Raw genomic sequence first — 72089 nt, 5'->3', positions numbered from 1 at the left:
TAGTGTTGTGTACATGTTAGTGTTAGTGTTGTGTACATGTTAGGGTTAGTGTTGTGTACATGTTAGGGTTAGTGTTGTGTACATGTTAGTGTTAGCGTTGTGTACATGTTAGGGTTAGTGTTGTGCACATGTTAGTGTTAGTGTTGTGTACATGTTAGTATTAGCGTTGTGTACATGTTAGGGTCAGTGTTGTGTACATGTTAGGGTCAGTGTTGTGTACATGTTAGGGTCAGTGTTGTGTACATGTTAGGGTCAGTGTTGTGTACATGTTAGTATTAGTGTTGTGTACATGTTAGGGTTAGTGTTGTGTCCATGTTAGGGTTAGTGTTGTGTACATGTTAGGGTTAGTGTTGTGTACATGTTAGGGTCAGTGTTGTGTACATGTTAGGGTCAGTGTTGTGTACATGTTAGTATTAGTGTTGTGTACATGTTAGGGTTAGTGTTGTGTCCATGTTAGGGTTAGTGTTGTGTACATGTTAGTGTTAGTGTTGTGTACATGTTAGGGTTAGTGTTGTGTACACGTTAGGGTTAGTGTTGTGTACATGTTAGGGTCAGTGTTGTGTACATGTTAGTATTAGTGTTGTGTACATGTTAGGGTTAGTGTTGTGTACATGTTAGGGTCAGTGTTGTGTACATGTTAGGGTCAGTGTTGTGTACATGTTAGTATTAGTGTTGTGTACATGTTAGGGTTAGTGTTGTGTCCATGTTAGGGTTAGTGTTGTGTACATGTTAGGGTTAGTGTTGTGTCCATGTTAGGGTTAGTGTTGTGTACATGTTAGTGTTAGTGTTGTGTACATGTTAGGGTTAGTGTTGTGTACATGTTAGGGTTAGTGTTGTGTACATGTTAGGGTTAGCGTTGTGTACATGTTAGGGTTAGTGTTGTGTACATGTTAGGGTTAGTGTTGTGTCCATGTTAGGGTTAGTGTTGTGTACATGTTAGGGTTAGTGTTGTGTCCATGTTAGGGTTAGTGTTGTGTACATGTTAGTGTTAGTGTTGTGTACATGTTAGGGTTAGTGTTGTGTACATGTTAGGGTTAGTGTTGTGTACATGTTAGTGTTAGCGTTGTGTACATGTTAGGGTTAGTGTTGTGCACATGTTAGTGTTAGTGTTGTGTACATGTTAGTATTAGCGTTGTGTACATGTTAGGGTTAGTGTTGTATACATGTTAGGGTTAGTGTTGTGTACATGTTAGGGTTAGTGTTGTGTACATGTTAGGGTTAGCGTTGTGTACATGTTAGGGTTAGTGTTGTGTACATGTTAGGGTTAGTGTTGTGTCCATGTTAGGGTTAGTGTTGTGTACATGTTAGGGTTAGTGTTGTGTCCATGTTAGGGTTAGTGTTGTGTACATGTTAGTGTTAGTGTTGTGTACATGTTAGGGTTAGTGTTGTGTACATGTTAGGGTTAGTGTTGTGTACATGTTAGGGTTAGCGTTGTGTACATGTTAGGGTTAGTGTTGTGTACATGTTAGGGTTAGTGTTGTGTCCATGTTAGGGTTAGTGTTGTGTACACGTTAGGGTTAGTGTTGTGTACATGTTAGGGTTAGTGTTGTGTACACGTTAGGGTTAGGGTTAGTGTTGTGAACACGTCAGTGTTTTGTACATGTTAGGGTTAGTGTTGTGAACATGTTAGTGTATCGGTGCACTGGCTCTGGTTGAAGATACCTTCAAGATAACTAAGGACAGAAGCCTGTTGTAATCAGGCAATAAAAGTATTATGGTTAGTGTTAGTTATGAGTGTAAGTTGTTGGGCTAGTCGTTTTAGAGTTAGTACTATGGTTATTGTTAAGGTTATTACACGGCTTGCGGTTAGTGCTAGGGTTAGTTTTAAGGTTACCAAAAGGGCTAGTATTAGTTTTAGGTTAAAGGGTTAATGGTATGGATGTTAAAAGTGTATATCTTAGCTTTAGGGTTAGTGTTATGGTTATTAAAAGGGTAAGTCTTAGTTTTTGGGTTAAGGGTTTAAGAGTGGATGTACAGAGAAAGACCCAAGCTCTCGGCAGAAGGAGGAAGGTGTCCTCAAACTTTCTGGAGTCCAACTGGCTGAAGAATATACCGGTCTGAATGGTCTGTTTAGCACAACTATCCGCTACATCGTCCTGCTTCTCAGAGGCGAGGCGGGTACCAGCAGGCTAAAGTGGGAAAGACAGGTGAGAGAGAGGTTTTACAACCCAGATTTACCGGTTAAAATGTACATTACATAATGATTATCTGCTGCATCTCACAATGATGTTAATTCAGGTCAAACCATAACTGTATGGGTCAAACTATTATCTGCATGCCTACTCGGAAGAACGAAATGTAATCAAATTGTATCAGTAACTATGTTAATGAGTTTATAGAATGTGTCTGTAATTAGATCAAGGGGAACTTGACCTTGAGTATTTATCTCGACGTTAATTTTGTTTTGTTGAACTATGTCATTTCAGCACTCTCTGCTGGTGGCCTGGTGTCACAGCACGACATTACGCGCCCATCACATCAGAAGGTGTTACAGATCCATGGTCATCCGTCAGCTATTTAATTATACGTTCCGCGCGAATGTCGCGGAAGTTTTTAAGGTTGTTTTTTCAGAAATTTAGACATTTTCTACCCCGACCAATTAGCAAATGTGTCAAAGTCTAATTTTCGTTAATCTTTCTAGTTAATTTTCTAGTTCCAAAAGGCATCGACGTGTGTGACGTCAGCAGCAGACATCTTGATCGTTTTTGAAACGGCCTCAGCAGCTCCCGTAATGCGCTCCTCTTTAGGATCATTGTTTCCAACCGACCCGCTCTGCTGAACAGGAGTGAGGAAGTATTTTCTTCAAGTGTAATTATTTACAATTTTCAACAAATTATATTTTTTGCGTTTGACAATATGCATGCATGAATATAATAACAATTAATTCGTTTTACTTTATGTTAGGGCTATAGTCACATGAAACGGGCGGATAAAGTCATACATGAAGGATGTTTTTATTTACAACATGGCAATTAGAATACAATTTAAGAAGAATTTGCACATTTGTTAAAACAAATAGAAACATTTTGGGACGGCCGTCCGAACCCTTTTGAAACCAAGACAAGTAGTGTGATGTAAAACTAGCCCCTGCCTGACCAACTCTAAGCCCTGACTCAACCCTAACACTAAGGCCTAACTCTGATCTCTGAACCTCAAGCCCAAGGGAATACCCCCAGAGTGGAAGAGTGTGACATGGAGGAGGAGTTGTCCTTCACCCACAGACGGGTGGAGTAGAGAGAATAGACAGGCAGGAACCTAGGGTGTCATGTGTTTGACCAGATAGAGTTGTGCGTGGGCACAAGAGATGATTCTGCAACGATAAGTCCAGCGGGCTGTTCATTCTTTGGTCATTCTGAAATTTTGCCTAAGAAAAATGCAGAATTATGTTTGCATAATGATAACTTAAGGACAATGGGGATTTATTTATCATCAACTGATTCTTTCAACTGTAGTTAATAGAACTCGGCAGTGGAGTGCTGACCTATTGAACCTCCATATTCTCCTTGAGGATGATGCTGAGATTAATTTTTTGAGGAAGGACCAGAAGGACATCAGGATACAGGGGTGACCAACCTCAGGTGCTTCTACTCGACCCAAACACAGGACCTCCACGGCATCCTGGAACCAGGGATTATTCCAATACACAACATTCAGCATCCTGTTCTACCCAAAGTGACTGAAAGGAGTTCAGATCGGAAACATACCTACAGGGAGTCTGAGGACACCGGGGTCAAGTCAGTTGGGAGTGGAACTAGGGCTGGGCGATATGACCAAAATATCATATCCCGATATAGGTCATTCATATCCCGATAACGATATATATCACGATATAGCACATTTTCTGTAAATTCAATGAAAAATAAATAGTTTATATAAAATGACCACATGATTCAACATTTTGAATTATATACTCTACAAATAAAGATAACTTACTGATTATTTTTCTCCTTTTATTTCGAAACTTTGTGCAAATTATGCATGCAACAAAATATAAAATATGAATGTATAAATATAAAAAGGTAAATAGAAAACACTTTGGTTGTTTTTCAAAAATATTAAAACCAACCAAAAAGCTCTTGAGTCGTGGGGACTGCGTGAGGATCACCTAGTCTGTGTCACCACGGATAACGCCACTAACAACATCCTTGCACTTCGGCTTAATGACTGGACACGCTTACAATGTTTTGGTCATCGTCTTCATCTAGCCATGGTGAGTGTCTAAAACAATGTAAAAATATATTTCAGCAAGAATAAGAATTTTTATAGTAACAGCCATACATGGTAAAATATGTCAATTGAGTTTCTGAGCATTTAAAAGCCAGTTTAAAAGCTTAAAATCCAGAATACTCCCCCTGACTTTGTAAACAATCAAGTCATGATTTTTCCCACCCCCTAGTGCGCACCTCTATAAAATATATTAACAATAAAATATAATTTTTAAATTAAAATAGGGGTGTGGAAATTGCATTAAATGAAGGATACAATATCGCACGTTGAGCACACAGTTGTGTGACTCGTTTATTTAGTTTTTGAAAACAGGAATCAAAACGTGCTGCAAGAGAACATATGCCGCATCGGGCTCCGCGTCATGAGAAGCTCGTAATCCTTAAAGGGACAGCGATCCCTGAAACACAGAGACAGTAAAAGACATGCCTTACACAGTGTAAAGAACAACACATAACAAAATACTGTAGGTGAATTATGTAACACTCACTACACATGTCCCCCCAGAATTCACCATCAGGAGAAAACAAAAACAAAACAGTCATCGCGGGGGCGGGCGTATTAACCGGCCACAACGGCTGCGTCGTACAGGAGGTCGAGGAGCCACAACTGTGGCAGGCGTCCCGCCATGACACGGGTATGAGACCTGGAGTGTGGGAGTCCCGGGAGGGAGGGGAGCAGGGGGCAGGGGCAGAGCTGGAGGTCGTCCGCGTCGTTGGGGCTGAGCCAATTCAATGGGCCTGGCCACGTCCAAGTGAGCTGGCTTGAGGCGGTCAATGGAGAGTCGCTCCGGCCTGCCACCCATGTCCACCACAAAATGTTTGTCCCCCGTCTCCAAAACCCGGTACGGGCCCTCGTAGGGGGGGCGTAACGGTCCCCTGTGAGCGTCGTGGCGAATGAAAACATAGTCAGCCGTCCGAAGCCCAGCGGGGATGTGCGACTGAGGGAGGCCGTGACGGGAAGTGGGGACAGGTGCGAAAAGCCTTGCATTGTCCACAAGCTCTGCGGAGGAGGACTGTAGGTCTTCCTTTGGTGCAGTCCTGATGCCAAGCTGTACCCATGGGAGCTTGTCGACTCAGTTGCTGTCTTTGAGGCTGGCACGAAGAGCAGCCTTCATCGACCTATGAAATCGCTCACAGAGTCCGTTAGCCTGTGGGTGATATGCGGTCGTGTGGTGGAGTTTCACTCCGAGGCTCTGTGCGACAGCGTTCCACAGCTCAGAAGTAAACTGCGCGCCCCGGTCAGAGGATATGTCGGAAGGAGTGCCGAAACGGGCAACCCAGGTGCTGATAAATGCCCGTGTCATTTCGACCGACGCTAGCGACGTCAGTGGCACAGCCTCAGGCCAACGGGTGGTCCTGTCAACCATGGTCAACAGGTAGGTGAAACCGTGAGAGGAGGGCAGAGGGCCGACCAGATCCACGTTCACATGGTCAAACCGTCTCTCCGGCACCGGGAACAACTCCAACGGGGCTTTAGTGTGGCGGTGCACTTTGGCCCGCTGGCACTCAAGACAGGTGTTAGCCCAGTCCCTAACGTCCTTCTTGAGGCCGTGCCAAACAAACTTAGCCGCAACCAATCTCTGTGACGCTTTCGAATCTGGGTGGGAAAGACCATGGATGGCATCAAAAACTTTTCGTCTCCATCCCGTGGGAATGATTGGGCGAGGACTGCCTGTGGAGACGTCACACAGGAGCGTGGTGCCGGCATCGCTAAAAACCACATCCTCTATTTTCAGCCCTGTTGTCGAGGTCCTCAGGAGTTGCACGTCTGGGTCTGTGGTCTGGTCCGCTGCAATGCGGTTGTAATCCAAACCAAGATGGACTGCTCCTACCACAGCCCGTGACAGGCAGTCCGCCACCTGGTTGTCCTTACCGGCAACGTGTTGTAAATCCGTGGTGAACTCGGAAATGTAGGACAGATGATGTTGCTGGCGGGCGGACCATGGCTCAGCCACCTTGGCCATGGCGAAAGTCAGCGGCTTGTGGTCGACAAAAGCGGTGAAGTGTCGACCCTCCAACAGGGAACGAAAGTCTCTGATGGCGAGGTAGAGACCAAGCAGCTCCCGGTCGAAAGTGCTGTACTTCTGCTCGTTGGGACGCAACTGACGGCTGAAGAAGGCAAGTGGCTGCCAGGCCCCGCCCACCCACTGCTCGTACACGGCACCGACAGCGTAGTCCGAGGCATCCGAGGTGATGGCGATGGAGGCTGTGGGAGAAGGGTGTGCCAGCATGGTGGCATTCGCCAGGGCTGCCTTAGTGGCAACAAAAGCCTTGTCCCTGCCCTCAGTCCACTCTACAGCGTGCTTGGGCTTACCTTGCAAGGCCTCATGCAAGGGTCGCATGAGCTGGGCGGCTCGAGGGATGAAGCGGTGGTAAAAATTCACCATGCCGAGGAACTCCTGCAGGGACTTGACAGTGAGCGGGCGTGGGAACTGTGCGACCGCCTCCACCTTTGATGGGAGAGGGGCTGCACCGTCCTTAGTGACTCTGTGTCCCAGGAAATCGATGGTGGAGAGACCAAACTGGCACTTGGCGGGGTTGACAATTAGCCCATGTTGGCTGAGCCGCTCAAAAAATACATGAGTACATGAGGCGTTGAAAAGATTGAGCTGCGTTTTTAAGGCCAAACGGCATCCGCAGGAACTCAAACAGACCAAACGGCGTGATCACTGCTGTTTTGGGAACGTCCAGTGAGTGTACAGGCACCTGATGATATCCCCGGACAAGGTCCACCTTGGAAAAAATCACCATACCAGCCAGGTGGGCCGAAAAATCCTGAATATTCGGCACTGGGTACCGGTCAGGCATCGTTGCCTCATTTAGCCGCCGGTAGTCGCTACACGGGCGCCAGCCGCCGCCGGGTTTGGGGACTATGTGGAGGGGTGAGGCCCACGGGCTGTCGGACCGGCGGATTATACCCAGGCGCTCCATGTTCGCAAACTCAGCCTTCGCAACGGCAAGCTTGGTCGGGTCGAGGCGCCGAGCACGGGCGTAGACGGGTGGACTAGTAGTGGCGAGATGGTGCTCCACACCATGCTTCACGGCAGACGCAGAGAAAGTAGGCTGAGTGAGGGCTGGGAAACCGGCAAGTAGATGGTGGAAGTCATCTGAGGTGGAGAGCATGCTAGACGTGCACGCATAGGAGCAAAACGTGACGGCGTCAATCAAACGGCGGTTCTTTACATCCACCAACAGTCCATGCGCACACAAAAAATCGGCGCCGAGGAGGGGAACGGAGACCTTTGCTGTAATAAAGTCCCAGCCAAACCGGTGGCCTCCGAAACACAACTCAATATACCTCGTTCCATAGGTACGGATGGGGCTACCAGTAGCAGCTTCCATAGGGGGGCCGTGGCCATCGGTCACCATGTCCAAATGGGAAGCAGGAAGGACGCTCCTCTGTGCTCCCGTGTCGCACAGGAATCGCCGTCCGGAGATGCTGTCGCGGATGAAAAGCAGCCTGCCAGCACGGCCGACGCTCATGGCCACTACCGAGCGCCGGCCCTGGTGTTTCCCAACCCGCCGTAACTGCATGGTGGACGGCATTTAAGAGCCTTCGGTCCAAACTTTGCATGGTAGAAACACATGCCTGAAGACTGCTGAGGGCCTGAAGACTGCTGGGGGTCAGAAGACAGCTGCCGACGAGAAGTGGTGGCAGCGATGAGCGTGGAGTCGTCCAGTGTCACAGGACACACAGTGCCCTTGACCCGCCAGGAAAAATTTATCAGCCTCCTCAGCCAGCCTCCGACAGTCAGTGATCATGGTGTTGGCCAAAGCAGCCCTCACTTGGGAAGGCAGCTGACGCAGGAAAAGCTGAACAAAAAGAAAATCGGGTTCGTGCTCACCCATTAGATCCAGCATACGGTCCATGAGCTCAGACGGTTTGCTGTCGCCGAGCCCTTGAAGTGAGAAAAGCCTGCTGGCTCTCTCAGCGTCCGACAGTTCAAATGTCTTTAACAGGTGGGCTTTGAGTGCCACATACTTCTCCCTTGCCGGAGGCTTCTTAAGGAGGCTCACCACTCTGGATGCTGTCGAATTTCCAAGAGCTGACACAACGTAGTAGTACCTCGTCGTATCCGCGGTGATCTCCCGCAACGCGAACTGCGCTTCGGTCTGGGCGAACCATGCCGACGCCGACGATTCCCAGAATTCGGGGAGCTTGAGAGTAACAGCGTTCGCGGTCATGGTCGTGTCGGTCGTGTCGTGTCCCTGGATACGTCCAGCAGACTAACGTCGGGGTCACCAGTGTGGAAAATGCATTAAATGAAGGATACAATTTCGCACGTTGAGCACACAGTTGTGTGACTCGTTTATTTAGTTTTTGAAAACAGGAATCAAAACGTGCTGCAAGAGAACATATGCCGCATCGGGCTCCACGTCATGAGAAGCTCGTAATCCTTAAAGGGACAGCGATCCCTGAAACACAGAGACAGTAAAAGACATGCCTTACACAGTGTAAAGAACAACACATAACAAAATACTGTAGGTGAATTATGTAACACTCACTACAGGGGTTGGTTTGTGGCGTTATCCGTGGTGACACAGACTAGGTGATCCTCACGCAGTCCCCACGACTCAAGAGCTTCCCTGAGACCTCTGGCTATTATTTCTCCCGTGTGGTCATCTGGGAAATAGCTTGTCTGTAAACACCGACTGCAGAGTGTCCAGTCTCGAACAAAGTGTATCGTCAGGCTCATATAGGGATGTGTCGTTCGGCTCGACCACATACAGTGGGGCAAAAAAGTATTTAGTCAGCCACCAATTGTGCAAGTTCTCCCACTTAAAAAGATGAGCGAGGCCTGTAATTTTCATCATAGGTATACCTCAGCTATGAGAGACAAAATGAAGAAAAAAAAAAATCTAGAAAATCACATTGTCTGATTTTTAAAGAATTTATTTGCAAATTATGGTGGAAAATAAGTATTTGGTCAATAACAAAAGGTCATCTCAATACTTTGTTACATGCCCTTTGTTGGCAATGACAGAGGTCAAACGTTTTCTGTAAGTCTTTACAAGGTTTTCACACACTGCTGCTGGTACTTTGGCCCATTCCTCCATGCAGATCTCCTCTAGAGCAGTGATGTTTTTGGGCCTTCGCTGGGCAACACGGACTTTCAACTCCCTCCAAAGATTTTCTATGGGGTTGAGATCTGGAGACTGGCTAGGCCACTCCAGGACCTTGAAATGCTTCTTACGAAGCCACTCCTTCGTTGCCCGGGCGGTGTGTTTGTAGTCATTTTCATGCTGAAAGACCCAGCCACGTTTCATCTTCAGTGCCCTTGCTGATGGAAGGAGGTTTTCACTCAAAATCTCACGATACATGGCCCCATTCATTCTTTCCGTCACACGGATCAGACGTCCTGGTCCCTTGGCAGAAAAACAGCCCCAAAGCATGATGTTTCCACCCTCATGCTTCACTGTAGGTATTCATGCTACACTGTTCTTTGGATGCAACTCAGCATTCTTTCTCCTCCAAACACGACGAGTTGAGTTTTTACCAAAAAGTTCTATTTTGGTTTCGTCTGACCATATGGCATTCTCACAATCCTGTTCTGGATCATCCAAATGCTCTCTAGCAAACTTCAAACGGGCCTGGACATGCACTGGCTTTAGCAGGGGGACACGTCTGGCACTGCAGGATTTGAGTCCCTGGCGGCGTACTGTGTTAGTGATGGTAGCCTTTGTTACTTTGGTCCCAGCTCTCTGGAGGTCATTCACTAGGACCCCCCCTGTGGTTCTGGGATTTTTGTTCACCGTTCTTGTGATCATTTTGACCCCACAGGGTGAGATCTTGCGTGGAGCCCCAGATCGAGGGAGATTATCGGTGGTCTTGTATGTATTCCATTTCCTAATAATTGCTCCCACAGTTGATTTCTTCACACCAAGCTGCTTACCTATTGCAGATTCAGACTTCCCAGCCTGGTGCAGGTCTACAATTGTGTTTCTGGTGTCCTTTGACAGCTCTTTGGTCTTGGCCATAGTGGAGTTTGGAGCGTGACTGTTTGAGGGTGTGGACAGGTGTCTTTTATACTGATAAGGAGTTCAAACAAGTGCCATTAATAGAGGAAACGAGTGGAGGACAGAGGAGCCTCTTAAAGAAGAAGTTACAGGTCTGTGACAGCCAGAAATCTTGCTGGTTTGTAGGTGACCAAATACTTATTTTCCACCATAATTTGCAAATAAATTCTTAAAAAAAAAATCAGACAATGTGATTTTCTGGATTTTTTTTTTCATTTTGTCTCTCATAGCTGAGGTTTACCTACGATAAAAATTACAGGCCTCTCTCGTCTTTTTAAGTGGGAGAACTTGCACAATTGGTGGCTGACTAAATACTTTTTTGCCCCACTGTATCTGTTGTTGTAGAGTAGTACAATACCTTTTGGATTTCCTCCTCTGCTTTGGCCCAACACTCTATATATAAAATAGAGTATAAATGAGGCAACTGGACTCGAGTGAAGTATTTTCGGCTTGGCATTGTGTACCTTGGGTCGAGTGTTCGCACCAACTCACGAAACCCCTGTTTCTCGACCGTGTAAATTGTGGCCATGTCTTTGCAGATGTAAATTGCAATGGCAGCCGTTATCTCCTTCCATCGTCGGGAATCTTTGTCATATGGTGTGCCGCGGGCAAAAGCTTCTTGCACGGTCTGGCGTTTGTTTTGAGCACTCGACGACTGTATTTTTTTGGATTTCATCCGTAGACTCTCTCCATACTGTTTGTCGTGATTCTTTCGTAGGTGGTAATATAGTTTGGTGGTGTTTGAGTCTGGTGTGGGGACTGGTTTGCGGCATACTTTACAAAGTACGTTTTTCTGGTCCGTGTCCGACTTTTCAAACCCAAACCACGTCCATGCGATAGAAGTAGCCCCACTTTTAGGTACAAGCTCACTTTGTCTTGGCTGGTCGTCGGAGTCCTTCTCCTGTTCAGAATGGTCACGTTCACTCTCCTCCATGTTTGTTTGTGTTGCCTTCACGTGCTGTGTGGAAGAATGTAAAGCGTCGTCCAAATGACGAAAAATATTACCGTAAAGAGTGTGATTTGCGGCAAGATGATATAAACGATAGAGCATCATATGAAACGATAGACGTTTTTATATCGTCACACGATATATATCGTCATATCGCCCAGCCCTAAGTGGAACCCTCATCCATTCATGGTCTTCCTCCAGATTCTCCTTCCAGATGCACAGCTCCTCCATCAGCTCTCGTCCACCACGTATCCCTGGTCTGGTCTCTTAACAAATAGTGGTCGATTTTATGGTCTGGTAACGAACACAGTGGTAGGTTGTATAGTCTGATCACAAACCAAAGTCCTGGCGGCAGTGCAAAAGATAAGATATTAAACTTTAACAAACATGGACAATCCTGGCAATAGCAGAGACGGATCGAGCTTCTTCAGTTACGAAAAATGCTATACATTCATCAACCCTAAAAATCATCCCTATGGCTGTCATATTTTACTGGTTGGTCTGGTAACATCCCATTATTAGAAGTTTGTCTGGTCAGGTCTCAAGGACTGTAGTTGACCCAGACAACTACCACTAAGTTGGGGGGCCAACTTGGCCCTAATCATCTGGGGGGCCAACTTGCCCCCACCATCCACCATTAACCTCTGGTCCTGAGGGGGGACCCCAACATCCACCCTTAACCCCTGGTCCCGAGAGGGGACCCCAACATCCACCATTAACCCCTGGTCCTGAGGGGGGACCCCAACATCCACCATTAACCTCTGGTCTTGAGGGGGGACCCCAACATCCACCAATAAACCCCTGTCCTTTAGTGAAGCAGTACATAGATCGAGATGCAGTTCACCCAGTGGGGCATTACCTGGTTCTAGTCTCAGCCTTCCTCTGGGTCTGAAGGACAAAACACTACTTCTTATACAGGTCATTTTGAGAAACGATTTAACTGGACTACACAACGAACAGCAGTCAGGATGCAGTCTACAATTGGGAACTTTTCTCTACAAAACAAACAACAAAAAACAAAAGGTCTGGTTTGGCCAGGGGTGGTGGGTTTGATTCTTTGGACCCCTAGCCAACACAATTCTGAACCAAAGTCCTGGCATTAGTGTAGAAGATAAGATATTCAACTTGCTTTAACAAACATGGACATTCCTGGCAATTGCAGAGAAGGACCAACCTTCTTCAGTTATCCATGTTAATTAAATTGAACTAATTTAGGAGCAATCCTTTAACAAAACTAAAGACCTCTGGTGTAATATAAGTTCAGAGCAAATTATTTCTAAACTAAAAGGTTGACCATCAGTTGGTATTTACCTCCAAGATGCTAGCAGTCCCATTGTTGTCCTCCAATCAGATCCTACTGGGTCATCAGCTCCATCTTGCCACCACACAAACAAAAACATAAACCTTTTAATTACACATCATGAGATATATAATGTTCTCCCTCCTCAGCACATTTAGTTTCATTTGTTAAATTATCCAATATAACATTTAAAGTCTGCTGTACTGTGTGAGACACAGTACAGCAGACTGCAGCCTTCATATTGTGTATAGTATTGTAGTAGAGTGGCTATTTAAGGAGTTGTACTCCATTACCAGGCTCAGAAAGAAACATTACAGTCCAGGGACATCATTCTCCAGGCAGGTCCTTCAGCATGGCCCCTCTTTCAACACAGCTCCTCCGTCAGCTCAGCACCAGCGACCCCTGGTCGGGTGAAACCCCACAGCAGTTTGTTCCAACATCTGGTAGAAAGGGCCATTACAAAACTCCGGACGCAAAGCCTGTAAACTTTTGGCATTGGTGGTTCATTGTAAAAGGTGTAGTCAATATCCAAATTTGTTTTTAAGTAAATTCAGTTTAAAAATGACATTGAGCAATGCATTAACTATAGTAGTAGCAGCAAAAGTGACAGTGTCCACTTTAAGTAGGAATTTACTCTGATGACCTAATTAATAATAAAAACAATCCCAGTACAATAACTACTCCCCAGAGCTAAAGAACTCCAGCGCTTTGAGATTTTAAAGATACTCTTTGTGATGTTTACCCTCTGGTGGCCAGCAGTAGCCTCTGGTCCTCCCTGACATCTTGGGCATTGGACAGGATCAAGGCAGCTGGAGTATGCCCTACTGTTAACAAGAAACATCCAATACAAGGCCCCATGGTGCCAACACACTCATTCAATCTGGCCCCCTAATCAACCTCCTGTATTATTGGCTGACTCATTAATTCCCTCAGTCACTCACCACCTCAAGCTGGTGTGTGGTGAGCGTTCTGGCGCAGATTGGCTGCCGTGCATCACCCCAGTGGGTGCTACACACAGGTGGTGGTTAGTGAGGTCCCCCCTTCACTGTAAAGTGTCTTTGAGTGTCTAGAAAAGCGCTATATAAATTCAATCCATTATTATCACTGGGCAACACTACAATGGACCAGAGACTGGAGGCTTTTCCTATAAAACCCTTGTCGTCGTGCCTTCACTTTAACAAGGCGGTATAGAGCTGGGCGGTATAGAGCTAGGTGTGGTAGCAGACACCTTCAGACAAACAAGATTTTAACTGAAGCTCTATTTTTGGATGGGAACTATCACAAAGTTTCAAAATATATACATTAGCAATTAAAAAGGTTAAACTTCTGTGACAATAAATCACTGCCTTGATATTTAGAATGAACATAAGGTTTGTACCAAAGAAGACTAGCAGTATCAACAGTAAATAGAATATTAAAATGATACTAAAATGATAGCCATGGTCAGGTTCTGGGTCAATGTAGGAGCCATTGACACTCCAGGATGGAAATGCCAATTTGTAGCCGCTTGGAAATTCTTTGCAGCCTTCAATGATCACTGAATCTATTGCTGAAGTCCGAAATTTTTCCGCAGTTAGAACGCAGCTTGAGTCTGTCCGTTAAGTTTATGTAAAATTGCAGGACAATGCAAATTCTGTTGATTTGTTATTCAGTTAGGTTTTAAGAAAGCTCTACCTAAAGTACCGCAATATGTAGGTAAACTATGACAGTTAGCCATTCTTGTAAAGTAATAACTTTCATAAGTGAAGGTAATAAATTCCACTGCAATATTAATGCAAACTACTGCCACATGGTTCCCCAAATGCCAATACTGAACGTACTGCCAGGTGCATCACCCTCAGCTAACTCAAATCAATTCCCACCATAAACTAACAACATCAAGTGACCATTTTAGCCTCAATTATGTCCTGCAGTATATCTCCAGCATTGGAAGATAAGCATGCAAGGCACTCCATGTAAACACTGCAGCACTAGAGTTTCACAAAACGTCAATTTTATAACTACTAACTACCATCCTCTGCATGAATCCTGACATCCTAGTAGGATCCAAACCAGCAATAAGGAAAATAACCAGCTGTAGTCCTTCAATCTTCTAATTGTAAACACATCCAACAGACTTACCGTGAGGTTTTCTAGTAGTTTGTTGCTGTTGGCTTTTATTTCAGTGACTTTACATTACAGTAACTAAGTAGTGGACTACATCAACACCCAGTCATCATTTAACATGTATATCTACATAGAAGACCAAGGATTCCGAAAAGCCTATGTGTGTTTTAGGAAAGCCTAGCCCTCCAACAATGTTCCGGATTCACAGAGCTAGAGCCTTGATATTAATTAAATAATTCTGACCCCTCTTATCCACTACTTTCCTGAACTCTTCATCTTTATTACACGTCTTACTGATGGGTGTGTAGTCAGCATGGGCAGAGATGTATGCTGGGATACGATGCGGTCTGAGGTCTACAGTTCTGTAGACGTTCCCCCTCAGGAGAACCGAGTGTTCAGGAGCCCGTCGTAGCAGCAGTTACATGAACTGGAATGTCCTACAAGACAGAGACTGACTAATTGCATAAACAATCCAGAACCATCAGGTCAAAGAATAGACCTGCATCCAAACAACGGCATACCAATCAGTTTAAGCTTTTGAGAAAAAGGTTTTCAACAATCAAATCAGACCATATCAACCCTCCCCTCACAAGTTAGTTTCACATACCAGCTCATGTAACTTCACATCCATGTCAAGTCAAAAAGCATGCACACACATACACACGTCATGTCAAACACACCATGTCAAACCTTGTCAACGCAAGCATTTTTTACTCAATACCAGTTTAAATCCTAACCTTGTCACATGTAGGACCCTATACCAGCTCAAACCCTGGCCACACTGACCCATGTATAACCCTACACCAGGTCCAACCATGGCCACGAGTAGAACCCTATACCAGGTCCAACCATGACCACAAGTAGAACCCTATACCAGGTCCAACCATGGCCACAAGTAGAACCCTATACCAGGTCCAACCATGGCCACAAGTAGAACCCTATACCAGGTCCAACAATGGCCACATGTAGAACCCTATACCAGGTCAAACCTTGGCAATGTTCACATGGCGCCCAATGACAGGTCGACACCCTGATAACCCTCACATGGAGAAGCCTTTACCAGGTCCAACCCTGACCACACTGACCCATGGTGTACCCTATACCAGGTCCAACCCTGACCACACTGACCCATGGTGTACCCTATGCCAGGTCCAACCCTGACCACACTGACCCATGGTGTACCCTATACCAGGTCCAACCCTGACCACACTGACCCATGGTGTACCCTATGCCAGGTCCAACCCTGACCACACTGACCCATGGTGTACCCTATGCCAGGTCCAACCCTGACCACACTGACCCATGGTGTACCCTATGCCAGGTCCAACCCAGTGCGTTTGAGTTTCCTTTAAGGTATTTGCAATGCCCTCCCGCCATAATACCATAAGCGCCAGAGATTCAAATGATGCACACCATTCTTCAGTTGCGTCCAGGTGTAGGGTATCTTCTGAAGTCACACCCTAGCAGTGGAGAAGTTTTGTGGATGAGAAGCCCTCACAGATGCCAGCTGTAGCTTTGATAAGCCTGAGGTCAGGGACAGGACTTGGGGTAAGTGGTGAACTGAAGGTGTTCCTTTCAGAAGGACAACCCAGTTGTGAATTTGTTGGTCTTGAAGAGCAGGATTCTCCATCATATCCTCTGAGCAGCAGGACAGATGAACCCCTGCTGGCTCAGACGGAAGCATTCTGTGGACTGTGTTTTGTATCCTCCCAAGAAGCCCTCTCTTGCCCTCAGAGTTCCTCAGTGGGGGTCCCTGTCCCCATCTTCGAGGACATTCCAGTTCATGCACCTGATATTATGACAGACTCTTAAGCACTTAGCTTCTCTTGAGGAGAACACCTCCAGAACGGCAGCCTTGAGCACCGACTGCCTATTTACACAACTTTTATCTCAACAAATAATCAATAATTAAACACTCAAAACCATCCACCAACAAACTCTTAATATTCATCCAACCAAACTACGTCAACGCTTCCCAGCATTAACAGAAACAGTGACTTACAGTTCGCAGTTTCTTGTTCTTTGAGTTACACAACTGAACCACAGTTTGTCCTCCATAGTTGACCTGTGAAGGTGTGTAACAAGCAGATTAGTTTCAGAGCTCAAATTAACCACTCAAGATTGTCAATGTTGCTTGAAGTTCCAATACACAATTAATAGGCAATTTTTTTTAAGTGACAGTCAGTAAGCCCTTGTGGATGACTACAGAAAGATAGTCTACCTTGACAATCAGGACAGGGCAAATAAAACATATAGGCTACATCTTCAAACCATAACTGTATAGCAACACACACACACACACACACACACACACACACACACACACACACACACACACACACACACACACACAGGGGATAAAGGAAGGGATGTGGGGGTGAGACGAGGGGGACACGCTCATACAAACTGTCTAGGGTAAGACATTTTCCCCTGGGGGGGGGCGGCCTGGGCAGCATTCTCAACTCCCTAACCCTAACCCTAACCCTAACCCTAACCCCAACTCCCTAACCCTAACCCTACCAACCGACCGGTTTAAGAGGATCGCCAACCGACGCATATGCTAACATGTTTCTTCCCACCTTGATGATTTAATACACTGTCTGTGCTTGGCACCCCTGCCCCAGTCTGAGTGCTAATGCCGCAGCAGAGAGCAGGCAGTTTGTACTGCATCTGTCTGCTCTATGGTCCTCAGCCACTTAAAAGTCCCATGGCATGAAAATCTCACTTTATGAGGTTTTCTAACATAAATATAAGTCCCTCTAACCTGCCTATGGTCCCTCAGTGGCTAAAACTTGCATTCGGTGTAAAACGAGCACTAGGTGTTCTGCTCGCCTTTGAAAAATTGGAGGCTTAAGCGAGCTGATTTGGAATGTGGTCCCATATGTCGTCATAAAGGATCTAAGCTTCTCCCCTTTCTCTGTTTTGCCCACCCAGAGAATTTGGCCCGCCAATGAGACATGACCGTGCGAGCGCCACGTGTGTGTGTGTGATTACACACACTGTAACGCAAGTGTTTGCTGTTGGTGTTATGGCGCATAACACGTCTGTTCTTTGACGTCTCTTATATTTCCACAACAAGACTGTAGTTGGGATTATCTCAGCCATGGTTGAGAAGGAATTGGGGCAAAGGAACTTTGGCTTTGACTCCCTGAAGAACATGAACTGCGACATGCCGCCGGTTGCCGCGAGGCACCACCACCGCGAAGCACCACCGCCCGGCAGCATGCAGTGCGAGAACCCGACAAAGTCGTTTGTGATTCATAATATCGTCTGGAGGCGCACACAGCTTTTGGCCATGATAATATGTATTATATGATATAGATATCTATGTATTATATGATATTATTTAGATATAGAGCTCCAGGACTGTAACGCAAAAGTGTTGTACACTTTCTTGTTATTTGCATAACCGTTCTGCTGTTGGTGTTATGGCGCATAACACGTCGGACTCTCGTCTCTGGTATTTCCACAATGAGACTCGTAGTGGGGGTTATCTCAGCCATGGTCGAGAATGAATTGGGGGAAAGGAACTTTGGCTTTGACTCCCTGAAGTACGTGAACCATGACATGGAGGAGAAAGGGATTGTTGGCCGTGAATGTCTCCCACTTGAGCCCTGCTTCCCGCTGCCGAGGGACCACCGCCTCGGCGCTGCAGGAGGCTGTGGTGCCTAAGCGCTGACCGCTGCCGAGGTGGTGGTCCCTCGGCAGCGAGGCTCCGGCGGGAGAAAACTGCAGTCAACAATCGCGGGCAACAATCCCTTTCTCCTCCATATCGTGTTTCAGTCTACTTCAGATTGATGTGGACGTGGAAGAACCAGAGACGTCGGAGAACCAGACGCGGTCGTTTGAGATTCATAATATCGTCTTGAGGCTCACACAGCTTTTGAAAGTGATTGTAAATATTATATTATATAGATATCTATGTATAATATGATATTATTTAGATATAGAGCTCCAGGACTCCCGTGTGTTCTAGAATATTAACAGAACACGGCTAAAGGCTGTGTGCGCCTCGCCATTGCGATACATCCACTGTATACAGAGTACATGGTACCGTGGCTGCAAGCTGCTCAGAGCCACATCCCCACCCTCCTCCTTGACCCGCCTCTCTCCTCCTCATGTGCATTAAAGCTACAGACACCGAAACGGCGCATTTGGGGAAAGCTCAATGTGCAGCTGGCTCGTAGTGGCTGTAATTCGACACCACGGCTGAATTTCGGGAACGTCTTTAAATACTGTATTTGGGGCCTACTAATATCTATATTAAAGCATTCATAAAGTAGCATGCCATGGGACCTTTAACAACACGGCTCTGGATGTCTGTAGTCCAGCCCACCAGAACCTTTATAGAAATGATGAGTTGTTATGTGATCATCTCAATAAAGTAATCAAGACTAAAAACGGCTCCTGCAAATAAACCTGGAGATGAAAGACAAGATGAGATGAAAGGAGGAGAAGAAGAGAATGACAGGTCACAGAAGAGGTCAGAATTAGAGATCAAACACTGAGGTGTTGCCCTGTTTCCCAGCCCCCTTAAGGAGAAGGGTTCCCCTTGTTACTCTGTTGCCTCTTCCAAGACCTACGGCACTCGTTACTTATACGGGTAGTCAGCCCGTAACCTAATGTCTGTCTTTACGTGGTGCGTTAAACTTGAAGTATGTACCTAAACTTTCCTAGCCTGGGTATACCCATGCTGCCTTGCACGTGATTTCATTTCGTGCTGCTAGGCAGCCTGGATTCCATGGATCCGAATTTCGCCTGAGATAGGGAACCAATCACAGAACGGGGAGGGACGGCAAGACGATGACGATGTCTATTCGACACACCCATCGTCTTCTTCCTCATCGAATTTCTGTCGCTCTACATACGTCATCTGGTATAATTGATACGATTGACTATGAGCTACGTACAGACTCATATGATAGACATTGGTAGCGCCCAATAAATGGCTCCGGGCAATCGTAAACCAAGCCTCAAATACGAGAAAATGAATGTGTGGAGGACTCATCTCGATGTAGATTGAGGTGAGGTCTGGCGTAAGCCAGGCTAAAACTTTCTCTGGGTGAGTGCAAACGTACCTATCAAGGAGGTTGGTCAGGTTAGAGGTACTCTGTGCAGGTCCACAGCCACCATACGCAAACAGCTCCCAGTGTCACACTGCACCTGGTCTCGATGGGGTGAACCGTCAGTCCAGGTGACCAGCCCGTGCTTTAAACCAGTCGTCTAGGTTCCCCAGTGTACTCACAAACCAAAAGTTTGCTCATGGATGTGACGGGAACAGAAACATGTCCTCCGTGTGAGGTCCTACCACTCCAAGTCTCACCTGCAGACCGACCTCCAGACACTCAACTCAGTCTCACTTCCTGAGACTTACCTGCAGTCTCAGCTGTCGCTGTTTACAGCTAATGAGCGGCTCAGCACCGCCCCCTCTGGGGGATGTCAGTACTGACCCTCACCATCAGCACACTAAAGCTAACCCCATTCCTAATAACGTTACACAGGAAAGACTTCTGGTCCACACAGAGATCTCATAACACTATTGCTTTTCCAGACCCAAGCCTGGGCCTATTTTTGGATGTGGTTTGAGAGGCGAGCTGAGGCGGGCTGAGCTAGGAAGAGACGCAGAACAAAGTGCAATATATGGGAGTCATCATGGAGTTCCCCATCCAAGTGGAACACAACAGAAAACATGATTCTAGACACAAAATATAATCAATGTCATACTTCCCACACCAAACATGATTAAATATATGAATTTTATATTAAAAACAAAGTTATGTTAAGAGTGTTTGTGTGTGTGTGTGTGTGTGTGTGTGTGTGTGTGTGTGTGTGTGTGTGTGTGTGTGTGTGTGTGTGTGTTTTTGTACAAACGCGTGTCTGTGTGTATGTGTCTGTGTGTGTGCTATATAATGTCCTTCACGCAAATAAGTAACTGATGAATAACATGCGTGCAGTTACTTTTAGAACCTGGGACGACTCAAGAGTGAAGCAGAGTGAAGTTCCTCCACACAGAGTGAAGCAGAGTGAAGCTCCTCTAGACAGAGTCAAGCTCCACACAGAGTGAAGGAGTGTGGAGCCGGCTTAGCTCAGGAGGTAGAGCAGTTGCCTTGTAACCGAAAGGTCACTAGTTCGATCCCCAGCACCTCCTAGCTGAGTGTTGATGTGTCCCTGAGCAAGACACTTAACCCTAACTGCTCCTGACGAGCTGGCTGTCGCCTTGCATGGTTGACTCTGCCGTCAATGTGTATATTAACAGATGTAAGTCGCTTTGGATAAAAGCGTCTGCTAAATGCCCTAATTGTAATTGAAGCTCCTCTAAGCAGAGTGAAGCTCCTCCACACTCAGAGTGAAGCTCCACTCAGCACCTGAATCCTTCCACAGCTGGGCTAACCCACAGCAATTATCTCTACATTAGCTTCCATTTACATCAGGACCAGACACATTCTCCTCCATTCAGCTGGCAAAGTGTAGTACTGTAATTTTGGTTGTCTGGCAACCTACATATGGCAGAAGAACGCACGGTTATACCCCTTGTGAAAGTTGATATCTTTTAATGGAAATCGAGATGTTGACAGTGTTCTCTCTTTTGCTGTAGTTTGAGACGATTGAGAACAGCGGTGCTATTTTACCATGTGTGCACACTTCAATTGTGCGTGTGTATGTGTTGGAACATATTTTTGTGCATACTTTGTGTGTGTTTGTAAAAAACTGGTGTTGTAGCAAGTGAAATGAGTCTGTCTGAGCAAACATCCAAGTAAAGATACCATCTGCTGTCCAGGAAAGAGCACACACTTAAGCTCGCTTGTATAAACTCATGTCCACAAAAACACACACAACCACACACACACACACACACGTACACACACACACACACACACACACACACACACACACACACACACACAACTACACCCATCTGGCCCCACTGTAAGCTTTAAGCCATATTTGTTTGACAGACACATTGCTTACAGGAGTTCATTCTGAATTAGATACAGCCACCAAAACAAACCTATCAAATGTAAAGAAAGGCATTGGGTGATTTAAAAGGACCCTGGTTTGCCATTATGCTGTCCACTGTTGGAAACAACTACCAACAGAAATGAAATCTGCCCCTACTGTAACTTATTTTAAAAATAAATTAAAAACTCACTTATTTTTGTTTTGTTCTGTTGTTACTTGAATATATATATATATATATATGTTTCTTTCTTTCTATTTATTTTTTATAAATTTGACTTTGACTTTGACTGATCTGAGATTCTAAACAAACAGATAGTTTCTCTCTGGTTCTCTATGTTTCCTTTCGTCTTGCTTCTACCAGGCAGCACGCTACAGACCTCAGTGTTACCAGGATGTACCATTAGCTGGCTACCTTCCCATTCAGGTTTCACTGGTCGGTCCCTCTGCTGCTGCTTGAGCCATTCCACGCCATTTAGTGGTTCTGGAGCGCCACTCAAAATGTCTTTCATTCATCCACCTCACTTCTCTCCTCTCTCCCTCCTCTCTCTCTCCCCCCCCCCCCCCCCCCCCCCCCCCTCTCTGTGCAAAGGACGTGATTGGTTGTCTTTGAACTTGTCAGGGACCAAGCAGGCCATCAGTAATTATAACAGGATCCAAGGAGGCACGGAAAGCGACAATGAATAAGAAATGATGTTGCCACAATGCTTTTAATATTATTAAAATTGAACTTTTCCATGTCATAATCCTCAGAGACATATCGATTAATATATTCAAATATTTGCACAGGTATATATACATATATGTGTGTGTATATTGCGGAGGGTTAAAGCTAACCATAAACCAAACAGCTATATCAGTACAGTGCTGCCATCTGCTGTTTGGGTTTGCACCCGTAAACATCAGACCATCGAACATCAAATACTAATGTATGGTTGTACAAATGGGCTACAGTAGAGTCACTTCTACTGAAATAATTTTCTGCCCCTAAATGTGACTCATGCTGTTGTTCTCAAAACAAAACGACAACAAATGCTACACGTGGTTTAATTCATTCATGTTATCATTTGTTTTTCCGCTTTAATTAAGTCCAAACCTACAAGCAGCCATAAATAACCATATAGCCATATATCCCAACATGGGACAGGTGCACAGCGGCACACGTGTATAAAAGAAGATTAACAAAAAGGTGCTGTGGCTTTTAACACGATCATCAACGGTAAACCTCGGATTAAAATAATGTTTGGATTTAATTCAGGCTTCCTAACTATTTTTGGAAATAAAACAATGAAGAAAACGTTTCCTTCGTGGTTTGTTTTGTAACAAACCATCTGTTGTTTTGTAACGCGGGTCTCTTGAACGCGCACCGCCGTGACGCGCCCATGACGTAGGGACGTGTGGACAACAAACAGTCGTCGGGTCTCCAGCTAGCTAGCAGAAGCTAACTCTTTATACACGTAGCGTCGCCTTCAAACCCCGTACCGGGGGTTTCCACTTGCGCCGGGATTTATATTTAATTCCCCCAAAAAATATCGAATAGCATCGGTTCATTCGGCGGATGTAGCTGTCTCTGGGAAACAAACCGCTAGCGCTGACGTTAGCCACCGAGACGTGTTCCCTGCTCGCTGTTTTTCTCCTTGAGTCCAGGCTGCTGGTGAGCCGTTCTCCAGGGCACCGAGACCCGGTCACCAGCCAACCGAGTCGCGATCCCCAGCCAACCGAGTCGCGATCCCCAGCCTACCGAGACCCGGTCCCTAGCCCACCGAGACCCGCTCACCAGCCCACCGAGACCCGCACTTCAGGGCACCTAGACCAACTCTCCAGACCTCCGAGACCCGCTTTCCAGCACCCCAAGACCCGGTCTCCAACACACCGGGACCCGCCGCAGGTGGCGGGACCGTTTTACCGATATAGTTTGTCAGAGGTCAAGCCTTTGGGTCCCACGAAACAAGTGGAGAATGAAGCCTCATCTCGGCCTACATGTCACCGGGCATTAAGTTGAAGCTAGGTAGCGCAGCCAAGTTCATGCAAATCCACTGGTCTGGTCGGGGACTGGCTCACTGTACTGGCTCACTGTACTGGCCTAATGGAGGCGCCCTGACTGAACTGGACGTCCTGATCTTTCAAACGCTGCCTGCAGTTTGCTGATGGCCTGACGGCTGTTCCTGCGTTATCACAGGGGTATGTCTACTTTGGTTTATTGGTCAAACAAAACAAAACCCGTGTGCGGATATCCAGGTGGGGTCAGAGAGGTAAAGGTTACATAATGTACAAGGAACGGAAACACCCTGGGGAATGAGTACATGAATCGACCATGTCCTACTGTTATACATCTTTTTTTTTAATCATTATGCATACAAAGTCAGCTTCATAATTTGAGCAGTAAATATGAATGATAGTACTTTTGCATGTCAGTAACTGTAAATTGCAACCATTGTTTATAATAATTCATCTAACATTTATCTTTTTTCATTAGGGTCAAATTGTAGCACCAAATAATGTCCACTGCCTGATTGTTTTTGTTCTAGTAGTTCTACTATCCAGCCTCTCTGCCACAACTGAAGACTTGCATTAACTGGAGATGAGAACATGAACATCGAGGAGCAGCCTTTAGATCTGTGCAATGTTAAAACACAAAGCAGCGTGAACCATGAGCACAACAGCAGCCACACCGAGGGCGTCCTGTCCCGGATCACTGAACTGATGATGGACGGGGACACAGGCAAACAGAACAATGTCCCCCCACAGCCCTGTGAGACGTACCCCCGGGGGGGGGTGGAGGAGGACTACCACCCGGCCCCAGGGACTCGGCTACTCGACGAGGTGAACGGGAATAAGAACAGCAGTGGCGCCCCAGACGGCCCCACAGCTGGACACCCTAAGGACCGTTTGGGTCTGGAGGAGAACCACGGGGACATCAGGGTGGAGGTCATCGAGCAGAGCAACACGGAGAGTGCGAAGTTCGCCATGGGGGACGGCGGCGGGGACATGGACATCGGGGTGGACTTGAGCCTAGATGAGAGCGGGGTCCTGGAGGGCGACCCAGAGAGCCTGGAGCCGTCGGTGGCCGCCTGCAGATACACCAACAAGGAGGCAGAGAGCCCCTCCGAACGAGGCCAGGACAGGACAGAAGCTGCTGCGGCCCCCGACCAGGCCCTGTTGCCCCCTAGCCCGGAGGATGGGGAGGACCACCACAGAGCAGACACCAAGAAGGTGACCTTCCCCTCAGATGAGGATATTGTTTCTGGAGCGGTGGAGCCCAAGGACCCCTGGAGACATGGTAAGTCCTTGTGCGTCGGCGTGGATACTTTGTTGAAGTTGGGTAATGTTACAAAGGTTGAGTTCATCGCAGGCAGTGTGGTGGTGCCCAGAAGTCTCTCCATACATTAGGCTGATTATAACATGTCTCAAATGATGAGATACGCCCAACAACAGAGCCCTGTTACTGGAGCCATGCAATCATTTGAGTATTTTCATAATAATAATATCATGCCATTTGATACACTTTTATCTAAAGCGTTGGATAATTCTGTGAGCGAGGACATCGGTTCCCATGTGCCTCTCTCAAGGCTGGTGAGGGTTCTTGGAGCAGCCTGGAACCCTAACCTGAACCCCAACTGCAAGATCCCAAGGCCACGTTCTCGCCTGGCTAAGAAAACGGCATGCATGCAATATTTTCACACAATCTATTTTCCCGTATTGTTTCCTGGTGCGTCTATAGAGGAGCAGCATTGGGACTCACTGTCTTCCACTCCTTCAGGTGTGCCTTCTTTGGTAAAGGTTTTGTTTGTTCAGAGAGAACGAAGCTGTAGGAAGCACTGCAGGATGTGTTGTGAGCGGAGCACTATTGATCCAGGGTCCTTCTTGAGCTTACATCCAGACAGGCTCCAACTGCTCAGGCTAGGGAGTTGTGCACAGTGTCCATTGTCAGAACACGTGTCATTTACAAGTAGCCTCTGTTTGTTTTTGTGATCATCATAAGGGCTGAAGTGTCTCTCAAGTGGGTTGGTTTTCTTTCTACAGCTCTGTTGTTGTGTGTTGTGTTGACTCAGCCTACTTCCTGGTAAAACTTGTGTGTTCAGCGTTTTGCTGGTCATGCTTGTCTCTGGATTGTGTTGTTGCTCAGTCTATCAAACTACAAATGTGGGCCACTTGAAGCCAAGGGTCATTGAGGCAGGGCCGCCCGCTGGGCGATGAGGTGCTTGAGGACACAGCGACACGAGCAGCGAGGTGCAGGTACACACAAAGCTGGTCTGTAACGCTGCAGACTGCTGTGCACCAGCAGGGAGAAATCCATCTACATTTGAAACGACAATATTTCGCTGTTGGTACAGTAAAGATAGAAGACATAAAAACAAGTTCCAACTACTAACCATTTCTAGGTTAACCAATTCCCTGTATGCAACAAAGATAGCTGGGATAAGATGCTACACAATGCTATTGTTTTTAAGGGCCAGGACATGCAACATACAATTAGTGTGTACATTAAGTGCCAGGACGTATAACATACAATAAGTGTGTACAGTAAGTGCCAGGCACAAAGCAAAGGTATCCAGATATTATGTTCTCGTTCTACATGATTTATCTCCAGTGCTATTGAAGTTCCAAAAGTCCAACTGATAGTATCGGGATAAAAAGGGAAAGGCCGCCAGTGTCTGCTGCAGAAATCACATGATGTTCCATGAAAGCCTTAACTATAACCATTTAATCACATGATGTTCCATGAAAGCCTTAACTATAACCATTAAATCACATGATGTTCCATGAAAGCCTTAACTATAACCATTTAATCACATGATGTTTCATGTTCCATGAAAGCCTTAACTATAACCATTTAATCACATGATGTTTCATGAAAGCCTTAACTATAACCATTTAATTACATGATGTTTCATGAAAGCCTTAACTATAACCATTTATTCACATAATGTTTCATGAAAGCCTTAACTATTACCATTTAATCACATAATGTTTCATGAATGCCTTAACTATAACCATTTAATCACATAATGTTTCATGAAAGCCTTAACTATTACCATTTAATGCCTAAGGAAACTTTTGAGTCTAGCAGGACGTGTCTTGCAGAGGACTTCTTGTGTGTGTGTGTGTGTGTGTGTGTGTGTGTGTGTGTTTGCGCTCAGGCCAGTTTGGTGGACCACTAGTTTTAATGTCACTTCTGTATGACCTTTAACCCTCCGCTGCCATGAAGCTATGTTCCCTTAGTCGTGATCTGTTGTAGAACCGTCTTGGGACCCAAATTATCCTCGTGAATCTACCCCTGGTCTCTGTCAGAGATTGCTGAAGGCTCCTGAATGACTGCTTAGAATGACAAAGCATTTGTGTTGTAACACTAAACCCTACACATGGGAACCATGGGCCTTGAAGTTCCACGAAATCTAGCTTTCATCACAGTCAAGAAGTGAAATAGTACAGCTGTTGTCAAGGAGGATCAACTAACCCTAACCGTTATCAGATCGAATGAGTGGTGAGGGGTTAACCCTAGAGCATCTTAACTAAAGCACTAGTTAAAGTGGACGAAACTAAAAAGCCAATGTGGCCATTTATTGTTTACTTCCATGTAGGCCCTAAAGTGATGATTGAATAAACAGGCACCATCAATGTTTGTAAGTGACGGATATTGACCTCCGCTTAAATCCCCTGAAAGTTCTGGTGTCATGATGAATGCTCATAATGGAGTTGTGAGGCAGGTCTGTCATCGTTCCTTCCTGCGTTGACCTTTCCCATAGTGAGTGGATAAACCCGGTAGACTTTTTTCCGTCAGGTTAACGAGAGATTTGCGATTGAAAACTGCATCGAATCGGTCTGGAATTTCCAAAGAACAAATGTCAGGTATCCGATATTCACCTGGGTCTGTTTTACCCTGGCTTAAGGCCTTCCACGCACATGTCTGTCTGGGTATGTCTGTGCTTGTTCGGAGGCGGAGACCACAAGCCAGGAAATGAAATGTACCTAACCCTAACCCTAACCCCCCAGGCTCGTCATGGTTTACCCTAACCACAATGGGCCCAGTATCTCCTGAGCCGGTATCAGGTGCTTCAGGCACTAGTCTTTAATGTCATTCGCCAGGACAAACAGTCAGCCATTCCAGTGTGTAGCCTAGCTCGTCCGCTGTCTATCTTGGATCTCTTGTCGTCTCCATTTGTCCTTCATCATTGTAGGAGAAGCTGCTCTCAAATGTCTCCATCCTCACCCCAGGTAGTCAATACATGAAGGTGTTAACCATGAGTCTATTGGGATTGTTTTAGAATGGGGGATATTGTACTTAGAAAATAGGAATGGCATTGAAAAATTGTGGGACCACTAGGGCTGGGCGTAAAATCTAATTTTTTATCGCGATTTCGTTTTTAGGGACAAACGATCACAATACTAATATAATCGAATTTCCTTTTATTTTATTTTAGACAATTTTTAAATTGTCAATTTTTTTGACAATTTTGTGTATTTTTTTCAGGCGTAATTTCAAAGTTTTCAGTTACAAAAGATTTTTTGGTAAAGACATGCTGATTAAATACATCGTGTTTTCAAACTCAAAAATAATCGTTTGAATAATCGTGATTTCAATATTGACCCAAATAATCGTGACTATGATTTTTTCCATTATCGAGCAGCCCTAGTGACCACGATACAGTCTGTAGGCTTCTACAAAGTCACTGTATTCTCCATGGGAAGAATCTCAACTCAGATGGGGTTAATTGTTGCAGAAAGATATGCATATTAAAGATGTAGACTGTCAGCATTCTGTGTTCTTGCCTTTATGTCACCGAATGCACACATTGTAGCGCAAATGTGAAATATAGCCTGTATGAATTCTTTGATGACAGACTACAATGTTGCCTCCCAAAAGATGCTTCACTCAGCATAATGAATCATCCAGTTGAACACTGGATTCATGACTTGTTTTGTTTTAGTATTTTGGTCGGTGAACTGTTGATTGTGCATCCACTTTCGGCAACATTTACCATATATCCTCCATATCTCACCTGGAATTGTCAAAGTCCCTAATCCTATAATGGCTGTTTATAATCCGCTGTTTAAGATATGATAAGATAATAATTTATTAGTCCCACAGTGGGGGGATTTGCAGGGTCACAGCAGCAAAGAGGATAGTGCAAATAACAGTAGTGCAAACTACAATATTAATAATGGACTGTGTGTGTGTGTCAGCGAGAGCAGTGCAGATTGTAGACTCCGACTGCTACAGGAAGGAACGTCCTGTGGTACCTCTCCATCACACACTGCGGGTGTCTCAGCCTATCACTGAAGGTGCTGCTCAGTGATGTGACTCGTGAAGGGGGTGGGACGTGTTGTCCAACATGGATGATGGCTTTGCTATCATCCTCCTGTCACCAACCACCTCCACTGGGTCAAACAAGCATCCCAGGACAGAGCTGGCTCTCTTTATGAGTTTCTTCAGTCTCTTCCTGTCAGAAGCCGTGATGCTGCTGCTCAAGCACAAAAGATGGCTGATGCCACCACAGATCATTAAAGGTTCTCAGGAGCGCCACCTGCCAACCAAAGGAACTGTGTTTCTTCAGCAGAAAGAGTCTGCTCTGGCCCCCATAGAGGGCATTGATCATCCCGCTACAGTCCATTTTATTGTTAATGTGTAGTCCCAGGTACCACAGACTCAATGTCGACCCCCTGGACGTTCACCGTGTGGGTGAGGGATGTTTACGCCTGCTGAAGTCCACCACCAGCTCCTTAGCCTTCGCCACGTTGTTCTGGAGGTGGGTCCGCTGGCACCAGTCAACAAAGTCCCAGTTTAGTCCCCTGTTCTCTGTGTCGTCGCCGTCCCTGATCAGACCGAAGACCGCAGAGTCGTCAGGGAACTTCTGGAGGTAGCAGTGTGGGAGGTTGTACCTGAAGTATGGAGGGTTCAAATGAAGGGAGCCGGGAAGGTTCCCTGTGCTGCAGACCACCTTGGTGGACTGGAAGTCCTTCCTCCTCACATACTGTGGACGGTTTGTGAGGTAGTCCAGGACCCAGGCAGCAAGTTGAGGGTCCACTCCAGCATGTTCCAGCTCGTCCCTCCACAGAGATCATAGAACATGTTCCTCACAGGGTGAGGGTTAGGGTTAGGGTTAGCTTCCAGCTGTCTCCAGGTGGGAGAGGGATCTTTTGAGGAGGTAGATCATGGCGTCCTTCACTCCAATGCCAGACCGGTAGGGTCATGTAGTTGTGTACTCGTGGTATTGTAGTTGTGTATTTGTGGTATTGCAGTTGTGTACTTGTGGTATTGTAGTTCTGTATTTGTGGTATTGTAGTTGTGTACTCGTGGTATTGTAGTTGTGTACTCGTGGTATTGTAGTTGTGTACTCGTGATATTGTAGTCGTGTACTCGTGGTATTGTAGTTGTGTACTCTCTATTGTAGTTGTGTATTCGTGGTATTGTAGTATTTGTGGTATTGTAGTTGTGTATTTGTGGTATTGTAGTTGTGTACTCGTGGTATTGTAGTTGTGTACTCTCTGTATTGTAGTTGTGTACTCGTGGTATTGTAGTATTTGTGGTATTGTAGTTGTGTATTTGTGGTATTGTAGTTGTGTAATTGTGGTATTGTAGTTGTGTAATTGTGGTATTGTAGTTGTGTAATTGTGGTATTGTAGTTGTGTACTTGTGGTATTGTAGTTGTGTACTTGTGGTATTGTAGTTGTGTACTTGTGGTATTGTAGTTGTGTACTTGTGGTATTGTAGTTGTGTATTCGTAGTTTTGTAGTTGTGTATTCGTTGTATTGTATTATTTGTGGTATTGTAGTTGTGTATGCGTGGTATTGTAGTTGTGTGTTTGTGGTATTGTAGTTGTGTACTCGTGGTATTGTAGTTGTGTACTCTTGGTATTGTAGTTGTGTACTCGTGGTATTGTAGTTGTGTACTCTCTGTATTGTAGTTGTGTATTCGTGGTATTGTAGTTGTGTACTCGTGGTATTGTAGTATTTGTGGTATTGTAGTTGTGTATTTGTGGTATTGTAGTTGTGTACTCATTGTATTGTAGTTGTGTACTTGTGGTATTGTTGTTGTGTATTTGTGGTATTGTAGTTGTGTACTCGTGGTATTGTAGTTGTATATTCGTGTTGTTGTAGTTGTGTATTTGTGGTATTGTAGTTGTGTACTCGTGTTATTGTAGTTGTGTATTTGTGGTATTGTACTTGTGGTATTGTTGTTGTGTATTTGTGGTATTGTAGTTGTGTACTCGTGGTATTGTAGTTGTGTACACGTGGTATTGTAGTTGTGTATTGGTGGTATTGTAGTTGTGTATTTGTGGTAATGTAGTTGTGTACTTGTGGTATTGTAGTTGTGTACGCATGGTATTGTTGTTGTGTACTTGTGGTATTGTAGTTGTGTACGCATGGTATTGTAGTTGTGTACTTGTGGTATTGTAGTTGTGTACGCGTGGTATTGTAGTTGTGTACGCGTGGTATTGTAGTTGTGTACGCGTGGTATTGTAGTTGTGTACTTGTGGTATTGTAATTGTGTACTTGTGGTATTGTAGTTGTGTACTTGTGGTATTGTAGTTGTGTACTTGTGGTATTGTAGTTGTGTACTCGTGGTATTGTAGTTGTGTTTGTGGTATTGTAGTTGTGTATTTGTGGTATTGTAGTTGTGTACTTGTGGTATTGTAGTTGTGTGTTTGTGGTATTGTAGCTGTGTACTTGTGTTATTGTAGTTGTGTACTCGTGGTATTGTAGTTGTGTGTTTGTGGTATTGTAGCTGTGTACTTGTGGTATTGTAGCTGTGTACTTGTGGTATTGTAGTTGTGTGCGCGTGGTTTTGTAGTTGTGTGCGCGTGGTTTTGTAGTTGTGTGCGCGTGGTATTGTAGTTGTGTGCGCGTGGTATTTTAGTTGTGTGTTTGTGGTATTGTAGTTGTGTGTTTGTGGTATTGTAGCTGTGTACTTGTGGTATTGTAGCTGTGTGCGCGTGGTTTTGTAGTTGAATGTTGAAAGTTCAATGTTGCTGTCCTTCTCCTATACTCTCCACACTGCACACAGCTGTGGTGTGTGGACGCACACTGGTGAAGCATGTGCTTGCAGCATCATTGCATCATACTACAAACTTGTGCTGCCAGGTCATCTTTTGTGGTCCTGCTACCTGTGAATGTTGGCCAATCACTAAAGCCTTTTAAAGAGGTGCTTTAAGGCCATTGTGTCCTTTACTTACTAAGAACCAGGAGCCCATGTGCTCTTGCTGCTGCAAATGATGTGCTGATTGAGTTCTAAGACTGAGAGCCCACAGTGTAATCAGAACTAGTCCGTACTATGTGAAGGCCCACCTCTAATTCCACATGTTGTATAGGCATTGAGCATTAATCTTACTAGGGTTAGGGTGTAACCCTGTACACCGAGGGGGTTGTAGAACTAGCCCCACAGCAACAGGCCTAACCCTTAACATTTATCTTGGATCCTAACACATCCTGATGTGTGTGTGTGTGTGTGTGTGTGTGTGTGTGTGTGTGTGTGTGTGTTTTAATGATAAGGACATGTGACCTGAAGCCTTCTTGACCCACCAATAAGAGATGGTTTACAAAGGCCACATAGGCTATTTCACAAAAATGTTATTTCTATTAATCCCAGTTTAACTTAATTTCTAGTCGCTGTGTGTGAGCTGGGGTTAAGACAGTGCTTTGTAGTAGAGATAGACCGATATGGTTTTTTCAGGGCCGATACCGATTATTAGTGGTCAAGGGGCCGATAACCGACATTTGGAGCCGATATTAATTTACAGAAAAAGGGAAAAGATTGGTGTCAAAATTTTGAATAATACAAACTCCAACACTTAACTTCATTTAAATGCCTTTAAGCATATGTTTTAATAAACACAACAGCTTATCAGATTTGCAACATAACTCAATTTAAACAAATAAATGGCTCACTAACATTTTCCTGAACTGAAATGTTAATCTTTTACTTATCTTTCTTTTAAGTTCAAACAAAAACAAAAAGTGCAGGGTTTTCTAATGAAGTTAAAGGGTAATTCCGGTGTAAAATGGATTTTGGATATGTTTTGTATGATAATGAGTTGAAACGTTCGTTTTTTGAAGCACAAAAACTGTATATAGACGCTTTCTTCAGTTGGCTCTTTTTAGCCGATTCTATCAAAACGCTATAAACTTGGAACGATGGGGCATTTGTTATGGTAAAAACTTTATCGCTATTTTAAACCACTTAAAAGGCTAAAAGTAGCCCGACACTTCTTTGGTAGTATAATATGGGTCTTAACATATAAAACGAGGCATTGAGAACTTTGTAAGTGTACAGATTGTTTATTAAAAATGACATTTTATACACACAATACCGTTAGTAGATCACCCGTCGACGCCATTTTGTTTTTAAGACTCGATAGGTAGATTGACGAACACAGAGCTTGCGTGTTGCTGACGGATGTCACAATCTCTGTGTTCGTCAATCTACCTATCGAGTCTTAAAAACAAAATGGCGTCGGCGTCTCTCTCTCTCTCTCTCTCTCTCTCTCTCTCTCTCTCTCTCTCTCTCTCTCTCTCTCTCTCTCTCTCTTCTTACTTTTATCACTGACTATTTCCCTATCAATATTATCAGCAACCTTGTTTCAAGTTATTAAACCTTTAAAAAAACACTAAATAGCCTACAGCATCTTCACTTTAATAATCAGTGTTTATCATAGGAACAGACAGCTGCTGCTAACGTATTGGGCCTCACAGTAACGTTAGTAGTCGTGAGTTGTAGAGTTTCGCTACAGTCTGCTGAGCGTCTAGAGCCAGAGAAGGAGAAAACGGACCGCTGGGCTAACGTTACGCTAAAAGCTAATCAGCCTTCACCTTAAAGCCTAAGGGCTCGAGGGGCTCCGTGGTTACGCAGTTGGATAGCGCATTACGCAGTTGTAGAAGTATAACCACCGCTTAACGTGCTTCCCTGCAACAAAACTGGACTGAATTGAGTTTATTAGGTTTTTACTCTCACTCACACACAGACTTCTACTATCACGGAATATATATTGATATTATCAACAAACCTTGTTTCGAGTGATTAACAGGCAAGCCGGACTGTGAGCAGAGCTGCCGCTTATGTTTACATAACGTTAATGGGCTCACAGTAATGTTACTAGTAGTTAGTAGTAGTAGTAGTGAGTTGTAGAGGACTGGGATGTTTATTACAATTTCGGGAGAGTCTGCTGCCTTAACTTACCTCGAAACCAAACCAGACAAAACCTTTTCTCCTCTCCGCCCTGTGTGTGTGAGCACTGTGCATGCACAGCTTTCACTGCTGATTGGCTGTTACCCGTCGTGGCTCTGCGTGTAACCAGAGCGTGTAACCAATCAGATGGTGCTGTGGGTGGGACAATGCTGGAGGCAGCGTAGTGACAGCAGACAGAGAGGCGCGGCTGCATCAGAGCCACAATAACCCAGTTTTAAATTGATCTCTTATCGCCCGTCGGATCAAAAAAAAGGCCGATGCCGATATGCCTCAAAATGCCGAATATCGGCGCCGATAATCTGCCCGGCCGATAATCGGTTGATCCCTACTTTGTAGTGTGTTGGGGAAGCTCAAAGCCCTCTACCGCATTGTAATGCCACGGCCGTCATCATGGGCAGTGGTAATGGCAGCATGAACAGCAACAGTACAAGTGAAATCCAATTTGGTTGTTCCGTCTCTACAGTGACGTTTGGTGACACATCATGTACCCTACAGTGATCTCCAAGGCTTTTATTCTGATCAAATAAGTTGATGAAAACCAAATTACAAATGCCTAACGTTACGTACATAATAATGATCTAGAACAGTAGGGCTACAGTTTACATTTACTACTTTTTATTTCATTTTCAATGAAAGAATACTTTTGTTCCTGATTTTCCTCCCTCAACAGACAGGAAGATATGTCCTGCAGCACTCTTATCAGCACTAGGATGCTCTAGCCCAGATCTGAGTCCTTCCTGATGTAAATATAGTCCATCCAGTTGTCAAGTTCAAGGGCCAGTGTCATTATCACATGGCCTGCCCAGACACGCGCTCTTCCTTTTGTCTTTTCTTTCTAAACGTCACTATTTTTTTAATCCACTAACCCTAAAAAATTAATGTCAGAATAAACATTATAAATATAGTTGCAAGCAACCATGGTAGGGTCCTACTGTATGACGAGTATGGTGGTGGCCTAATGAATACATGATGGTAAACATTATTTGATGTCATGCCATGTCGCACAGAATGATTGGTTGAGGTTGGATTAGAACTAGCTCCCCGATGGTCTTGAAACTGACGCAATACCACAACACTACGTGGACATTTGGACTGCCAAGGGCAGATTAGGATTTTTTTTTATGAAATAGAAGTCTTGGTATGGAAGACTTGTATGACTGTTTAAACGTGTTGCAGATCTGTTTACATATGTATGTATTTCGTATACAGACATTAGCCTTATTGCTATGAATTTTACATCACATAGTCCCAGTCACCTGATACGTGTGTGCCGGGTTTGCTGCCTTTTAAAATCTCCGGCACCAAATCTGTTTTAGTGTTTGTCTTAGGTCAAGTTGTGGTCACTGCGCTGAATCCAAATGGTCTGACCATATGGGCTGCGTTTTGAAAGTTGTTCATCAGGGCGAATGGTGAAATGTATAATCATTTTCATGCATATTGCACTTTCCTAGAGGTAATGGCAGCATGTTTAAACTCTGAACTTACAGGCCTTTTTATAGCGCCACCTATATGTTATTCTGGCCCATCTTTTGATTCCCTGACTCATTTTTAGAGTCATACAAGCCTTCTACAACCCAAAAAGTCAGAAAAAGAGAATATATAAACGAATACAATAGGTTTCCTACATTTTGCGTAGGACCCCTGATGAATATTTTTTTCTGATAATCCGAATAATAATATACTATGAATGGATATTGTTATGGCAATAAGCCGCTAATAATCAAAGTTACGAGCTTAATGTCCAAATTTGAGGAAACGACATGATGTGCAAGTTAACTTTGTATCCCAAACCATCCACAGGTGGTTAATTTATCAATTGATGTGATTGATTTCATTATAAAGACCCATTGCTGGAAGGTGCTGAACCGGTCTGACCATACCCGTTTAAAAGTCTCAAAGGGACACACCCCATATCTCCTCCATAGTATGCATTGTCTCTAACCACCCAACCTTAAACCATGCTCCGGATCCAGGCCCACACAGGCTTCACCCAGCCAGACCACACTGTCTGTTTGGCAGCGGCTCACACCTACCTGTCCTCTGCCTTGAGCAGGCAGCTCACAGCAGAGGACAGGTAGGCCTAACCCTAACCCTAACCCTGTCCTCTGCCTTGAACAGGCAGCTCACAGCAGAGGACAGGCAGGCCTAACCCTAACCCTAACCCTGTCCTCTGCCTTGAACAGGCAGCTCACAGCAGAGGACAGGCAGGTCTAACCCTAACCCTGTCCTCTGCCTTGAACAGGCAGCTCACAGCAGAGGACAGGCAGGCCTAACCCTAACCCTAACCCTGTCCTCTGCCTTGAACAGGCAGCTCACAGCAGAGGACAGGCAGGCCTAACCCTAACCCTAACCCTGTCCTCTGCCTTGAGCAGGCAGCGCACAGCAGAGGACAGGAAGATCCCAGTTTGAACTATTTAACAGGCTTAAGGAGAATAAAACATAGCCTACCCATGACTCTATACTGGGATGGTATCTTTTCCCTACCCCCCCCCCCCCCCCCCCTTATCCTGGAGCTGTGGGCTGGTCTCTCCTCCATACCCTCCCCTATCCTGGAGCTGTGGGCTGGTCTCTCCTCCATCCCCTCCCCTATCCTGAAGCTATGGGCTGGTGTCTCCTCCATGCCCTATCCTGGAGCTATGGGCTGGTCTCTCCTCCATACCCTCCCCTATCCTGGAGCTATGGGCAGGTCTCCTCCATACCCTATCCTGGAGCTATGGGCTGGTCTCTCCTCCATACCTTATCCTAGAGCTATGGGGTACAGTGTTTTTATGTTCTAGTAAATCAGGGCAATTGATTAGTGGATCTGGCGTTCCACTTTGCTGGGGACCAGACTGCATGTGAAGAAGATTTCCTCTCAATCTGTTATCCTAGCCTCTGAGTTAAATGCTGTCTTTCACAGTTAGGGTTAGCCCTAGCCCTAACCCTAACCCTTGCCTCTGAGATAAACGCTGTCTTTCATCAGTTAATGAGAGCTTTTCAAACAGAAGCGTGACAGTTAGAAGTTACAAGCGTGCTTAGAAGTGGGGACACGGACATTTGTGCTATCAACTAACCCGGCCCCCTTTTCCCTGGGGGTTGATAAGCATCTCAGAAGGTGGACTTTTATCAAGGTTTATTCTCCACTTCTTAATACTCTGTATGTTATTTAGAATAAACTTTGCTGGTGCAGTATTTGGGAAATCAAATATGTATTGTCTGCACCTTCAACAAAAAATCGTTGCGATTCCGGGATGACGTATTTTTTTTTTGTTTAATCTTCCGTGTGGCTTCACGTATCGCTTCAACGTTGGGGTCAATGGTTCTTCAGGTTTGTGTCTCAACCGTTGTTCCTGTAAAAGAGGTGAGTTCACTAGGGCCATCTCGGACCTCTTTCAGTTCCTCACACCAAATCCCTTTGGATCCCCATTGAGATATTCACTCATAAGAGAAAAGTCACTCATGAAAATGTTCAGTAGCTATGTGGTAAATTGCTAATTAGCCATGCCTTACCCCAAGTTGCGTGTGAATGTGTCATTTCATGCAGAGCAAAAGGCCACCAAACTCACATTCTGATTTTTTTAGCTGCCCTTTTAGTGTGGTCAAGTGATCACCAATGTGTGTGCCTGGATTCAGAGCTAGAAACAGAAAAGCAGAATGAGGTGAAGCAAATGTTGACTCTGTCCATAGCTGGAGATAAGCATCTGAACATTGTATGTCAAGCAAGGCACTTCTGTTTTCAAGGCTATGCCAGTGATTTGCAGTTGTGCAAGCGTCATGCAGGAATTAGAGAATTGTGTGACCTCATACAACTTGTGCGTGCGCCTGTGTGTGTTTGTTTCGTTTCGCCCCCTTTAATCACATAACTCTTAAGTTGTATAGGTAGTACTCGGTGTAGTGATGAAGGTAGTTTAATGTTTCCCAAATCAGTTTCATGTTAATCAAACATAGCAATCATGAAACGCAGTGAAAGCAGGGTATTCAAATTTAACTAATAGCTAAAGTGTGATGGATAAAAGCGTCTGCTGGTAATCCCAAATGCAATCTATTAACAGAATTAACGCCTCAGCCACTCTTCAGGCAAAGCAATATTTTCATGGTAAGCCAAGACAACTTTGGACTGATAACTTGTGCTTGGCATTAGCCATTATTTATAAACTGAAAAGCCGCGTGGGCAACAGCCTCTTCCCCGGGGTGGTGAGCCCGCGTGTCTTCCCCAGTGTGTGTTCTGTCCGTCCTGCTCCACACATTCAAACACCTGTCTTTACTTGTTCCCTCGCTGTTGCTGGGGTAAGCGGAGAACCCAGCCCCCAGAGCCGATGTGTGTTACACCTGGCTCCTGCTGAGGACAGCGGTGTAGAAACAGGAGATGGCTCCGTGGCCACGGGGAGGCTGTGTGTGCATTGGATCAGTACCCTGCACACCATGCAGAAGGAATGCATTGTGGACCCTTTGTAATCCCAGTCAGGCTGTGAATCTTATGCAAGATCGATGTGGTTCGGACGGGTATCCACACACCACCGTGTCGGGGAATCTGCTGGCTTATAAAGAACGAATAAATGCTGGTTCTTTCGGGATTTGATTCATTATTCATCTGTCCTTTTAAGTATAACCAACTATTTGTTTTTTAATTTTATTGGCTTATGTTGTTCCACACTGGAATAAAGATGGGTGACGGGAACACCTTCCCATGTTCAACACGTGACGGTTGAAACACAAGCTCTTGAATGTCCCTTGTTATTCCACATGACTCATGTGTTGGCCGCTGTGTATCTGGGGAGATGTGTTTACACTTCATAATGGGCTGAACGGGTTCCTCCCCTTCCACCGGTTCCCAGAAAGAAGCCGTAGAGGAAGGTGAGCGTAGCAGAGAGCCTCCTTCCTCGCACCAGCAGTTGCAGGGTACGGTTCCCACTCGTTGATCCTGTTAGCCAGGGCTCGAGGCCTGAGACTCTAATGTATTCAGTATTCATCAACGCACTTGAACCCGGTCCGCCATTGTTGGGAAGTCCTGCCGTGCATTCCTTCCTGTACTGATTTTGTACTGGCGCTTTTACAATTCTTCTTTTTATCCGAGGAGAGACGGAGTAGACGTCTGGGTGTACCTGTGTCTCTTCTGCTCCATGAGTGTCACCGAAATACGAAACAAACTGTTTCCAGCCACTGATGTTTTCCAGTTTTTATAGAAGCCCTTACTAACTAGCGTTTTGTATATTTTCCAAAGTTCAATCTTTTATCAAGTTGGTACTCAACAGAATGGCAAGACTAGGCCACGCAACAATCTGTGGGGGTATTTGGGCGTGGCTGTTCCTCTGTGTCGTGTTATTATGGGATACTCCCTTGTTGGCAACAGGGCTGGCCCACCGCGCCGGGCCCCCCCCCCCGTGCACTGAGGTCAGGATCATGAATGAGAAGTCAGTCAACCTGTTTCTTCCTCAGTCCTCTATTAGCCTGATCCGTTTCTCAGGATTTAACCTGATGCATAGGATTAAATAAGGGAGACAGAATAACAAATCACATGTTTTGGTACAAAAGTAACTTTTTGAATGGATTAATAAAAGAATGTTGTCACAAATGAGCCTCATTACTTCCTACGCCAGCTTGTGAAAGAGTCGCACCTTCTGAAGAGACTCAATGCTGAACACACATTGTTGTGTCATGTGTCTCATGTCCTGGGGCCAAGGTTCCTCACGGCTGCCAGTTGCCGTCCATTTCATGCTTTCACTGAACCTTGGCTGCAAGGGGCCTCAGAAATGTGTGTTTTGACCATTGGCCATGCCTTACTGACCGTGGGTTAGTGCACTCAGACCCTGGTCACTGAAGAGAGCGCTCGCCCCAACCAGCAGCGATGTCCTCCAAGCTTTAACCAGCCTTTAAGTTAGCCTTTCATTGAGCTTGGAAACTCCACTGTGATGGCAGAACTTGATCAAGCGTGTTGTCTAATTTATAATTGTACACCCCATTTTCCTGGAAGTTGCCCAACAGGGCCAGGAAAAGGGAAGGTTTGTTGCTCCTCAATAACACTGAGCGCAATCGTGTGGCCAGCAGCAAGTTTACGCTAGTCTTTGTCTATCTGCTCTTCCCCACCTGTCGTCTCCGGCGGGCAGGCTGTGATTTCACCACACAGCCGGCTGTCTCTGCTCCTCTGTGTTGATCTGCTGGATGAGCATCGAGTTGCACGCAGTGTCCATAGAGCCGCTTGGTACTGGTGGCTAACGGCAGCCAAACCACAGCAGCGCAACCTGCCGTCTGAGAGACATGATGCAACAGTTACTGTAGCGTAGACCTCAGATGTACGTGTCATCCTGCTGCAGGTTGCCTACATGTAGACAGCAGCCAGATATCGGGATCAAACCCTGTACCTTTTGTGCTGGCGCTTGGACACGCTGGCCGCTACACTATCCCACTCTTCACTTTCATGGGCTTTACGATGGATTGCGATGGCGCACTCTTCAACTTTCTCACTGAAAAACCTGGCGTGTTGCTTTTCACTGCACATGTTACAGATGCAGTTTCACAGAGCAAGGACTCAGCCTTGTTAGGAAGTGCCTTTGATTCCTATGTTAGAGATGGGAGAGATCAACCCTCCCAGCAGTCCACCCATTCTTCCCAAAGCCAGCAGACAGGGCTGGCATTAATGCCATTTATGACCGTAGAGGCCTGCTGCTTCCGTTTAGCACCTCGTTTAGCTAGCACAGTTCTGGGTACATTGTGTACTACTGGGTTCATCGCCAGACACACCCTCTTTCCATCCCCCTCTCACACACACAAACACAAACATGGATGCATTTGAACCTGTACAACCCAAGTTGTGGTTTCTTCACTGCTTCTCTTGTCAATGAGCAATAATGAAATCAACTCAAAGCAATATTTGTAGCTTAATGTTTTGCTACTCGTATGTTATGATCTTTTGTTTTTACAATCTATACATCTCTATTTTTAGCAAATGTACGCACGCTCACACAATATTTAAGGGGAGGCGATAGATGGAAGAGGATAATTTGAGATTTATGATGATAATTTACGATGACGGCAACAATTCTCTATCCACGCCCCTTGGTGGGATTTCATCATCGATGCAATAGAAAAGTGCAAATATTTGTGTATGAGCCGATGTGGCACCCTGCCTGTAGAGGATGCCCTGCACAAAGCGGGCTTGGGGTCGGGAAACCTTTATGTACCTCTGCCATGGAAAATAGTTGGGCATGCTACCTCGTGCCCATGACCAAACTGGTACCACTCAAGTCCCCGTAATGGGACTCTCGCTCCTGGTGTTAGGATTAGTCCCTTAGAGCGTTGCATCAAGACTCTTCTCTCCTTTCGGTTAAAACCTCATATTTTGGTCACTAGGACCTCAGTTACTTGGAGTGTTAACTTTGGTCAAGAGCCGCGCATTAAATTAACATTAATCATTATCGTCCCATAAGTGTCTTATTTAGGCTCTAAAGGCTTATTGTTTTATTGAGCTTTTATTTCATTGGGCAACTTGGAGACGATAACGGTTAATGGTGAATTAATGCCCTTAAACAAAGCCACACTTAATCCGTCCTCTAGCTCTGTCCGCAATGAAAACTGACATGTGCCATGAGTCAACAGTCCCATTATCCACTATTAATAGACCGGCACTGGATTGACAGGAAGGGAGGTGAATCAACCAGGAAAACCCACAGTGCTATTCAGTGTACGGGGTCAAAGGTTAACTTCCATCAGGAAAACCCACTGTGCTGTTCAGGGGTCAAAGGTTAACTTTCCCCGTAGAGCACAGGCATACTGTAGCTGGAAGGGATCTGAGAGAAGATGGAGCCAGTGGGTTAGGGTTAACCCATACTATAGATGGGTTAGGGTTAGGGTTAACCCATCGGGCTGGGTTTCGGGCCAATTTCCTAAATCGATTCGATTTCAATTCATAAGGTTCTGAATTGATTAATCACGATTCGATTCAATCTGCTCTTAATTAATGAAAATGGCTCAACTGTGTTACAAAATACAAATGTACTTCATTTGTTCTCTTCATCTTAAACAAAAGGTTTTAAGTGAAAACTTGGAAATTGGACAGTTTAAACTTGAGCTGTAAACAACTGTCTCAAGTCTCTAAAGTGCAATTTTGAAATTATAAAGGAATTGCAAGTGAAAGTGTACTTGAACTACAGCATTCCATCACTGCAAATTGCATTAAGGCATTGTTTATTAAAGTGAAAAAAATAATAATAATGATAGAAAAAAAAAATAGATCTTGATATTGCAAAATGTAACTGAAATCGATCCGAAATCGATTAAATCGATTTTTTTACCCAGCCCTATTAACCCATACTGTAGATGGGTTAGGGTTAACCCATACTGTAGATGGGTTAGGGTTAGGGTTAACCCATACTGTAGATGGGTTAGGGTTAACCCATACTGTAGATGGGTTAGGGTTAGGGTTAACCCATACTGTAGATGGGTTAGGGTTAGGGTTAACCCATACTGTAGATGGGCTAGGGTTAGGTTTAACCCATACTATAGATGGGTTAGGTTTAGGGTTAACCCATACTGTATATGGGTTAGGGTTAGGGTTAACCCATACTGTAGATGGGTTAGGGTTAACCCATACTGTAGATGGGTTAGGGTTAACCCATTCTGTAGATGGGTTAGGTTTAGGGTTAACCCATACTGTAGATGGGTTAGGGTTAACCCATACTGTAGATGGGTTAGGGTTAGGGTTAACCCATACTGTAGATGGGTTAGGGTTAGGGTTAACCCATACTGTAGATGGGTTAGGGTTAGGGTTAACCCATACTGTAGATGGGTTAGGGTTAACCCATACTGTAGATGGGTTAGGGTTAGGGTTAACCCATACTGTAGATGGGTTAGGGTTAACCCATACTGTAGATGGGTTAGGGTTAACCCATACTGTAGATGGGTTAGGGTTAACCCAAACTGTAGATGGGTTAGGGTTAACCCATACTGTAGATGGGTTAGGGTTAGGGTTAACCCATACTGTAGATGGGTTAGGGTTAACCCATACTGTAGATGGGTTAGGGTTAACCCATACTGTAGATGGGTTAGGGTTAACCCAAACTGTAGATGGGTTAGGGTTAACCCATACTGTAGATGGGTTAGGGTTAGGGTTAACCCATACTGTAGATGGGTTAGGGTTAACCCATACTGTAGATGGGTTAGGGTTAACCCATACTGTAGGCAGTGGGTGTTGTAGGGAAGAGGAGAAGGACATGAAGTGAGGTCTTGGTCTCACCTTGGTGCCTGAATTCAGAAATGCTGACAGCTGCACAAAGACAGTTTTCACCTATTTCCCCTTACTCTGTCCACAGATCTCTCAAGTTTCTTAATTTTTATTTCTCATCTTAATAAATAAGTTTGCTGCAAACTTCTTTCTTCTAGTTGATGGAGAGTTAGGTGCACTCCAGTTACTAACATGCCTAAAATAAATAAAACAAGTTGCTATATGTGAAAGAATTTGGATTTTTCTGAGCAGTTTTCCCTTGGCCTTAAAATGTTAAATGGTTGAACTGCCCATTCAAGGCCCTGATATACTTCTAACTCAATTTTAATTTGCTTGGTTGCAAAGGCTGCGGAACATCTGCCGAATACTAGAGGAAATGCCAACTTTCATCGGATTGCTCCAGACTCGCCATTTCTGCTGCTTCATTGTGTGTGTGTGTGTGTGTGTGTGTGTGTGTGTGTGTGTGTGTGTGTGTGTGTGTGTGTGTGTGTGTGTGTGTGTGTGTGTGTGTGTGTGTGTGTGTGTGTGTGTGTGTGTGTGTGTGTGCACGCGTCCTGGCTTGTGTTTAAAAACAATGGCTTAGATTGGCTACCATGAAACATGACTGCCTTAGCCAATCATCAACCCTTATCTCAGTCTCCTCACTAGCAGTTTGTGTTTGGAGCCAGGGTTGCGTTCAGATGACGCAGTTTATTCAATCAATTCATAGTAACGGACCGTATTTAACGTACAGTAATTACAAACACTAGTGGTCAGAGATGATGTTTGGTTTAGTGCAGCTCAAATAGAGTAGCATTCCCTGGGGGTGGTTGTTAAGAACAATTGAAGAAAAAAGTCTTCACTTTGAGTACACCAAACAAAAGGTTTACTAAAAGGACTTTAACATCCTTACACATAGCACGCTTCTGTGATCTGAGAGCTGTTATTAACCTGCCAAGGGTGTGTCCATGCCCCGCCCAACTGGTCCAAAGAAGAGGTCCCACAGGGCAGGGCCCACGCCCAGACGGTTCAGGGGCCACGCCCAGACGGTTCAGGGGCCACGCCCAGACGGTTCAGGGGCCACGCCCAGACTGTTCAGACGGTTCAGGGGCCATGCCCAGACGGTTCAGGGGCCATGCCCAGACGGTTCAGGGGCAAGGCCCAGACGGTTCAGGGCCCACGCCCAGACGGTTCAGGGGCCGCGCCCAGACGGTTCAGGGGCCGCGCCCAGACGGTTCAGGGGCCACGCCCAGACGGTTCAGGGGCCACGCCCAGACTGTTCAGACGATTCAGGGACCACGCCCAGACGGTTCAGGGGCCACGCCCAGACGGTTCAGGGGCCACGCCCAGACGGTTCAGGGGCCACGCCCAGACGGTTCAGGGGCCACGCCCAGACGGTTCAGGGGCAAGGCCCAGACGGTTCAGGGGCCACGCCCATACGGTTCAGGGGCCACGCCCAGACGGTTCAGGGGCCACGCCCAGACGGTTCAGGGGCCACGCCCAGACAGTTCAGGGGCCACGCCCAGACAGTTCAGGGGCCACGCCCAGACTGTTCAGACGATTCAGGGACCACGCCCAGACGGTTCAGGGGCCACGCCCAGACGGTTCAGGGGCCACGCCCAAACGGTTCAGGGGCCACGCCCAGACAGTTCAGGGGCCACGCCCAGACGGTTCAGGGGCAAGGCCCAGACGGTTCAGGGGCCACGCCCATACGGTTCAGGGGCCACCGCCTGAGAGTCAGGATGACTCTCAGGCGCATTATCACATTGACCTCCAAGCAGAACACAGGTAGAATAGCCTATATGGGCGATGTGGATGTTTTGGACGAGGCAGGGATGTATATTGCTGTAGAAGTAACAGAGATGTTATGCAAAAGGCCCTGTTAACTTGACCCCATGTTGATTATTTTACAGCCCAGAACGTGACCGTGGATGAGATTCTCAACGCCTACAAACAAGGCTGCCAGAAGCTCAACTGCAAGCCCATCACCAAAGTGCTCAAACAGATTCAGGTGAGGCCCGAACTCAGCTGCAGGGAACCAGTGACACACACACACACACCCATGTACGCACAAACACGCACACAGCGTTTTCCTGGAGGCTGAAGCACCAGGTGCTAAGGAGAGCAGGGTCTCAATGAATTCTGTCCAGCCCGGTTCAGGCAGCAGCAACCCTGCTGTCTAGGGAGATGTGTGTGGACATGGGGAGATGTGTGTGGACATGGGGAGTTGTGTGTGGAGATGTGTGTGGACATGGAGAGATGTGTGTGGACATGGAGAGATGTGTGTGGACATGGAGAGATGTGTGTGGACATGGGGAGATGTGTGTGGACATGGAGAGATGTGTGTGGACAGGGAGAGATGTGTGTGGACATGGAGAGATGTGTGTGGACATGGGGAGATGTGTGTGGACATTGAGAGATGTGTGTGGACATGTGTGTGGACATGGGGAGATGTGTGTGGACATGTGTGTGGAGATGTGTGTGGACATGGGGAGATGTGTGTGGACATGTGTGTGGAGATGTGTGTGGACATGGGGAGATGTGTGTGGACATGGAGAGATGTGTGTGGACATGGGGAGTTGTGTGTGGACATGGGGAGTTGTGTGTGGACATGGGGAGTTGTGTGTGGAGATGTGTGTGGACATGGGGAGATGTGTGTGGACATGGAGAGATGTGTGTGGACATGGAGAGATGTGTGTGGACATGGGGAGATGTGTGTGGACATGTGTGTGGACATGTGTGTGGAGATGTGTGTGGACATGGGGAGATGTGTGTGGACATGGAGAGATGTGTGTGGACATGGGGAGTTGTGTGTGGACATGGGGAGTTGTGTGTGGAGATGTGTGTGGACATGGGGAGATGTGTGTGGACATGGAGAGATGTGTGTGGACATGGAGAGATGTGTGTGCACTGGGCCGGGCTGGAGCCAGCTAGTTGTAGGGTGTAGTCTTTAACATATACGGCTTTAACATTGTGTGAACAGGCACTAACTACATCAGCTGCATCTTGTAGAAGTCCACAGAAATAGCCTCTGAGAAGGCTGTCTTCCAAACAGATCTCCGGTACCTGAGTATAACACGACCAAGGAAACCCGCCACTTACACAACTCAAAGTTCGGTTCCTATGAAAATTAATAACATTTAAGGATTGTTTTCCATTTTGTCATGGAAGTCATGCTGTTGCAAAGCTTGAAAATTTGAAACTTTGGCTATTGTTTCTTTGTCAATCTCCTCAGCTATTAAATAGCTGAGGGTTGTTCTTCAAAGACAGCTATTTAAACGCCACCAAGGGGGTATTTGCTAAAAAAATGCAAAATGTTGTATTCATATTTAATTTTCTTTGGTTGACTTTGTGTTGGGATTAGCCAGCACAGTTTGTCGTAATCCTCCCTTTATAAGCCTTTTTCAAGGTTGCTTTCACTCTTTTCATTTAGTTTGGCTTTTACACAGCTGAACAGATACACACTCAAGGTGAATAAATATGTGTTGCCGACGCTTTAGTTTATGAGTCATGACGTTGTATGAATAAACCAATCATGCTCATTATGAGAATGTATTTGAAAAACCTTAAGTGGTAATTAATTAATATAGAATAACGTCAAATCAAAGAAGGGCAACGGTGAGAGATCTAGAAGGTTCTGAGCAGAGTGTCTGGGAGGTTCTGAGCAGAACGCCCGGGAGGTTCTGAGCAGAACGTCTCTGTAGATATTGCAATATTTGTATTTGTTTCTGCTTTCCTTAGCCACAAGTGCCGGGCAGCCCCTGTAGTCGTTTACTGAGGGAAATGCTAACAAGAAATAAATGCAATAAAGATAAATGGTACTATGAGCCAACAAGCAGTAAATATATTCTGCTTTTTCTTAAGAGCAGGAACATACAGTCAGAGTACATCATTAAATGCATTGGACTAGTTTAGCACCAGAAAGAACGCTGTATTAAGCTATTATATTCCACCCACACTACGTCTAAAGTCCTAACCCTAACCTTCAGTACGTTTAGAGTACATTAAGACAAACATCGGCCAGGATTTCACACATCTTGCACACATTCAGAGCGTGACTCAATCAGGCTTGATTCTCTTTCTAATCACAGGATTCACACCAAGACTGTAAATCCTCCGACGTTTGAATGCATTTGATGAAACACGACAGATGTGAACGCACCCTAAGAATCCGGTCCTTTCTCAGAGGAAAGGCTGCCTGGCTCCCGTCTCACTAGGGGCCCTCACTTGTGATTGGTCACGGAACGGAGTGATGATGAATTAAAGGCTGGAAATGACAGAGGGATCGCATTGCCTCTGGGTGACTGAGTTAGTAATTTGCGTCAAAAGTATGTAGAGTGATGGATGGTAAAGGTGAATGACATATTTCTTAATTTGCCACAATTTCTTGCCCCTAAAATCCCCCACGCTGTTAAAATAGTCTGCCTCCCAGTGATGCAATGGAACATTTGAGGGTCTATTTACATAAGTACCCAAGTCCCCACAACAGCCCCCCCTCGCTGAAACTTCAACACAGTGGAGCACTGACATCAAAACGCAGACAGATTCAACTCTGGGTATTGGTACTGGTCCCATACGGTCATACTCGGCCTATCAGGCGCAGTGCCCCATACGGTCATACTCAGCCTATCAGGCGCAGCGCCCCATACGGTCATAGTCAGCCTATCAGCCGACGCGCCCCATACGGTCATACTCATACACACTGTTTTGTTGACCTGTTTAAACAAATGCTGCCACACCAACAACCTGTTTTAACATGGTGTCAATAGGGTTAGGGTTAGTAACTAAACCTAACCCTCACCCCTAACATGGTGTAAATTGGTTTGTAGCCACGTTAATTTTCTGTAGGAGAATAGCATCTTCCTTAAGTTGAGTTCAAAGTTGGGAAAAAATTGAAGTAAATTAAACTATACAATTATTATTATCAGAAACGACGAGATTGGAATATTATTTATATCCATAATTAATTGTATTGCTAACACAATATAGCCTATAACTCATAGAAAATACATTGTTGTGCATTTGTCCTCCACGCCCTGATCATAATGGATTAAGAATAATTTCCTTATGAAAGGAACACAGCAACTGACACCAATGAGAATTTGGCCAAAAGGTAGCTGCGGCCAACCCACCAGCACCTGATCTCACGTCAGCTCTGTGCAGGTGGATTCCATCCCATCACAGAAGGTCCTAGGACTGCTCCAACATCTGCCGCCCCAGTCTAGACTGAGACTGGAACGGAGTGGTTCAGTGGAACCCATTCTGCAGGGTCAGGGTCTGGTTCCCCACAGGCTGATTCTGCCCAGCCTGTGAGAGGGCTGGTAGGATGAGACAGTAACACCACTGTCTCAGGGACTGTTTGTACTGCCCCCCCCCCCCGGCTGGCCACACCCTTCCGGGCCCTGTAGCCGGGCCTCTCTCACCGCCTTTATAAACACGCACACACGTCTGCACGTGCGTGTGACCCTGCATCATGAAGTGATGTAGGCAGGCTGGCCCCAGAGGCTGTGACGCGGGGCGGTGGAAACCCTGGACCTCACCGCCTCGCCCACAGGTCAGCTGAGACGCTGGGCTGACATCACAGCCACTTGTGGAAAGACACAGTAACATGCTAAGCTGCTTCTGTCCCATGCCCGCAAGCTGCTTTTAGACCTGCTGTGTGGGTACATTTCCACTGGGAGTTAACTGGCTTTGGTCCCTCTCCCTTCCTCTCCTATCACTCTCTCTCTACCAGCTCCTAGTGTCTTGCCTAACTCTGTCCCTTATTCACTCCCTCTCTGGTTGTGTCTATGAACACTCTCCCCCTCTCCCCCTATCTCTCCCCCTATCTCTCTCTACAACAGAAGCACCAGGGCTGCCTTGACGGTCCCGTCGTTGTCTAGCCCTGCGGCCAGTGGTCCGCTGCTCTCCCTTCTGCTTAGTCATCCTTGTGCTAAACCGGCCGTATAAACAAGCCAGGCTAACTAAATAGTTGGCCGGCGAGGGGGAGGGGTTAAGGTGAGTTCAGCCATTTGCAGTTCCTCCCCGGTGGCTGTAAATGCGTTCTCTGTGAGGGCCCCGCTGGCGTGTAGACGTGGCAGGGGGTCAGGGCCCGACAGTTTATGTGCATTGAGGGATATTTACACTAGCAATGCCTCTAGGTGTTTGGAAAAGTACATCTCTGACAACTCTAGGCCTGGTAGCGTTCCAAAACCGGACCCTTTGCAGCCTGTATCTGATCACTGGCTCTTCAGTGCACTGACTGGTAGCGTTCCAAAACCGGACCCTTTGCAGCCTGTATCTGATCACTGGCTCTTCAGTGCACTGACTGGTAGCGTTCCAGAGCCGGTCCTTTGCAGCCTGTATCTGATCACTGGCTCTTCTGAAGGTTTCTCTCTGCATCACACGTCCAGAGCTCAATGAATAAGTGAAACTATTCAATGTGGTATCAACCAAAAAACAACACAAACAAACAACCTGCTCACCAACACATCCACTGGTTCTGAGCAGTAGATGCTCTGAGCGGCATGGTTCATCCGCCTGGTCCAACATCTGCAGTCAACGTCCCCACACACACACCGAGACCTGGGAGGAGGTGCACTGAGTGCATCTAGGACACTCAGGGCCCCCAAGTGTTCACTCAGAGACACAGCACAAGGCGCTGGTGTTACTGGTGAATGTAGTTTACGCCTTGTTCACACTACATGCGTCCGTCGACGGATGACCAAGGGCGTGTCTGATGTATAGGGGACTAGTCTTTGTAGATGCATACTGCAGCCAATAAAATCGCTTCCCACTACAAAGCCGATGTGTGGATATAAATACAAAAGATGACACAAACAGGTGATTAAAAATAATCCTATCATTCCATCTCAGTTTTTTTCTAACTCTCCATTTTTATTTCCTTCAAAAAATGAATAAACAAAAATAAATCCAGCGTGCAAAATATAAATGAATGTTTCAAATAGCTTATAGCAACTTGGCAACGTAGCATAGCATACTTTAGCATAGCACAGCAAAACTTTAGCATCAAGCCAGCACCTACCCTCACTCACCCCAACACACAATGAGACGCCCCTTAAATAAGGCAAGGAATTAGTCCCAATTGGACTAATCAAGGCCATTTAGGCCATACCACTAACATGGGGGAACATTTCCTGGCCAAGGCTAAATGGAATGACTTACTGCCCCCTACTGCAGCGGAAGTACAATTCCCATAATTAGTTTTCTGATTACTGAGAGACAATGAAAAGGTGTTTCACATTCTCACACATCTTCAAAGAGAAGTACCTCTAAAGTTTTTAGTGTGAACTAGATGTGATTAACAGGTGTTGACATCCCTGTTAGACGGCGGTCTCAAAGGGTAAGGACTCGGGCAACCACTCTGCTGTCAGTAATCGTCACTAACTGCTTGCAATAAATAAGAATCAAACTAATGAAATGAGCTGCATGCCCGGTGTGAAGCCTGGTCCCCAGACCTCTCTCAGGCCTGAACACTATCTGTTCCCACATGGCCATTAGTTTCCACAAATACAAATACACGCGCAGACACAAGCACAGACACACGGACACAAGCACAGACACACAGATACAAGCACAGACACACAGACACAAGCACAGACACACAGACACAAGCACAGACACACAGACACAAGCACAGACACACAGACACACAGACACAAGCACAGACGCACGCAAACCCCTGGTCTCTGCTGCGGAGTCTGGCGGCGCGCCTCCCCATGACGGATACGGGCGTCCTCCTCTGCCAGGCTCGTTCTCATTCTGATGGGCTGATGTTCTGCCCCTCTTACACCGTCAAACATGAGAGGGATTCTTTATGGAGCCCGGCTGCAAAAGAGTCACCCAACGCCCGCTGGTTTTGTGTATTTATTTTCTTGCTTGTTTCATTTGTAAAGAAAGATCCCAAAACGGGGAAGGCTGAATGGGGCAAACACATGCAGGGCTCCAGAGTGCGACCAAAATATTTAAGGATGCGACTAATATTTTTATATGTCGCACTGGTGCACCTGACGCTGCCCGGGTGAAAAAATAAATTTCCTTCGCAATCGCATCATCTCTCTGTGTTCTCCTGTAATCGAACTCACACTCATGGTTAGAGATGGGGATCGTAACCTGGTTCTATCAAGGACCCGGTTCCATTTATTATTTTTTTTGTCTTGTAGGTCTTGTAACGTAATGTTGTATCCCTCGAGTTGCGTCACGGCATTTAAATCAAATCAATCCAATCACTGCAGCGTGTCCGCCAATGTTTTTGAATGGAATTGTAAGCAAACAGGTATTACAAGTAAAACAAGTGAAGTCTGGCAGTTAACTTTGCTCGCAAGGATGTCTGAACGGGCGTATAGGGGGGAACACAACCTCAATGGCCAAGCACATTAGCATTGTGCATCAAATGAAGACCAAATGCAGTACCTTCGACTGTCTCCCCGAGTTGAAAAGATTCTGTCTCCTCCTTCTCCTGTCGCACCACAGACGGCCCGTCTTAATCATCCACTCAAAGTATGAGCGGTAATCGCACACACAGACATTGTCGCTAGTCCCGTCAGTTAAAAATAGTAATCCAATTGTGAAATCGGTGTTGTAATCAGCAGCATACAAGGTAGTTATCTTAAAAAGTAAATAAAGTTTCAGATGTGCTGCGTGATGATGTGTTGAGGTTGGCTCAGTAAAATGAATGTCAGGTTATAATGATGCGAACAAATGTAACGTAAAGAAACGGTAAATTGAGTTTTTGGTGAGAAACATGGTAATTCTGTATTACTCATGTTTCTGTATTACTTATACAGTTGTATAGTGCTCTAATCATTTTATTTTATATAACTAAAACTACTGATGTCAATATTTATTAAGAATTACATATTTAATTTAAAATGCAATTATTTATTTCCTAAATATTTTCCTCATCACTAAAAACGCTTCCTATTTCCACCAATTAATAGAAAAGTATCGATAGTGGTATCGATAAAGAATCGGATCGTTAAGGAGTATCGAAAATGGTATCGATATTAATGATCCCCATCCCTACTCATGGTAGGATCATATCGTGGTCTAAACCAATAAGAGAAAGAGCTCCGTCGGTTCTTTGCCTCTGATTGGCTCTGATCCTGTTCACTGCTTGTGTTTTTTTTTAAAAATTGCGAACGACCTGAGCACCAGAGTAACTGAAACGGATAAAGGAAATAAACGCGACAAAAGAGGGGGAAAATTAAGCGAGGTAAAAACAGAATGTTTTTTCATACAAAATAACTAAGCCTACTGTTCCAACCTTCCTTACTACTGAGAGTAGTTATTCAGAGAGTCTGAACTACCTGCACAAGCTCTTTTATTTGGAAATGTTTTATTTTGCTTAATTTTTTAGTTTTAAATGTTCCATTTCAGCTCAGTGAAAAACTTGAAACACTTTATTTTTATTTTTATAGATAATTGTGCTTCAAATAAAGACAAGCATTTCTCTACACCTCATGCTGCGTTCCAGGGACACTTTTTAGCCCGTAAGTTACGAGCTGGAACTGTGAGTGAATCGGTCTGGTACGAGTTCACGGGTAGTGAGTTGTGGGTTTGTCTGCCGTTCCAGGGCATTTTCACGGGTAGAAGGTTGTTAAAACACGGGTTACGGGTTGCCTGGAACGCACCATTATTCTTGTTCAAAAATCATTCACATTATATGAAAGTTATGGAGAGCGATAAAAGGTGACCTTATGGTGTTAAAGGCGACGCAATGAAAAATTAGGTGCACCTAAATTTTGTGCTGGTGCACCTAAAAAAAAAAAAAAAGTTAGGCGCACCAGTGCAACCAACGCATAAAGTTAGTCTGGAGCCCTGACGTGTGTTTGGCTACGAGGGAACAGTATCGGACCATGTGCCAAGCAGAGCTCTGGGCAGGGCTGATAGCGGCACAGAGGTCACCAGGTGCATTGGAGAGCTGCCCTGCTCTGGATAGGGACTTTTTGCACATAGTTTAAAGGTGTGTGTGTGTGCGTGCGTGCGTTCCTTCACGGCTGAATTATTGTCACTATAATAACAGGGTACATTTATACATTTAGATTACCTCCATAAATAGTTTACACTCCATTGTAGGAATCCTAAAATTGCACTCTGTACTCTATTGGAGTTCTTTTCTCCAATCCTAGATAATTCAGGTTTTAGCTCTGTGTCACTTATCGTTAAGACTAAACTGTTCCAAGATGGCTGTGCCTCCTCTCTGGGGCATGAGTCATGTCTGCCCTCCTGGGCTCGCTGTGTACGCAGTGTTGCTGAGCGGGCGGCCCGTAGGGCGGCCCGTAAGGCGGCCCGTAAGGCGGCCCGTAGGGCGGCCCGTAAGGCGGCCCGTAAGGCGGCCCGTAGGGCGGCCCGTAGGGCGGCCCGTAGGGCGGCCCGTAGGGCGGCCCGTAAGGCGGCCCGTAGGGCGGCCCGTAAGGCGGCCCGTAAGGCGGCCCGTAGGGCGGCCCGTAGGGCGGCCCGTAAGGCGGCCCGTAAGGCGGCCCGTAAGGCGGCCCGTAAGGCGGCCCGTAAGGCGGCCCGTCAGGCGGCCCGTAAGGCGGCCCGTAAGGCGGGCCGTCAGGCGGCCCGTAAGGCGGCCCGCAGGGCGGCCCGTAAGGCGGCCCGTAAGGCAACTATATAATAATAATAATAATATATTTAATTTGTAGAGCACTTTACATTCAGAAATCTCAAAGTGCTACAGAGTTTAAGAGAGAGAAAAAATAAAATAAATTAGCAAAAGGCTTTTTTAAAAAGATAAGGCTTAAGTTTTTTTTTTAAAAACAGCTGTAGTCTGTGGGGCCTTCAGGCGGTCGGGGGGCGTTCCATAGTCTGGGGGCAGCAGCGGAGACAGCCCGATCGCCCACGGTGCGGAGTTTGGTCTTGGGTGGTCTGAGGGTGGGTGCTGATGCAGAGCGAAGGGTGCGTGAGGTGGTCTGGGGGGTGTGGAGCTCCTGGAGGTGGGGGCATGTCCGTGGATGCACTGGTGGTTGAGGAGGGAGACCTTGAATTCAATTCTGAATGCGACAGGGAGTCAGTGAAGGGATTTGAGGATGGGGGGATGTGTTCAAATTTGCGCACCCTCATCAGGATCCTGGCAGCGCTGTTTTGTGTGTGTTGGAGCTTCTGGATGCTCTTGCCAGAGATCCCGATGAGGAGTGCATTGCAGTAATCCAACCTGGAGGAGACAAAGGCGTGGACGAGCCTCTCTGAATATGTATTATTGTTATCTTTCTCGACGGTTGGACCTGTGATTGGTGTAAGGTGTGCCTCTGGTACTACTCAGTGCTTAACCAGGTGTCCTTTACTGATGCACTGTTGCCTCCTGATCCCTGCAGGAACTGAAAGATCTGACTCAGCGAAACGAATGCCTGGATCTTAAAGGTGAGTGTGCAACACACTAACTATGTGACACTCTGGGATTGAAATGGATAGTCACCAACAACACATTGTGTTACACTGCTGAGGTGTGTGTGTGTGTGTGTGTGTTCCAGGTGAGAAGCTGGACTACAAGACCTGCGAGTCCCTTGAAGAGGTGTTGAAGAGGGTGCAGTTCAAGTTGGTGGACCTGGAGCAGACAAACCTGGATGAAGATGTGAGGGAAACGCTCACTCATTCCACCTTCATCCAGTTTCTATTTGTGTTTCTCTGCGTTGCCTCAGTCCTTGTGCGACCGGATGTTGAAGGGGTTCATCATGGCGGTTCACATCACTCACATGCCTGTGTATGTAAACAACATTAGGCCCAGATGCGCACACAGACGCACACACACACGCTTTGAGGACTGGCCTGGAGAGTGGTCTGGAAGGAACACGGAGCCACAGACTGCATCCTGTCCCGCACGGCTCAGGATATACAAAAAGAGCTTTGAGGGTTGTAAACCCAACCGCCTCGACATTCAAATACTGCCTCAAACAACAACCGCTCTGAACCCCAACCCCAACGCACCAGATAGACGTTAACACGCTCTCTGGCTTCCCTCCAACGCTCACTCTAAAGGCTTGACGACAAGGGTTTATTATTTGATCTATTCCGACATTAAACATAATTATCAATATATTTCTTTGATCTCTTTAGCTGTATAATGCTTGGCGCTCCTGGCCCCACCCTGCTCACTGGAGGAGTAGTGGGTTGCACTCCTCATTCTCCAAGGAGGTTAGGGTTAGGGTTAGCTAACCCTAACGCTCAGACAGATGGAGGAAGTTAGGAAGTTCCACAAAATGGTGTCTGGAGATGGTCATGAAGTTACTAGTGAATGTTCACTCTCATCTCGATCTCATTGGCTCCTCCCATTGGCTGCTGTCATTGTAGCCTGACATTAGCTCCTCCCATTGCATGCTCTCATTAGCTCCTCCCATTGTATGTCCTCACTGGCTCCTCCTATTGGGTGCTGCTATCGATGAGTCATGGGTGAGTCATGCTGAAGTGCTCCTCTCGTCGTCCCCTCTGTCTCCCAGTCGGCCACAGAGACATTGAGGAAAGGTTATTATGGACGTGTTGTCGCGGCCGTGACAGACATGCAGAGCAGCCCGTCAAGTACGACTTTGTCCCCTCTTTGAAAAACAACCTTTACGACCGTGGTATTACATCACAGGTCGTTGAGGGACGTCTCTCCCACCGAACGTCCTTCAAACGCTGCCTGCGAACAGACGGTGCAGTTTCTAACCACGGCCTTCCTGCCCTCTGTGGCATCACGGCGCAGTGTGGTGTCGAAGGGGCGGAGCCTGTCCACATCATTAGCAATAATCTGGCTCACCTGCCCCCGCCCTGACTCCATAAGCCTGGCTCTGGAGCCTCTTGGAGGAGCTCTGCCCCGGCGGACTCATCCCTCCTTTACTACATTTATTATATCCTCCATTTTGTATAATCAAAACTTTCCTTCTTTTGATCTTTGCCTGACTGTGCCAGGTGCACTCGTCCATGTGCTGTCTGCGCAGGACCTGATGGTCTGTTACCACGGCGACCAGTCCCACCATCCCCCGCTCTACACTGTCAACACGCTACAGCGCAACACCGCCAATATCCTCCCAGCTCTAGCATTCGCTGCGGGGTCGAGAACAGGGCACATAGACCACAATTAACCTGTGTGTGTGTGTGTGTGTGTGTGTGTGTGTGTGTGTGTGTGTGTGTGTGTGCGCGCACACCAGGGGGCGTCGGCGCTGTTCGATATGATTGAGTACTACGAGTCTGCCACGCACCTCAACATCTCCTTCAACAAACACATCGGCACGCGGGGATGGCAGGCCGCCGCCCACATGATGAGGAAGGTGAGAGGTCACACACACTCCCACCAAAGGTCAACGACCGGGGTCACCAGAGGAAGACTACAGAGCACAGCCGGTGATGTCCTTCATCCTTGAGGTCACATCAGTATAGTGAGAGGTAGAGAACCAACAGTGGTTCTAGTGGAAGCAGCCAGTAGCGTAAGTGAGGAAGAGGTTGTTGGACGGGGAGACTCTTCCTCAGCTCTGAGCCAGTGCTGTAGCAGGTCACATGAGATGCCTTCAGGCCTTCGCCACTCTGGACCCTGATGTGCGTGTCTGTGTCTACGGCCAGGGTCTAAGCATTTGTTCTTACTGGTTGATGTCAGTATATGCAGGGAACAGGGAGCGGTGTCTAAACCTGGAAGGCCTATGTGTCACACTATCGTCTCTGTAGTCACCGTCCTGCCTGCTATCATCATCTCAAATCGATCCCATTCAAATAACTAGGCCAGCCAAATCTCAAAAACATGGATCAAACCAGACATCAGCGACCTGCTAGCATTTAGCCAGAGTAGAATCAAGCTCCTCAAACGCTTTTGAGAGTGAGGGGGTAGTATTTAGTTCACCACTGGTCACGCAGGGCGCCAGAGGTACTGTGGTTTGGCCTGTGGAGGATTGCCCCTATCCTGGTCCTCCTCTCAAGCTAGCATCAAGCTAGCTGGACATTAAGCTAGCTGAGCATTAAGCTAGCATCAAGCTAGCTGAGCATTAAGCTAGCATCAAACTAGCTGAGCATCAAGCTAGCTTAGCATCAAGCTAGCTTATCGTGTTATCCATTCGACTATTCTATTAAACCTGCATACACCTCTTTCAGTTTAACTTGAATTATATAAAAATGAAATGTTTTCCTTCAAGTCTGAAAGATGTATTCTACATAAAAGGTGCTAAAGTCGATCTGCCAACATTGCGGTGTTCAGGGCGGGGGTCAGCCTGGTAAACAGCTCTCCCTCAGGGCAGGGTAGATCTGCTCACTGGTCAGAGGGCGTCATAAAGAACTAAACCATCTTTAAAGCGTTGGAGCGCTCCCGTCCAGGAGCTGGTGAGGCCTGTGGCCTGCAGGATCCTTATCGTCATCATCCTCCTCTTCCCTCTGTCGCCCCCTGCAGACCAGCTCCCTCCAGTACCTGGACGCCCGCAACAGCCCCCTGCTGGACCACTCGGCCCCCTTTGTGGCCCGGGCCCTGAGGATCAGCGGCAGCCTGGTAGTCCTCCACCTGGAGAACGCCGGCCTGTCCGGACGGCCCCTCATGCTGCTGGGTGAGGCCCCGGGGGGGGGGAGATGGAGGGGGACCTGAGACCGGGAGGGGGAGGGAAGGGGGAGGGGGACCTGAGACCGGGAGGGGGAGGGAAGGGGGAGGGGGACCTGAGAGGGGGAGGGGGAGGGAAGGGGGAGGGGGACCTGAGACCGGGAGGGGGAGGGGGACCTGAGACCGGGAGGGGGAGGGGGACCTGAGACCGGGAGGGGGAGGGGGACCTGAGACCGGGAGGGGGAGGGAAGGGGGAGGGGGACCTGAGACCGGGAGGGGGAGGGGGACCTGAGACCGGGAGGGGGAGGGGGACCTGAGACCGGGAGGGGGAGGGGGACCTGAGACCGGGAGGGGGAGGGGGACCTGAGAGGGAGGGGGAGGGGGAGGGGGACCTGAGAGGGAGGGGGAGGGGGACCTGAGAGGGAGGGGGAGGGGGAGGGGGACCTGAGAGAGAGGGGGAGGGGGACCCGAGAGGGGGAGGGGGAGGGGGACCTGAGACCGGGAGGGGGAGGGGGACCTGAGACCGGGAGGGGGAGGGAAGGGGGAGGGGGACCTGAGACCGGGAGGGGGAGGGGGACCTGAGACCGGGAGGGGGAGGGGGACCTGAGACCGGGAGGGGGAGGGGGACCTGAGAGGGAGGGGGAGGGGGAGGGGGACCTGAGAGGGAGGGGGAGGGGGACCTGAGAGGGGGAGGGGGTGGGGGACCTGAGACCGGGAGGGGGAGGGGGACCTGAGACCGGGAGGGGGAGGGGGAGGGGGACCTGAGAGGGGGAGGGGGAGGGGGACCTGAGACCGGGAGGGGGAGGGAAGGGGGAGGGGGACCTGAGACCGGGAGGGGGAGGGGGACCTGACACCGGGAGGGGGAGGGAAGGGGGAGGGGGACCTGAGACCGGGAGGGGGAGGGAAGGGGGAGGGGGACCTGAGAGGGAGGGGGAGGGGGACCTGAGAGGGAGGGGGAGGGGGACCTGAGAGGGAGGGGGAGGGGGAGGGGGACCTGAGACCGGGAGGGGGAGGGGGAGGGGGACCTGAGACCGGGAGGGGGAGGGGGACCTGAGAGGGGGAGGGGGACCTGAGAGACCAGGGGGGCAGGGGGCAGATGTCCCTGGAGGTGGAGCATCCTTCGTGTAACCGTCTTGCTCTGGTCCAGCCACGGCGCTGAAGATGAACATGAACCTGCGGGAGCTGTACCTGGCGGACAACAAGCTGAACGGCCTGCAGGACTCTGCACAGCTGGGGAACCTGCTGAAGTTCAACTACAACATCCAGATCCTGGACCTGCGCAACAACCACATCCTGGACACGGGTGAGTGTCTCGGAGGGGACCCCCTTCCCCTGGAGCGGCGGGGAGACGGCGTGTTCAACCGGCGCTGGCTCATGTGTCTCCCCTTCCCCCCCCTCCCCCCACAGGGCTGGCCTACGTCTGTGAGGGCCTGAAGGAGCAGAGGAAGGGCCTGGTCACCCTGGTGCTGTGGAACAACCAGCTCACGCACAACGGCATGGGCTACCTGGCGGCCGCTCTGGTACGGTGACACCCCGGTCTGAGTGACACCCCGGTCTGAGTGACACCCTGGTCTGAGTGAAAACATGGCGTCTTTGACACAGGTTCACGCGTCACAGACGCCATGTTGTCCCCCGGACGCCGTCTCACTGGTCAGGACGTCCCCAACATGAGGTTCTGAGTTCCGTTAACCCGCTTTATCTTTGGGTTCCTCTTCTGCCCCCCAGCCGTGCACCCAGAGCCTGGAGACACTCAACCTGGGCCACAACTCCATCGGGAACGAGGGTGTCCACCGGCTGAAGGACGGCCTGATCTCCAACCGCTCGGTGCTGCGTCTGGGCCTGGCCTCCACCAAGCTCTCCTGTGAAGGTAGCTCCCCCCCGCTCTCCCTAACCCTAACCCGGGTTAGTGTAGAGGGGGTTAGGGTTAACCCTAACCCTAACCGCTGTGTGAATGGTTAGAACCCCGGCCCCTCCTAGCTGGGTGTCCCTGAGGAAGACAGATGGGAGTGATGGCAGCAGATGTAAAGTACATGTATTAGGGTTAGGGTTAACCCTAACCCTAACCCATGTATTCATTAACATGAGATTGTTTTTTATTGAGGGTTAGGGTTAGATGTGGATGTGATGGCAGCAGATGTAAAGTACATGTATTCATTAACATGAGATGCACATTGTTTTTTATTTAACCATAGCTAACAAACGTCATGAATCATATTAAGGTACAACTTATATGTGTTATACAGTATTAGTGATTAATCAATGAAGAAAAATGAAGCCGTCTCACCTCAGGAAGTAAACAAAACTGAAAAGTGCGTAATTTTTGTAAGATTGAAATACATTTTGACAGCACTAGTGTGTTTATACACCTATAAACAAAATATAGATAGTAGACTCAAATGTATATGCAGAATATAAATGTTAACATTGGTAGTAGTGGTGCTACACTATTGTCACACACGCTCACAAACTTACACACACACACTTTCTCGTGCGTTCCCACATGCTCCCACTTTCTCTCACTTTCTCTCTCCCTTACGCTCCCTCCCTCCCTCCCTCCCTCTCCCAGGCGCGGTGGCGGTGGCTGAGTTCATCGCTGAGAGCTCCCGGCTAGTGCGTCTGGACCTGCGGGAGAACGAAGTGAAGACGGGCGGCCTAATGGCTCTGTCCCTCGCCCTGAAGGTCAACACCTCCCTACTGAGGCTGGACCTGGACCGCGAGCCCAAGAAGGAGACGGTAAGACTCAGCCCTAACCCTAACTGGGGGGGGTTGGTGGTCTGACCCCAGGGCTAACGTCTGTGGACCTGCTCTCTCCAGGTGAAGAGCTTCATCGAGACGCAGCGCGCCCTGCTGGCCGAGATCCAGAACGGCTGCAAGAGGAACTTCATCCTGGCCAAGGAGAAGGAGGAGACGGACCAGAAGATGAGGCAGTCCGCCTCCATGGCGGAGATCGCCACCGAGGATGGCCCCCCCACAGAGGAGGAGCCCTCGGACCCCGCCCGCCAGATGGCGGGGCTCCAGAACCAGGGGGACGGCGAGGTTGGAGACCGCCAATCAGAGAAGAACAGCCTCCTGTCAGAGACGAGCGCTGGCCAATCGGAGTTGAACGTCGGCCCGGCAGAGACCGGCCCCGAGACGGAAGCCCCGCCTCTCTGCGAGGAGTCGGACTCGGACACAGAGGAGGAGGAGGAGGAGGAAGAGGAGGAGGTCCAGGCCGAGTCCTCCTCCGGCCCCACCGAGACCGACCCCCGGGCCCAGGCCCCGCCCCCCCGCAGCGCCTCTTGCGTCCCGCCGCCCTCGCCGGCCGTCACGGTGACAGAGTCCCCCCTGCACCGCGGGCCTCCCCCCTCCCCCGGCCGCCTCATCGCCGTCTCCAGCCCCGGGAGGGGCCACAAGGTCTTCATGGTGACCCGGGTGGAGAGCCCCCCCGACCAGCAGCAGGACCCGGCGGCCCGGCAGAGCCCCGAGGTGACCCGGACACGGGCCCCCACCGCCTGCCCCCTCACAGACGGTCCGGGGGCCACCCCGCTGCGACAGCCGCCTGCCGAGTCCGGCCCCCCCACAGACGACCCCTGCAGCGAATCACGATCCACGGGACTCACGGACCAGAACCCACCCGTTGCCGTGGCGACAGCGGACCCTGTGGCCCCCCCCACCCCCCCACTGATGCTCCCCGAGGGGCCTGAGGGGGTACCGGAGCCCCGGGTCCCTGCGGAGGAACGGAACCAGCAGCTCACACCGGACCTGTCTGCGGGGGCCCGCACTGTAGACCCTGAGGGCCCCCCAACCAACCAGACTTCCTGCTTCCCCAGCACTCAGGCAGACCCAGGGGAGCCCCCCCAGACCCCCAGCGGACCCCAGACCCCCAGCGGACCCCAGACCGCCAGCGGACCCCAGACCCCCAGTGGACCCCAGACCCCCAGCGGACCCCAGACCCCCAGCGGACCCCAGACCCCCAGCGGACCCCAGACCCCCAGCGGACCCCAGACCCCCAGCGGACCCCAGACCCCCAGCGGACCCCAGACCCCCAGCGGACCCCAGACGCCCAGTGGACCCCAGACCCCCAGTGGACCCCAGACCGCGTGGTCCAGCCCCCCAGAGCCAGCAGCCCCAGCAGCAGCATGGGAGAGCAGCAAGGGGGGAGAGGACGTACAGGGGGAGGGTCCAGAGGATGAAATGCCCGCCGCCGAGCAGCAGCAGGCAGTAGGGGGCGTGGGGACCCCCCAGGCAGGCATGCAGGAAGTGCCTGAGACTCTGAAGGAGGCGCAGTCGCCCAGCCCACCACCAGGGGAAAGCCCGCCCCCGCCCGCCTGGGAGGACCATCCTCTGAGCCCACTCCAGCTCGACCTCCCCCCCCAGGAGGGGGTTGCAGACCAGGGGGGGCAGGGGGCGGGGCCAGCAGCCCTGCCCAACGGGCTCAGGGCGGAGTTCGCCCTGCTGGAGGCTGAGGGCCCCAAGGCAGCCGGCTCTCTGCTGGAGGCTGAGGGCCCCAAGGCAGAGACCTGTCTTCTGGAGGCTGAGGGCCCCAAGGCAGCCGGCTCTCTGCTGGAGGCTGAGGGCCCCAAGGCAGAGACCTGTCTGCTGGAGGCTGAGGGCCCCAAGGCAGAGACCTGTCTGCTGGAGGCTGAGGGCCCCAAGGCAGAGACCTGTCTGCTGGAGGCTGAGGGCCCCAAGGCAGAGACCTGTCTGCTGGAGGCTGAGGGCCCCAAGGCAGCCGGCAGTCTGCTGGAGCACGGTGAGGCCCAAGGTTCATGTTCTGATGGAGCCACCACTACACATGGCTTTAGGTCAAACGTTCTCTAAGACTATTGAACCAAAGGGATCAGAGACACGAGTCTGAACCAACGTTAGTCTGAACCGAAGTTAGTCTGAACCAAAGTTAGTCTGAACCAAAGTTAATCTCAACCGCTGTTTGTTCATCAGAGTCGACACGAAGGAACTTAGATGCTACACAATTAAGTACTATGAATATCGTATAGGTCTAGGTAAACTGAACAGGTGAGTTTTGAGTCTTTTGTGGAAGCTGGTGAGCGACTCTGCGGTCCTGACATCAGCAGGGATCTCGTTCCACCACTGCGGTGCCAAAACAGAGAAGAGTTGGGACTTTGATCAACCTTTGCTTGCTGTGAGCAATGGCGGTACCCGACTGAGGTAGCTTGAGTGGAGCGCCCGAGCTGCGGTGTGTGGTTTAACCAACACTTGGAGGTAGGCAGGGGCAGTTCCATTGACCACCTTGTATGCCAGTACCATCATCTTGAATCTGCGAGTTACTACAGGAAGCCTGTAGATTTACTGGAAGAGGGGGGGGTCACATGGGAGGACTTAGGTAGGTTGAACACGAGGCGCGCTGCAGCGTTCTGGATACGCTGCAAAGGTTTAATCGTGGAGGCAGGGAGTTCAGCCAGGAGCGAGTCGCAGTAGTCGAGGCAGGAGATGATGAGCGCTTGGACCAGGAGCTGAACTGCTTTCCTCGTGAAGAAAGGCGGGATCCTGCGGATGTTATAAAGTGCAAATCTGCAGGATCGGGCCACTGCGGTGATGTTTGCGGTGCAGCATAACTGATTGTCCAGTACCACACCGAGGTTTCTGGCAGTTGGAGAAGGAGATACAGTGATGTTCTCGACAGTGACCACTAAGTCCATGTGTGGGCAGTCTTTCCCTGGCATTAGGAGTAGCTCAGACTTGTTGAGGTTAAGCCTCAGGTGATTGACAGTCATCCAAGTGCTGACGTCTGCCAGACATTCTGCTACGCTTGTTGCTATCAGGGCTTTGTCAGATGAGGGGAAAGAGGAATAGCTGAGTGTCGTCAGCGTAGCAGTGATAGGAAAAACTGTGATGTGATAACAGAGCGGGAGATCTGGTATGGAGGGAGACCAGAAGGGGTCCCAGTACAGAGCCTTGAGGGCCACCAGTGTCAAGTGCAGGGTTATGACAAGGAGCCATTCCATGTTACCTGATGCGATTCTTCAGGTAGGATGTGAACCAGGATAGGGCAGATTCAGCAATGCCAAGTTCGGCCAGAATGGCAGCAGGATCTGGTGGTTCACGATGGCAAATGCTGCTGACAGGTTGAGGAGAATAAGGACAGATGAGAGGGACGAGGCTCTGACTTTGGGAACATGGAAAATAGTTGCCTAGGATTGGAGGCGGAGGAGTTGATTTTGGTCCGGGATAGGGATGGCGAAAATGTAAAATTTTCTTGACCGACCACAGAGCCTCATTAACCGGTTGAAACTGGTTAACCGATCAGGTTAAAATGTGCTATTTGAAATAACAGCCATTTGGAGCCGCGCCAGCCGCCTGCACATACACTCTCCCAGTGAGAGGGTTAGGGTTAGTGAGAGGGTTAGGGTTAGTGAGAGGGTTAGGGTTAGTGAGAGGGTTAGGGTTAGTGAGAGGGTTAGGGTTAGTGAGAGGGTTAGGGTTAGTGAGAGGGTTAGGGTTAGTGAGAGGGTTAGGGTTAGTGAGAGGGTTAGGGTTAGTGAGAGGGTTAGGGTTAGTGAGAGGGTTAGGGTTAGTGAGAGGGTTAGGGTTAGTGAGAGGGTTAGGGTTAGTGAGAGGGTTAGGGTTGGTGAGAGGGTTAGGGTTAGTGAGAGGGTTAGGGTTAGTGAGAGGGTTAGGGTTAGTGAGAGGGTTAGGGTTAGTGAGAGGGTTAGGGTTAGTGAGAGGGTTAGGGTTAGTGAGAGGGTTAGGGTTAGTGAGAGGGTTAGGGTTAGGGTTAGTGAGAGGGTTAGGGTTAGTGAGAGGGTTAGGGTTAGGGTTAGTGAGAGGGTTAGGGTTAGTGAGAGGCAGTGGCTCTAACTGCGGCACGACCTGTATTTGAATTGAAACACGAGGCATGCTTACGGCAAGTTGACCGTGTGTAGAGAGCGGGCTCGAACGCCCACAATGGTCTGAGATGGTGCGGACCTGGTTGAGACCCTGCGCGTGATTCACCAGGGACCAATCTGAAGAGGGCAGCGATAGGAGCTCATTTTAAACATAGCAGCGGCTAATTTAAGAAAATGACAGCTCCAAAGAGACGCCGTTAGCTTGGAGGAGACGGAAAAATTGAGTGTGAGGGATAATTTTTTTCACTTCACACAAAAAGATCTTGGAATGAGATGGCTAACTTTAGTCTTATAGCGTTTAGTCTACTGTCCATAATAATTTAGAGATCATATTCTCCGCCGCTTGCATGCGGGAATAATTAAGACTTGAGGAGAAATTAAACAGTGGGCTAGAGACGCGGTGTCCGTCCAACTTCCAATAAGTCACCTCATCTGAGCATCTTTTTGTGTGAAGTGAAACCAACACAAACTCCACAGTCCACACTGACCCCAATTTTTTTTGGATCGGTTAACGTTGATACGGTCAACCATCAGTCAAACGGTCATCGGTTAGCATCCCTAGTCCGGGAGAAGGCAGATTTGGCTGTTGACACAGTGGAGGTGAAATCTGAGAGAAGGTGAAGATAGTGAGATGGATCATTAGGACAGTCTAATCTCTTCCATTTCCTCTCAGCTGCCCCGCAACTCTGCTCTATAAGTCTGCAGATATTCAGACAGCCAAGGAGGAGGGGGGGGGAGGATCGCGCAGGTCTGGAGTGGAAGGGACAGAGAGAGTCAAAGGAGGAGGAGAGGGAGGATAGCATAGTGTTGGAGGCTTCCTCGGTGGATACTTGAGAGAATCGTTCGACAGAAGGTAGTGACGACAGGAGAGTTGGGGCAAACGTAGAGGGAGAGATTTAAGGTTACGGCGGGTGGTGACGATGTGAGGAATACAGAGGTGGGAGGGGAAGGACTTCAAGGGGAGAGAAAAAGCAACAAAGTGATTGTCAGACACAGGGAGCGGGGTGACAGAGAGAGTGAGGTACCGCAGGACCTTGTGAATATCAGGTCAAGTTGGTTCCCGGCCCTGTGTGTGGGAGGAGAAGGGGAGAGTGTTAAGTCAAAGGTGGCGAAAAAGTTTGTTTATTCAAGTGCAACTTCTCTGGCAGGATGTTGAAGTCGCCAAGGATAACGAGTGGTGTGCCATTTTCTGGAAAGCAGCTGAGAAGGGCATCCATCTCGTCGTAGAAGTCACGAAGGGGACCTGGAGGATGGTAGATCACCACAATGTAGAGCTTTATGGGAAGGGAGACAATAACAGCATGGAGGTCAAATGCAGATCTGGTGTTCCAGTGCAAGGACCTGGTAGGACCACTTAGGACCACACAAGATGGTAATAGTAATGGATTGAATTTATATAGCGCTTTTCTAGACACTCAAAGACGCTTTACAGTGAAGGGGGCACCTCACTCACCACCACCAGTGTGTAGCACCCACTGGGGTGATGCACGGCAGCCAATCTGCGCCAGAACGCTCACCACACACCAGCTTGAGGTGGAGAGTGAGGGAATTAATGAGTCAGCCGATTATACAGAAGGATGATTAGGGGGCCAGATTGAATGAGCCTGGTTGGGCCAGGACACCGGGGAAACCCCTTCTCTTTGAGATAAGTGCCCTGCGATCTTCTATGACCTCAGTGAGCCACGACCTTGGTTTTACGTCTCCTCCGAAAGACGAAAAGTGAGAGATGAGGAGTCCAGCCCCCCTCCTCTCCCCGATGGTCTCAGGAGGTGTGAGAACGAGCAGGCGGTGGAGAGGGCAGCAAGAGTGGCAGAGTTCTCTGGAGTGATCCAAGTCTAAGTCCAAATCTGTAAGGGCTAGGAAGTGGATAGTGATGAGGGAGGCCATAGGCCGAGATGGAGTCTGCCTTTCGACTGCTGATTGGCAGTTCCAGTCCTCCCATCACTTTGAGGTCAGTGTAGGTAGAGGGCGGTGGGTGGGTTGGATGGGTTGCGCCGAGATGGTGATCTAGGGTTGCGTCTACTCTGGGTGGGTATCCTGACAATGATTGAAATACGACACATAGCTACAATAGGGGTGGCTTCCTTGGTCTTCCTCGAGGGACTCCCGCAGAGAGACTCCCTTAGTCTTTGTTTCCCGGGTCTTCGTTTTGAGGGTCCTGACGCTGCCTATTTAGCAATATAAATGTGGCAGTAAAGGGATGTTGTGATGTTGTGTTGTGTTGTTGGCAGTGAGGTTGAGGACAGACAGTAAAGGGATGTTGTCATGTTGTGTTGTGTTGTTGGCAGTGAGGGTGAGGACAGACAGTAAAGGGATGTTGTGTTGTGTTGTGATGTTATGATGTGTTGTGTTGTGATGTTGTGTTGTGCTGTTGGCAGTGAGGGTGAGGACAGACAGTAAAGAGATGTTGTGTTGTGTTGTTGGCAGTGAGGGTGAGGACAGACAGTAAAGGGGTGTTGTGTTGTGATGTTGTGTTGTGTTGTTGGCAGTGAGGGTGAGCACAGACGGTAAAGGGATGTTGTGATGTTGTGTTGTGATGTGATGTTGTGTTGTGATGTTGTGTTGTGATGTTGGCAGTGAGGGTGAGGACAGACAGTAAAGGGATGTTGTGTTGTGATGTTGTGTTGTGTTGTTGGCACTGAGGGTGAGGACAGACAGTAATGGGGTGTTGTGTTGTGATGTGTTGTTGGCAGTGAGGGTGAGGACAGACAGCAAAGGGGTGTTGTGTTGTGATGTTGTATTGTGTTGTTGGCAGTGAGGGTGAGGACAGACAGTAAAGGGATGTTGTGTTGTGTTGTGATGTTGTGTTGTGTTGTTGACAGTGAGGGTGAGCTGCGGGCCGGACGTGGAGACCATGCTGCTGGATGCCAGCCTGGAGACGGAGCAGAGAGACGCGCCCTGAAGACCCCAGGTAACCTAACCCTAACCAGGTTACCCTAACCAGGTTACCCTAACCAGGTTATCCTAACCCAGGTAACCCTAACCAGGTTGCCCTAACCAGGTTACCCTAACCAGGTTACCCTAACCAGGTTACCCTAACCCAGGTAACCCTAACCCAGATTACCCTAACCCAGGTAACCCTAACCAGTAACCCTAAGCCTAACCAGGTTACCCTAACCCAGGTAACCCTAACCCAGGTAACCCTAACCAGGTTACCCTAACCCTAACGAGGTTACCCTAACCAGGTTACCCTAACCCAGGTAACCCTAACCCAGGTAACCCTAACCAGGTTACCCTAACCCTAACCAGGTTACCCTAACCCAAGTAACCCTAACCCTAACCCAGTTACCCTAACCCTAACCCAGCTAACCCTAACCCTAACCAGGTTACCCTAACCCTGGTACCCCAGACTCCGGGCGCTCCGGCTTTAGGATAGCACTGAGCATGGTGTAGCGTCTGACACTAGCTGCCTCTGTAGTGTGCGGGGAATTGGTTAACCTAGTGATGGTTAGTGCTCGGCACTTGGTTCTATGAACATCCGTACTGTAGTGACAGCGATATGTGGTTATCAGATATATTCCAGATGGGGGGTAACCCTTCCCTTACCAAAGCAGGCTTAACCCTCCATCCCTGTGTCCCCCCTCTGGTCCTCTGCAGGCTGCGTCGTGGGACCCTCGGTCTGCCTCTCCTCAGATGGTCACCTCTCTCCGCCAGACCCTCCGCCGGCTGGAACACCTTACATAAAGATATACCAACATAAATAGACCAAAAAGATAGAGCATCTCAGACAGAAAGACTTAGAAAACAACTCCATCATCACCACGCTTTGACACTAAGCACCAGAGCTCCACCTGCACCACACTACACCCTCTACTGAGCCCCAGGAAGAGGTCCTACAGTCAGGCGCTCTGCTCCATCGACGCCCCAAGACCCCCACACCACAAGAGGGGGGCTGATGACACTAACCAAAGACTACAGAATACAGGCCCCCCCCCCCCCCACGCAACAGGTGTGGTATGGTGTTGTCAGGAGTCAGCCCACCCTGACTGGAGCTCCCAGGAACCGGGCGTCTTCCTCGCTGGGTTCCTCAGCCTGAGGGTCTCTATGTTCACAGATCTGTTTGGCCCCCGAGGGAAAATTTGTTGAGAAAGTTGTTGAAAGTGTCCCTCTTGTGCTTGCTGTGTCCCTGACCCCGACCCCTGACCCCTGACCCCTCTCTACAACACTACTGTCCTCAGAGTCATTCTAATGAGTCGTGCTGTTAATTGAAGTCAAACTGTACGGCCTTCAAATCTGCCGACCAAATCCAATCGCAGACACTTTAACGTGGTCTCGCTTCACATGTGTCCCCCCCTCACCCAACCCACCTGCTCACGGCTGCGGGGGACACATATGGCGTCTTGATACGAGTAGATTGTCCCCTGTTCCTTCCTTCCTGACCTTCTTTATTCCGTCTTCCACTAGTAGCGTCGTCCCCCCCCCGTGATTCATGTTGCCTTTACTTCATTCTTAGTTTGAATTTTATCCTGGCTTTTGTTTTGCTGCTTTGAGAAATCGATTGTTTTTGTATTTATTTTATAGATCTATGAGCCTCTCTCTGTGTGGATTATTCCCCTCCCTCCCCTTTTGTGTTTAATGTTATTTCTTTATTAAGGGTTTTTGCTTTAAGCGACTTGCCCCATTGGTGTAAATGTCCTGTTGGATTAGGTGTTTGTTTCTCTTGATTGGGAAAAGGGGCTTAGTAATAAAGATATCTTCGGGTGAAGGGTTTAAGTCAATGTTGGAACGAATGAACGCAAATGCAGGAGAATGCAGTTATGACAACAAGCACGAAGAGCGTTGTGTTCAAGAGGGGCAGCACCTGCAGGCTCACACCGACCAGTGCTCACACCCCCGCTCACTCCCCCGCTCACTCCCCTGCTCACACCCCGCTCACTCCCCCGCTCACTCCCCCGCTCACACCCCGCTCACACCCCCGCTCTCTCCCCCGCTCACTCCCCCGCTCACACCCCCGCTCTCTCCCCCGCTCACTCCCCCGCTCACTCCCCCGCTCACACCCCGCTCACACCCCCGCTCTCTCCCCCGCTCACTCCCCCGCTCTCTCCCCCGCTCACTCCCCCGCTCACTCCCCCGCTCACACCCCCCTCACACCCCGCTCACACCCCCGCTCACACCCCCGCTCTCTCCCCCGCTCACACCCCCGCTCACACCCCCGCTCACACCCCCGCTCTCTCCCCCGCTCACACCCCCGCTCACACCCCCGCTCACACCCCCCTCACACCCCCGCTCACTGCCCCGCTCTCACCCCCGCTCTCACCCGACCAATGCTCACACCCCCGCTCTCACCCGACCAGTGCTCACACCCCCCTCACACCCGACCAGTGCTCTCACCCCCCTCACACCCGACCAGTGCTCACACCCCCGCTCTCACCCGACCAATGCTCACACCCCCGCTCTCACCCGACCAGTGCTCACACCCCCCTCACACCCCACCCCGCTCAGTTCAACGGGTCTGAGATGGAGCAGCGGAGGAGGGGTCTGCTGGTCTACTGGAGACAGTCATCACTTCAGAGGAGAATCTCTGTGACTTGTTAAAGGTCAAGTCGTGTGTGTGAGGCAGCCTTTGTGGGGAAGCTCAGGCAATACTGCTCCCGCCTCACAGACCACGGCGTTAGAGCTCCAATCAGTCCCTTATTCCCTTTGTTTGAACCCAACAATCAGGGGATGAAAAGTTGGAAAGGAATGTGATTGGTTGTCCTCCCAGCCCCCCCCCCCCCGTGTCTCCGGGTGTGAGTCTGGGACAACGTGCTGTGCTGCCCAGTCTGTTTGTAATGCTTTAATTTTTAAATATTTTTAATAATTTGTTAACTTAATCAAAATGTGCTGGTAATCACAAAGAAATGTAAAGGCAATTTTTTCCTCAAATAAATGCATGTAATGATGGATGATGCGTCTGAATGTTTGGACTTACTTCTGCGTTCTCATGTGAGTGTGATGGACAATGGTTGCCTGGTTAGATTAAAGTTTCTAAGAAGAGAAAATAAGATCACACCACAAAAAAAATGACTGTTATTTAATTGTATGCATAATGAGATGAGATTTTTTTTTATCAAGAGTGGAATATGAAATGATATGAAGAACAAAGAACACAAAATGGAGGATGAGTTTGGTAAGAATCACGTGGGAGCCTTAGAAGTTACACAAATTTATATATATACAGTGGGGCAAAAAAGTATTTAGTCAGCCACCAATTGTACAAGTTCTCCCACTTAAAAAGACGAGAGGCCTGTAATTTTCATCATAGGTAAACCTCAGCTGTGAGACAAAATGAAAAAAAAATCCAGAAAATCACTGATTTTTTAAGAATTTATTTGCAAATTATGGTGGAAAATAAGTATTTGGTCAATAACAAAAGGTCATCTCAATACTTTGTTACATGCCCTTTGTTGGCAATGACAGAGGTCAAACGTTTTCTGTAAGTCTTTACAAGGTTTTCACACACTGCTGCTGGTACTTTGGCCCATTCCTCCATGCAGATCTCCTCTAGAGCAGTGATGTTTTTGGGCCTTCGCTGGGCAACACGGACTTTCAACTCCCTCCAAAGATTTTCTCTGGGGTTGGAATCTGGAGACTGGCTAGGCCACTCCAGGACCTTGAAATGCTTCTTACGAAGCCACTCCTTCGTTGCCCGGGCGGTGTGTTTGGGGTCATTGTCATGCTGAAAGACCCAGCCACGTTTCATCTTCAGTGCCCTTGCTGATGGAAGGAGGTTTTCACTCAAAATCTCACGATACATGGCCCCATTCATTCTTTTCGTCACACAGATCAGACGTCCTGGTCCCTTGGCAGAAAAACAGGCCCAAAGCATGATATTTCCACCCCCATGCTTCACTGTAGGTATGGTGTTCTTTGGATGCAACTCAGCATTCTTTCTCCTCCAAACACGATGAGTTGAGTTTTTACCAAAAAGTTCTATTTTGGTTTCATCTGACCATATGACATTCTCCCAATCCTGTTCTGGATCATCCAAATGCTCTCTAGCAAACTTCAAACGGGCCCGGACATGCACTGGCTTTAGCAGGGGGACACGTCTGGCACTGCAGGATTTGAGTCCCTGGCGGCGTAGTGTGTTAGTGATGGTAGCCTTTGTTACTTTGGTCCCAGCTCTCTGGAGGTCATTCACTAGGTCCCCCCGTGTGGTTCTGGGATTTTTGTTCACCGTTCTTGTGATCATTTTGACCCCACAGGGTGAGATCTTGCGTGGAGCCCCAGATCGAGGGAGATTATCAGTGGTCTTGTATGTATTCCATTTCCTAATAATTGCTCCCACAGTTGATTTCTTCACACCAAGCTGCTTACCTATTGCAGATTCAGACTTCCCAGCCTGGTGCAGGTCTACAATTGTGTTACTGGTGTCCTTTGACAGCTCTTTGGTCTTGGCAATAGTGGAGTTTGGAGTGTGACTGTTTGAGGTTGTGGACAGGTGTCTTTTATACTGATAAGGAGTTCAAACAGGTGCCATTAATACAGGTAACGAGTGGAGGACAGAGGAGCCTCTTAAAGAAGAAGTTACAGGTCTGTGACAGCCAGAAATCTTGCTGGTTTGTAGGTGACCAAATACTTATTTTCCACCATAATTTGCAAATAAATTCTTAAAAAATCAGACAATGTGATTTTCTGGATTTTTTTTTTCATTTTGTCTCTCATAGCTGAGGTTTACCTACGATGAAAATTACAGGCCTCTCTCGTCTTTTTAAGTGGGAGAACTTGCACAATTGGTGGCTGACTAAATACTTTTTTGCCCCACTGTATATCCCTCCCCCAACACCATTCTATTAAATTAAAGCACATTATGTAACTGTTTCATTCTAATCTATGATTAAAATTTTCCCAGTTGAGTGCGGATGTTGAGGTCA

General features: G+C 48.0%; 1 protein-coding gene across 2 annotated transcripts; it reads left to right on the top strand.

Moving 5' to 3' along the window:
- Positions 1 to 22959: 22959 nt before the first annotated feature.
- On the top strand, positions 22960 to 69272 carry ppp1r37 (protein phosphatase 1, regulatory subunit 37). 2 transcript variants are annotated; one of them, XM_079733143.1, is made up of 14 exons: positions 22960 to 23737; positions 24088 to 24836; positions 44829 to 44926; positions 54234 to 54279; positions 54390 to 54490; positions 56043 to 56162; positions 57266 to 57416; positions 58554 to 58709; positions 58814 to 58926; positions 59132 to 59273; positions 59973 to 60139; positions 60221 to 62138; positions 67056 to 67144; positions 67831 to 69272. In XM_079733143.1, the coding sequence occupies exons 2-13, from the start codon at positions 24146 to 24148 to the stop codon at positions 67133 to 67135; spliced, it is 3783 nt and encodes a 1260-aa protein (XP_079589269.1). In that variant the 5' UTR covers positions 22960 to 23737; positions 24088 to 24145; the 3' UTR covers positions 67136 to 67144; positions 67831 to 69272. The 2 variants fall into 2 exon arrangements, with proteins under 2 accessions (XP_079589269.1, XP_079589268.1); XM_079733142.1 differs by having other exon boundaries at positions 24085 to 24836; positions 67831 to 69271.
- The last annotated feature ends 2817 nt before the right edge of the window (positions 69273 to 72089 follow it).

This window comes from Pollachius pollachius (assembly GCF_949987615.1).
Source record: "Pollachius pollachius genome assembly, chromosome: 3".
NCBI classification, from domain to species: Eukaryota; Metazoa; Chordata; class Actinopteri; order Gadiformes; family Gadidae; genus Pollachius; species Pollachius pollachius.
Note: the sequence above shows the minus strand (reverse complement) of the source record. Positions and strands in the feature narration are given on the sequence as shown.

Coding starts and splice junctions, on each gene's coding strand:
- ppp1r37 (XM_079733143.1), top strand. CDS start 24,146: ATGAACATCGAGGAGCAGCCTTTAGATCTGTGCAATGTTAAAACACAA. Junction 24,837..44,828: donor CAAGGACCCCTGGAGACATG/GTAAGTCCTTGT, acceptor ATTATTTTACAG/CCCAGAACGTGACCGTGGAT. Junction 54,280..54,389: donor CGAATGCCTGGATCTTAAAG/GTGAGTGTGCAA, acceptor TGTGTGTTCCAG/GTGAGAAGCTGGACTACAAG.